This window comes from Schistocerca cancellata, chromosome 9 (genome assembly GCF_023864275.1).
Source record: "Schistocerca cancellata isolate TAMUIC-IGC-003103 chromosome 9, iqSchCanc2.1, whole genome shotgun sequence".
Lineage (NCBI taxonomy): Eukaryota > Metazoa > Arthropoda > Insecta > Orthoptera > Acrididae > Schistocerca > Schistocerca cancellata.
The window spans coordinates 210,370,983-210,443,071 of NC_064634.1; the positions used below are offsets into that span (position 1 = coordinate 210,370,983).

The 72,089-nt window shown below is 40.7% G+C and overlaps 1 protein-coding gene across 1 annotated transcript; it reads left to right on the forward strand.

The window, feature by feature from the left end:
* The first annotated feature begins 7,827 nt into the window (after positions 1 to 7,827).
* LOC126100580 (endocuticle structural glycoprotein SgAbd-9) lies at positions 7,828 to 23,829 on the forward strand. The gene is made up of 4 exons (XM_049911202.1): positions 7,828 to 7,913; positions 11,917 to 12,062; positions 18,577 to 18,703; positions 22,692 to 23,829. Exons 1-4 carry the CDS (start codon positions 7,905 to 7,907, stop codon positions 22,851 to 22,853), a joined length of 444 nt encoding a protein of 147 aa, XP_049767159.1. The 5' UTR covers positions 7,828 to 7,904; the 3' UTR covers positions 22,854 to 23,829.
* The last annotated feature ends 48,260 nt before the right edge of the window (positions 23,830 to 72,089 follow it).

Consider the following 72,089-nt stretch of genomic DNA (forward strand, 5'->3'; position numbering starts at 1 on the left):
TACAATTAATGCAACACATTTTGTTTCTCGGTCTAATTCTGTTGAAAAATTGCGGAATTTGCTGAGGGATATCGTGGAATATTACCGCTTCATGTCCTATAGTCATATAAAATTCCGACAGGCGGTGGCGCTATACAAAGCCTTCAAAATGACACCTGTAATGGAGGTCCATTCCATACAGGAGTTGTCACTGAATTTCCTTTGGCATAGAAACCCTTGCCGAATGTCTGCGGTGACCTGGCAGTGAACAAATGCACGGCGAGTCGTTGGGCGAGGCGTCTTTCATCATCGCGATGTCGCATTAACCTGTCTGATCTCCCACGTACCAGCTGGCCGCACACAGGTGTGACTCCTGCAACGTTGGAACGTGAGGACACTCTCATTCAATGTGCTCAACGGATCACAATCAAACACTCCCTCTGCTCAACTCGACGTCTCTTTTGGTAGTGCTGACACATCGCTCACCTGTTGGTTTACTCAAGGGAGTGTGCCAGCTGGGTTCTTTGCCGTCTAACGGAAGACCATAAAGAACAACAAAAGAATTGCTTGTGCGTTACGAGGCTGCTGATGACAATATTAGGTCGAGCGTCGTCACAGGTGATGAAACATGGGTTTATAACACGAACCGGCAACAAAACTGTAATCCTTGGAGTGACACCACACTACCGCTCTTTCGAAGAAAAAGTTCAAAGCCGCGTCCTCAGCAGGTAAAGTCACAGCGACGGTCTTCTTGGGCTTTGAAGGGTTATTCTGTTCGATGTCCTCTCTCACACCACAACGATCAACCCGGAAGTGTATGCTACACTCAGGAAACTGAACAAACTTGTTCAGAATGTTCGTCGACGCAAAAGTGCAAACGAAACTTCTGCTTCTCCTTGACAACTCAAGGCCCCACGTAAGTTTGAGTATCTAAAAGGCGCTCACAAATCATCATACGGCTTTTCTTTCTCATCACCATAGAGCCAGGGTCTCGCACCTTCCGACTGTTTGGCCCAATGGAGGATGCACTCCGCGTAAAACAGTACGAGGATGATATAGAGGTTATTAATGCAACTGGACGTCGACTCCCACGTCAACTGGTAGAGTTGTACCATGCGGGCATCCAGACCCTCCCGGTAATGTGGCGTAAGGACGTCGCACTAAACGGACGTTGTTTTGAAAACCAGAGTGGTGAAAACTTGGGTGTGTTGGAATTGTGAATAAAACCAACCTGCTTTTAGAAAAAAAAGACATATATTGCATTGCTTATTGAACGACCCACGTACAAAGCAGTGTCCTATTGTAATGTTTCTCACAAAAATTCAAATGCAAAGTAATAAATATTTTCATGTATTTCAGATTCTAAGTTTTAGTTTGTTTTCCTTAATTTACGACAGTGACTCAGCGGCCAACTACCAGGTTGCACTTCCACAGATTTTCCGTTCCATCACCGCTCGCCGGCCGAAGTGGGCGAGCAGTTCCAGGCGCTTCAGTTTGGAACCGCGCGACCGCTACGGTGGCAGGTTCGAATCCTGCTTCGGGCATGGATGTGTGTGATGCCCTTAGGTTAGGTAGGTTTAAGTAGTTCTAAGTTCTATGGGACTGATGACCTCAGAGGTTAAGTCCCATAGTGTTCAGAGCCATTTGAACCATTTGAACCATCATCGCTCAATCCCTGAATTTTATGTCACATACCATTCTTTTTATCTCTGCCAATGTTTCTTAATGTGGAAAACAGCGAGCTGCACCGTCGTTCGGATGCTATGGAAAACACGTAGGTCCGCCGATAACTAACTGTCGGAGGAGGGCAACGGCTTATCATTTCTAATAATCCCTTGCCTAATCAAGTAGTGTAAGTATTCAAACCAGCTTTCCTTTATATTTATCTTAAAGATATGTAGTGAAGGCATGTTATCTGATTTAAGACTTTTGAACTGAAAGAAAATTCTAAATACGGAAGAAACATCCAACATTTTTCTTTCGTTTCAGACGCAAATGTCAAAATTTTAATCTTTGTTGACGATGATAAGGATAGGTGGACAGAGGCTACTCTCAGAACAGCACAACTGAAAGGAAGTCAATGTGCGAAAACGAACAAATGTTTCTCTTCCCTGTGGAATTGCGGGGGAGATAACTTAAAAATAATTTCTAAAAAGTGGTATACCTTTGATTAGAGTTCTCATGACCAACTTGAAATCGTAGCAGAGTTGTGTAAATCACTTCCTTCCACCGTCTTCGTTCAAACATGGCTCCCATTTTTTAATGAACTAAGTAAAGAAAAGACGGTGAACAGTGATGTCTCTCCTCCTCTAACATTTCCTGTCGTAAGTTTGAGGTAGAATATCATCGTCTGCTGGACCGAGTAAAAATGAGCATGGATAACTTTTTATTGTGCAGTTACCAGTTTTCGAAACGTGTATAAAATATAGACTGCGAAACAAAAATGACTGGAATATCAGAAGTGTTCGATAGAGAGCTATCTGTCTCCCTAACTGCTGTGAAGGCCTACACCATAATAACGTACATTAGATTCCAGTTTTTTCGTGATATGTACTAAACGGCGAAACCAGTACGCCCATTTGATTAATGGGAACAAACTGCAGACCAAAAAGTAACACAGCTGTTGCTGATTAATCCACCGTTTCTCTGTTATTTCGTTCTAGAGGCTTAGACCGTGACTACGCTTAAAAGGTTTTGTTCTGATTTCGGTACTTTATCCCACAGGCGCAGAGTATGGTTGTCGTAGCGAGTGAAACACACTAGAAAAAAAAGTTTGTCGTTACTTTCTGTTTTCGAGACATAAAACCCCACTGTCCTCCATTACTTACGTCAGTTTCTAAGACAATTGCTTCTCTGGCTTTGTACTCAGTATCATACGTTGTCGTAGTGGACCAAAGCTATGACTGCACTTTACACAACTATATTCCTGCTGGCATTGTACATCAATGAGCTTTTAACTGTTAAAAAAGCATAACGAGTTACTGAAACTTACATTATTTTATTTCCAGGAATTGAACTCTCTCTCTCCAGGTGCCTAACTTTGAATTTATACCGTCAGTAGAACTCTGAGGGGCGAAACAGAGGTATAAGTTCCGTATTTTTCATAAAAAGAAGAAGAAAGAGAAGATTCTACGCCAGCATAATCAACAATTGTGTCTCTAACAGACGAATCACAATCTGGGACTGGACAGTAGTAGGATATGAAGCAAACAAGAAACAATTGTAGCTCTCACAGTGAGAAATTTAAGGAAACCATGAGAAATCTAACCTTTGATATGCGTAAGAGGTTTGAACACTGCTCCCGTCTAACGCCAACACAGTGTCGTGACCAGCGTGCCTCGTCGTAAATATTTCGTCATTTCGTCGCAGCTCAGAAGTGAGTTAACGGCATTAAGTTCCTAAAAACAAGGGTCACCGGGGGATGAAACTGGCCTCCAAAACGCGTCGTGACTGATAAATGTAAAATTTGGTGGCTAGTAGCAAAATGTTTTTGCTACCTGAAAAATACACAGCTACTACTAGAGAAATCTAATGATGTGTCAGCAGTTTAGTATACGTGGTATTAAATCAAATACATGATACACGACAAACACGACATGATAGCTAAGATAGAACAGATATGATTTGTAGAGAACCAAATAAATTGTTTGTACGTGGGCTCATAGGCATCATGCACGACATCCACCTTGACCGCATCGGTAACGTCGTGGAGAATGGTACCACCTCACTGCAACTGCACAGGACACAGAACCTTCTGATTCCCTCCTAGACTGGCGTGAGTCATTAAACTCGTAGCGGGACATACGATTTCCAGGCTGGCATTCTCTGCTCTCCCAACGCACTTGGTTGCCTATCGGCAGTACGAGAAAGGAGACAGAAGACCAGTTATTAATTTCTTTATAGTGCTAAGGGATATTCATCTCAGTAGGAGGTATGAGTAATGTGCATTAGTTGCGTTAAAACTGTATGTTAAAGGGAAGGGAACTGAATTACTTAGAGTTATGTTATGAGGGAGCTACAAGGAAAACTTTAATTTCGCAAAACCTATCTCAGGTGAGGCAGAGAAAGAAAGGGACCAAGACACAACCGAGCATGATGCCTGCTTCAGAGAGCTTTATCGGAGTAATAATTACGAAGCCTGAATCTTGAATCACTCTGTAAAGTGCTTTCGAGTAATTCTAGGGGCAATAAATGTTGGATTGGAGAAGAAAATGAATGAATGTACAGTTAACAATTGTTTACTCATTCTATAAAGAGTTTAATAAGAGCACACTCATACCAGACGGCGTTTGGTTTACTTATCTGCATTGTTGAGGCCCAGATAGAGTTGATGGAATTACTAACTGATGAAGCCCTTGACTCAAAGATTAATCTAATCTGTCTGATGTCTTATTAGCGATTCATCTCCCTTCACGCACCAAGAAGTTTAATAATTGTTACGGTTTGCACCATCATAGCATCATATAGATCAAAAAGTCTTTTTGATTTTTTTTATCAGCAGTATCTCTCAACCGATCCATCAGGCAGAGAATCGGATGCAAATCAAACGTGAGCTGTGAAAAATGTAGAAAATAAACTGACTGTGCCTGAAAGTTAAAAGTTCAAGCGAACACGAAGAGGAAGCAAGGAAACATTGTCAGAAGAAACGGGTTGTGATAGAACAGGTCAGGCAAATCTTGAGATAAAATCTAGGCATTCAATAATAGTAAATATGATGCTGAAATGAACATTTTATAGCGAAAAAATCTAAGAACAGACAAGCACTAAACTATGCAAATTGAGGTACGATGGATATTGGGTACAGTTTGCGTAGCTATAGAGATTATACAAGTAGAGAACTAAAATACACAATTTTGTGATAAGACAGATATATGACACAGTTGAAACTTACCGTTACGGGTGGTTAACCTGTATGTCGTAGAAACACCGAATTAAATGAAACGGAAATCATCAAGAGGAGCGCAATGGAACAAATACAATTGCTAAGATCCACAGGCGAGATAACCATTGCGACTGAAAGTGAGAAATACTTGTAATAGCCATAATTGATAGTCTACTCAGCCCTTATTATGGGCTAAGCATAAACACAGCTAAGGTAAAATGGGTGAATAGAAGTATAAACGAGAAATGTGACGTAGTAACCAGCTAGCTGAAGACGCCACAACAAGGAGATGAAAGGATTGTCCGCAGAGAGCTAGATTAGAGAAGACTGCTAAAACCAGAATACATTAGAAATGTTCACAGATTTATCCCTGTAAGTACCACAGCAGTACATAGTAGAAAATCCTTCTTCAAAAGACCATTGCGGTATACTGATTCATTTCTATTTACTCACACGAATGAACCAGTTCTGCATCCGGTACCACAAGCGTCTTTGCTAGTTTACCAATTGAAGGTGTAAAGTCTGTTAAGGAGTCTTGGAATCATATTGACAGTTTATTTATAAATGTCCGATTAGATCACATATGCTGTGCAGCTCACGAATACCGGCTTCGGCTTTCTGCCATGAACTTTGCTGAAGTGATGATGGCAGTACAAAGAAGGAATCTTTGTGAACTGTATAGCATATGTGATCTTGACGGAAATTTATATATAGTCTCTGCTAGAATGAATGTATGCATGTAAAATTCAGTCAAAATATGAAAAGAGAGTATGAACGGTAGTGAAATGTGGTAAGATAGGTGTGAAAACAGTCGACGTTTTAGTTTCCTTAGGTGATCATCTGTTGGCCAAGAAATACGAGCACCAGCACGCTCATGCAATATACGTGTTATGTCCCTGTGAACTAGGGGCATCTAGACCAACTGAGTTCCACAATACCGTTACAGCTCGAGTACTTCGAAGAATTAAACTATGATCACCTTTATCATATCAGAAAATATAAGAGCAGGTGGAAAACGAAAGTCATACACAAATGAAGAGTTTAGTTATCATATGTCGACTCCAGTTTGAGAAAGGCATGTGGAAGGAATGGTTGTATATGAATGTTAAACTTGAACCGTTGGGAAAACTGGAGATCAAGTAACATTAAGCATTCAGTCTGCAGAGCTGTAAAAGATAATTTGATATAAGTTGACAGATAACTTATGCAATGAGGTGGCACAGGATAAAATAAGCAGGGAAAGAAGTACAGCCAGTTTCCGAATACCCGAGTGCAGATTAGCCTATTTACGGCTTATCCGTAATTATCTCGGCGATTTCTGAAAAAAAAAGAGGAAACAAATTGGAGTGAATGTTTGTTTTTAGGGTGTGCTGTTATGCATTTTTATCATGTTTCATCACGCAAACCGAGGTAATGAAATACGTTGATTTTTTAGAGGAGTGTGCAGAAAAAGTTCCGTTTGACTATACGGGAAAAATGAGAACCATTCTAAGAACAAAAAGTGATGAAATACAGAAACAGAAGGAAATGGGTATTATTTCCCAGAAAGTGAAATGAGACCGAAAGATACGAGCTACAGTATATTTTTGGTGTAATTTTGTAGATAAGTTGTCCCTTTAGAAAGAGTGATGAATAAATACTTCGGTGCGCTTTTGAACGTAAATAAAGTTAATAGTAATGTTGGATAAGCAAAACATTTACTTTGAATTACAAGTGTTTTTAGGTTGTCTGTGCAGTCGTGGGTCCTCGTCAGCCCAGATAATCGGGAGTTTTCTCTATATCATGTAGATGTAGAAGTAGAGATAGATATAGATATAGATAAAAGGTTGCGGTCAGAGGAAGGGATAAGTAAGCGGAACGCCTGCTGCGGCATCGTGATAGGGTGCTATGGAAGAGTAAAATGCAACTTTCCAGCACTACAACGCTGTCATTAGACCAGAATGCCATTGGGCTTCAGGATACCTTTCGTAAAATACAGCTGAACAGTTAGATGCAATGGGAAATCTTCAGAACAAAATACGTAAACAGAAACTGTAAATTAAGAAGTAGTAAAGAAATTTGTGAGGGAATAGAACGAATATCAGATACGATGAAGATGAGAAGGGCTGTATCCTTTGCAGACACAGAAAGAGTTTTAAATTTTGTTGACAGAAATACGAAAAAATCAATGACGTGGATCAAATAAAGTTAAAGCAGACTGGAAGAAAATTTAAATAATGGAGGAAGAACTGGAAACAAGAGGTAAGTTCAGAAAAAAGTAAAAAGTTTCGAGGACTTTCAGGGACAAGTAAAGAGAAAGACAGGTGCAGTATGGATAGAGGAAAGAGGTAACCAACATTGGTAAAGAATGAAAAATTTCTGGACAGAAAGAAAGAAAAGAGAGAAGAAAGGAGACTTAAATTAATTCATGTGGGCCTCAACGATGAAGCCAATGAAAGAAAAAGTAGAGGACGGGATCACTCCAGTGGAATAATTTACAATTTCAAAAACCACGGAGCTTTCAATGAATTCCAACAGACGATTAAGCGCCTAGCTTTGTATCAGGCGCAGCAGGGCACGGCTCGGCTACTACGCCTGCCCATCAAAGGCGCACGCTCGCAGTTGTGCCTGCAGGAGTTGAAGACATCCGGAAAGTGGCGACCAGCCTCCAGCAAGGTCGCAGCCGCGTCCGCCGCCCGCGACTAATCCCGATCGTCCACCTGGCGCGCCCTTGCAGGCCCCAGATTTGAGTCCATAATTCACGTCTTGCTGGGGGACGGAGCCTCCGGTTCGCATCTTCGTCCCCCCCCCCCCCCCCCCGTCCTCCTAACCCAGGTGTGTGCCTCGGCCGAGCCGGCACTGTCTGCGACCGCGGCGCGCTCCGTTGGCGGGGTGGTGGGGGCGAGATCGGGGTGAGGGCCACGCCTCGGCTCCTCGCGCCGCCCTGCCGCAGGAGCTCGGCCAGCTATATATACCGCCGTCCGACACCGGGCAGGCACAGTCGCTAGCCACAGCATCCTCTGCAGTCTCAGGCAGGACACCGCCAACTCTCACAACCAACACCATGAAGCTGGTGAGTATGCCGAGCTCTACGGTCACTCTCGGTTTGCCTTCTTTCCGCATCTCCGTCAAACTTCTTTCAAGTTTAAACTCCCCGGTAGATTCATACTGTATGCAGGAACGGGATTCGAACCGGGAACCCTTGCTTTTCCAGTTGATGAGTAACACTGTGAGCATGAGTCTAAACCTTTCTCCTGGCGAACGGGACTCGATTTGTGCCTCTGATGGTACCAATCATACGATACAATCAACATCATCAGCTCGGATGAGCAATGAAGAATCATACCAAGATCTATGTTCGAGGTAGCACCTTCACAATGGATGTGACTCTGTAGATTCAGAAACAAAAGAAGACAGTGGAAATTGTGGAGTCCTGTGGTGGTTCATTTCTCTGGACTCCGCTCTTTGTCCAGTGCATTTTCAACTTGTCACGTGTAACTATCAACAGTGCGATTCATTTGCACCGATACTGATACTGGAATAACTGTACGATAGTAACAACGCCACGATCTCTGTAGCATGAGATACGTCGATCCCCACTACAATTTGGATTGGCCAATTAAGAAAGCTACTCATTTTCCTTGATGTCGAACCGTTTTATTATTTCGAAATTTTGAGTTAAAAGGAGTCATTGACAAGTGGGGCCCTTGAGCCGTACAGTTCCAAACTGAGATAATGGTCCTGTTTACAGACTTCAACTTATCTGCTTATGATGGACCACATAATCGACTTTTTCAGTATTTTAGAACTTAACGAGGTGGAAAAGACAGTTCTATACTCCACCTGCCGGCCAGAGCGGCCGAACGATTCTAGGCGCTACAGTCTGGAACCACACGACCACTATGGTCGCAGGTTCGAATCCTGCCTCGGGCATGGACGTGTGTGATGTCCTTAGGTTAGTTAGGTTTAAGTAGTTCTAAGTTATAGGGGACTGATGACCTCAGAAATTAAGTCCCGTAGTGCTCAGAGCCATTTCAATCTGCACAAGGAAGTAGGGAATACCTTCTGTCTGAAGACAGTAATAGAAAAAAAATGGTTGAAATGGCTCTGAGCACTATGGGACTCAACTGCTGTGGTCATAAGTCCCCTAGAACTTAGAACTACTTAAACCTAACTAACCTAAGGACATCACACACATCCATGCCCGAGGCAGGATTCGAACAGTAATAGAAGTTTCGAACTATCAGTGTAGTACCATGGAATACTACAGTTTGCTATTACTCTACGCAAATAGTTAAATATTGATAAAAAAATAACAAGAGTTTTTAGTCATTGTGGTGTGCCTGTTGCGGTGAATTCTGGATTAAAAATAGATTGAAAGAAGCAATTTTCATGGAGAATTATAGATTTCTTGCTTTGGAGAAAACTATATTTGTTATTTTCTGCAAGGACGAAACGCTGCCTTAGCGTTCCCAGGCGGTTCCTCAGCCTTTGCGTGATGACCCTCCCGCTATTCAGGCCTGACCTCCGCGGGACCTATTACGCTGTCTGATAGACTGTTTGGAGGATCTTAGTTCATCCTGTGTCCGTATTACGTTCCAACGGCCTCTCTTTACAAATTACCCGCAAAGACTAGGCATTAATTGCGACCTGCACAATAACCGGAGAATTACTGTTCATTTTTTTCCCTTCCGCTGACCTTTACTCTCTAGTTGGTAGCCGCTGCCTGAACGTTGACTGCGGCCTGCTCTCTCTGTCAACAATAGAAACAAGAGCTTTTCTTCCCTGCGGCTATTCGATGTACGGAACAAAAGCACAGTTGGACTGAGTGGAGTATTCATTGTTGAGTCACGTTTCAGTCCTACGAAACAGGTTACAGTCTTTATTTCAGTAACCTGAACGTTTCTTGTGAAATTACACAAAAGATTTCAGTAGAAACGTGATTTTGGTTGTGAACGCCACCGACGAGTCTGGTAGCACGGAAAGCGAGAACATAGAAAATGAGCAGGAAAGTAGAAGACCTGCTCTGTGATCACTGAAAAGAAACACTGAATTTTTGCCACCATCAGCCAATTTTGCGACAAATCAGTGACAGATTCAGCCTGTAATAATATCGGAACGCTGTCATATATGCTACATTATTAAAAATTGCTTGTACTGTAGCCTGTTGAATTTTATGAAAGGGAATAGGCGATAATTCAGTTTTATCACTGTGAAATTTGCATGTCAAACCGCAAACCACTACTTCTATTATGTGGGAGTTATAGGTTCGTATCATTCATAAACATCGGATAACAACTGCTGGATGTAACTTGAAACATCGGTGGCTCAGAAAGTCTTTTTCGTCCCAATACATCTTGTGATGGCAATATTAAAACAAAAATATCGAAAAAGGTCCGTAAATGACTAACTTTATAGCTCTATTTCAGCAAGAGCCCTGTGCAAACATCGATTCAACCACCGAAGTCAAAATTTTCAATGATTTCTGAGGTGGTTGCTTCGCTAAACTCATCATTGTCGAAACAATCCAATTCTGATTTCAACACCGGGATGTCGCGACATCGTCATGAGGAAAAATGTGAACGTATTTCCTTCAACGCCTTCCTTTGTATATGGACTTGAATGATAACACTTTCTTATATTGGGTAGTTAGGATTTAGCTTGATGCCTCATTATCTCAACTACGTGCGTATTCTTCGAGTAAGTTTTAGTGGAATTATTCCAACAATTTACCACAATTGAACCTCTTTTTCTTTTACTTATTATTTTTTCGCTTCATAATAACTGTCGCACTGCACCAGATCTTAATTTACTTTTTCTGAAGATTTTCGCCATCATTACGTGTGTAGATATAGATACCTTTTGGGAAGCTTAAGTAGACATTCACTGTCTCAGAAATTTAAATTTTCCTGTAGACCAGAAAATGCTATCTCATTTTCTTCTTTTTATAATTCCATCGCTAATTTTGCAATTCCTCCTATATATCTTCTTGTGCACCGTGCTATTTTTCTCATGAACTTCGCTACTACCGTTCGTAACGTTGTTTCTTTCTTTCCCTTTCTTTAGAAACCGCATGTCGCTTCCTCATAAAAAGATAGAAGCAGCCACGAGTTGCTATTTATCACCATATTTCAGCTTTATTTAACATCCTTAGACGAACATCTATTGTATGGTCCATGCACCTGGCACATGAAATCCATTCCATAACGTCATTCGAACTACTGTTGCCGGCCGCTGTGACCGAGCGGTTCTAGGCGCTTCAGTCCGGAACCGCGCAGCTGCTACGGCCCCGGGTTCGAATCCTGCCTCGGGCATGGATGTGTGTGACGTCCTTAGATTAGTTAGGTTTAAATAGTTCTAAGTTCCAGGGGACTGATGACCTCAGCTGTTAAGTCCCACAGTGCTCAGAGCTATTTGAACCATTTGATAGAAAGACTACTCATGAATATCACTAGTCCGTGCTTAAAAACAGCGAGCGAGCTAGTTTCACAACAAAATATGGTACCTTTTGAAAACTGTTCAGATTCATAGACACGATCTTTAATAATTATCTGCGTTTACTTAGTTCGTGGTATTCCTGTCAGTACGACTAGACACTTGGAAAAAAACTCATCGGCTCCTTACGAAACTTATAGTCATACAAAAACACCAGACAAATAGTCCACTCAGTATGTCTCACGCTGACGAAACTGCAGACTTACAGTAGTTGAGCCATCGTTTGCAGGAATAGCAGGAGGTATGGATCCGTTGTCACCGAAGTCTTGAGGTTATAATTAATTCTGGAACCAATGTTGTGGTGCCAGAACATCAGTCGACCAATTTTTTCTACTTTACGTTGTACTCATTTACTGACTGGAAGGCCACTGTTGCAACTCATGACGTTTTCTTTGAGCTCATTGACGCCACAGTTGAATGTGAAATTGCATTCTCAGGCCATAAAATTCGCCTGAGGATGACTGGTTGGTTGTCTGGTGAAATGCTGTTTCTAAAGTTGAGGTAAAGGTGGTGTAGCGCCTCGTGTTAGGAGGAGTGGTGTTCGACCCCCGGTGAGGACGGTGCGCCCTGTGTTGTTGCAGATCCTGGCAGTGCTGTCCCTGGCCGTGGTGTGCCGTGCCGCCCCCCAGCTGCCCTTCGTGCCACGACCCGTGGTCCCCGGTGCCTTCGTACCCATCGTCAGCCAGAACTTCGACCTCAACGGAGTCGACGGCTCCTACACCTTCAGGTGAGTACTTATCTGCCCGAGTGCCAATCCCGCGAAAAAGGCGCACGACAAAAGACACATTCGCGGACGTTAACAACTTGGAAATGTATAACCAAACGGAAGTTCAACAGGAGAAATTGCTCCATTCTTTGCTCCCTTCATACTGTGCTTTCCGGGCACACACTATGACACCTCATGGGGTTATTTCCAATAGGAGACAGTCGACTGGTTCTCTCAAACCGAAGGTCGTGCTCGGCTCTCGACTTCTCAATTCGCAATTCTACACCTTAATACTAAAACAGTGACGATATTATTTCAGAATTCGAGTCTCTCAAATCTATGATTCTGTATTGTAATGTCACCACACTGGTGATTGTCACTGTGATGACAAGCAGTACAAAGAATAACCGCATTAATTTACTGGAGCCTAAAGCTTTACCAGTCTTACATCAATGCTATAAGGAGGAAATTGAGCCGCGCGGAGTGGCCGCGTGGTTTGAAGCGCCATGTTGCGGATTGCTCGGCCACTCGCGCCAGAGGTTCGAGACCTCCCTCTGGCATGGGTGTGTGTGTGTTGTCCTTAGCACAATTTAGTTTAAGTAGTGTATAAGTCTAGGGAACGATGGCCTCAGCAGTTTGGTCCCTTAGAAATTGCCGGCCAGGGTAGCCGAGCGGTTCTAGGCGCTACAGTCTGGAACCGCGCGACCGCTACGGTCGCAGGTTCGAATCCTGCCTCGGACATGGATGTGTGTGATGTCCTTAGGTTAGTTAGGTTTCAGTATTTCTAAGTTCTAGGGGACTGATGACCTCAGAAGTTAAGTCCCATAGTGCTCAGAGCCATTTGAACTATTTGAACCTCAGAAATTCACACTCATTTGAACATTCGAGGAAACTGACGCACAGCTCTGATTGAGAGTTCCCCTGTAACAGAACTACGGATGTACTTTCTTTACGAAATACCGAACTCATTGTTTCTTGTACCTTCTGGAAATTTATAAGCTAACCTTGTAGGTGAGCCATGATACGCACAATTTCAGTCCATGAAAGAAATGAAAAAAAAAGTCTTCATCTCAAGATTGCTCTTTAAAATAGAAATTTTATGTATCCATGACAGGCACAGCTACCAAGCCAGTACAGAGTAGTTCATTTAGCTGAAGTGAAATGATTCTGTGCCATCGACGGCCGGCAGTCCCCACCTGGGGAAGCTTTGCTGCCGAGTTGCAAATCTTTCCAGTTGACAGCACAATAGGACACTTGCGTGGTGACGAGGTTGAAATGATGATGAGGACAACACAACACGCATATCCCGAGCGAGGAAAATCTCCGATCCGGCCGGAAGTCGAACCCTGGCCCGCTACATGGCACTCAGTCGCGCTGAGCACTCAGCTAAGTGAGCGGACATCATTCAGCTTTTTTCCTGTTCTCCTACATAAACTCTCTAGAAGATGATAAAACATCAGCAAGCTTTACCAATTCCAAAAGACGCATGATTCACGTAGGCCTACTGTGGTGTTACCGGCCTTTAAATCGGCCGCGGTCCGTTAGTATACGTCGGACCCGCGTGTCGCCACTATCAGTAATTGCAGACCGAGCGCCGCCACACGGTAGGTCTAGTCTAGAGAGACTCCCTAGCACTCGCCCCAGTTGGACAGCCGACTTTGGTAGCGATGGTTCACTGTCTACTTATGCTCTCATTTGCAGAGACGACAGTTTAGCATAGCCTTCAGCTACGCCATTTGCTACGAGCTAGCAAGGCGCCATATTCAGTTACTATAAGTAATATTCAGTTACTTTAAGTAATATCTTCAAGAATGTATTCTGAACAGATAATATTGTGAATCATGTACCGTCAAGAGCGACGTTCATCATTAATGGATTAAAGTTAAGTATCAAACTAATTACGTCCGCTTTCTGAACTCTCATTTCTTGTCATGTTCCAGACCTCACGTCAGTATAGTTCTTCCCTCCTCACGTTAGCCTGCGTGAGCTAAGACGCGTGCATTTCGGCCTCCATTCGTAACACGGTGTTGGCTCTTCTGCTAACACAAAACCTACTCTAACACATAAGGAAATGGAGGAGCATGAATTTAAAAATATGAGGTTGTACTGGTACTATACGGCACGCGTACTAAGTTACGTACTGCCGTTATACCTCCATAAAACTAGCATTACATACGGATTGTTGAGTCAGATTAGGAGCTGCTGAAGAACTACCGAATGCCGTAATTCGGAACAATGATGCATACGAACGACTTAAGCATTGCAAATATTCAAGTTATAATCCAACGATAACCAAGCTAACCGAATTCTGCAGCTCGAAAGTTATTATCCAGGTAGAGAAGGTGGAACAGATCAAAGTTGCGTATAAGTAGATACGTTTTTACTAGTACTGTATTCGAGAATAGAGGTATGCTGCACCATTATTTGGGATTTAAGGAAGGAAGGAGCGGTGCTAAAACTACCACATATATTTCTGGTCGTGTACGATGGCGCTCACAGCATTGGAAAGAAAATCGCTACGCTCTTCTTATAATAAGCTGTTCAATAAATGTTAAGGCAAGTGTTTCGTAGCAGGCAGTTGTTGTACTGTCTTTACCGTCTAGTTCTTCTTGGTATCATAAGGACAAGATAGTGGGGCCAGGACGTCTACGGACTCAGCCATACATCTTCCCTCGGTTCGTACGCGGATAGTAAAGGTAGCCAGTAATAACAGATAAACTCCAGTGGAAGACTCTGCAGGAGAGACGCTCAGTAGCTCGGTACGGGCTTTTGTCAAAGTTTCGAGAACATACCTTCACCGAAGAGTCAAGCAGTATATTGCTCCCTCCTACGTATATCTCGCGAAGAGACCATGAGGATAAAATCAGAGAGATTAGAGCCCACACAGAGGCATACCGACAATCCTTCTTTCCACGAACAATACGAGACTGGAATAGAAGGGAGAACCGATAGAGGTACTCAAGGTACCCTCCGCCACACACCGTCAGGTGGCTTGCGGAGTATGGATGTAGATGTAGATGAACAGCACGAAGCACTCTCTGGGATGCGCTGTAAAGTGGCTTGCACGATATTTACGCAGATGACGCAAGCTATGCGGATGTGGCTCGACTCGAACCTACGCTACTCCGACATCCAGTCGACACACCTCGACTGCTTTCGCTAGCGGTTGAGCCCTTACGAATGCACGCCGCGAAAGGGCGTGTGGCGGCCCGCCTGCTCGCTGTATGAGGTGCCGGCAGCAGGTCCCTGACGCCCACGGCATCGCCGCTGCTGCGAGTCAAGGTTTCTCCGCGGCAGATGGTCGATGTGCGGTCTGACCCAGCCCCGAGTCGCCCAGTGGCGGGTTACGCAAAACCGCGTCTACCAGGAAAGCGTGAGCTCCCGTCCGCAGTATTCTTCTAATGTCGGAGGCACTGTCATGACCTACTGGCCAACTCAACGTCCGGGAGCTCTACAAAGCATTTGATTCAGTTAAACAAAACCACATGTTAATGAAAATACGTTTATTCAGGATACTGTAAGACATCTGTGACTGCATTGAGAATTTATTGGTGGTGAGGACACAGAAAACTATCTCAGATGGAGGTTAACCGAGAGAGATATAATTAACATCAGACGTGCGACTAAGAAGGGTACCTTTTTGTTGATGTTACGTATTAGTGACCTGGCAGACAATATTAATACTCACCAACTTTGATTCCATACGGAATCGTTGTGCACGGCGACTGTATGAGACTACAGAAATCAGTCGGAATTCCATTGCTTTTTTTTTAAATTTCTGCTAATCTAGATTTCAGCTACTAATAATTTCAGCTACTAAAACCCATCTTCAGAGCATTTGCAACTTTTTTCAATAAACTCACTGCAATACATGTCATCATATGACTTTACTGGTCCACAGGCAGAAGACAACTCAAGAATAATTTAAAAAACCAATAAGTTTGCGACTGACTGCTGTATTGATATTCTTCCTCATAATGTTAATAGTAGCCTTCGACTTTCAGTGGACGGTGTAGTTATATGTAATAAGCAGTGTCTGAAAAATAGCTGCACAAACATTCAGTAAGATCACGAATAGGTTTCAAAGTGGTGCAAATGTTGGAAACGTGCTTTAAATGTTCCCTAAATGTAAAATTGTGTGCTTAAGAAATCGAAACACACGTACTGTCCTATGACTATAACATCAGTGAGACAACTCGTACAAATACCTCGACGTAACAATTCTTAGGGAAGCATTACCATGAAATTTAATGCTGGAACAATAAGTCCCTATCAAAAACTAGTAAGAAGCCTAGAGTATGTCTAGCCGGCAGTTGTGGCCAAGCGGTTCTGTATTTAAAATAAATAAATAAATAAGTAAAAACGGAATACAGCTGAGATTACATGCAGGCTCGAAAGTTCTACCACAAAATCTGCACAAGAGCCGGCCGGTGTGGTCGAGCGGTTCTACGCACTTCAGTCCGGAACCGCGTGACCGCTACGGTCGCAGGTTCGAATCCTCCCTCGGCATGGATGTGTGTGATGTACTTAGGTTAGTTAGGTTTAAGTTCTAGGGGAGTGATGATCTGGGATGTTAAGTCCTATAGTGCTCAGAGCCATTTGAACGTAGAGATGTGTATTTCCTAAGTGTATATACAGAAAACTCGTCGTATGCAGTATTCTTGGATTGGTTGTGGGGTAAGAAGAGTCCCATTTAGGAAAAAAGTGCGAGGGGATTCCCAGTTCTGGCATTCGTCTGATAGCCATGGGGGTCCTCCCAAAAACTTTGGTCAGGTCTAGGGGATTGGAAATACAAGGTATTTTCAGAAGATAAATGTATTAGGTTTTTATATTTTATTTAGGAAACGTGTATTTGAAAAAAGAAGAATACACTTGTTGACTATTTTTCCACATAATCATCCCGTCAATGAATGTGGTATGTGGTACGCCATGGCACAAGCTCCTTTATACTGTGCTCTAAGGACTTGTCCGCCAGATTCTTCACCCACTTCAGAACCTCTTTCTGCTCATGTTCGTTCTCTGAAAATTTAATTCAACACGTTTTCCCCTTCAGGGAAGTGAAAAGATGATACTCTGAAGGCACCATGTCAGGGAAACACCCAAATGAATCAAAGAGCATCTTGATGGCGCCAAGGCTGTCAAAAAGTATACTCATCTTGTCAGAATTCTCCTCCTTCTGTTTTACGTGCTACTTTTGAGGTTTCTAGGGTCTCACAAATTTCGTTGTAGATTGCACTGTCTTTTTGTCTTAGGCGTATAATGAGGCACCCGTGTTTCACTTCCAGACGCATTAGAGCTCAGAAAATCCTCAACTTCAAACTCACGTCTCTCAAGAAACTCATAAGCGCTACTGACCCGATTTTCCTTCTGCTCCTCTGTTTTGGGAAACATCTTGTACATATTTACCGATATCTCAACGTTTCAGTGAGTGTATCGTGTAAGAGAGTTGTGGAGAGTTGTATAAACATAGCAAAAATTTCATCTACTGTAAAACGGCGGTCTTCACGAACACATTACTCGATGTTTTACACAAAATTGTCCTTCAAAATGGGAAATCATCCGCTCCTTTGATCGTCATGAACATTAGTTCTCCCTCCAAAATATTCCCGACATCACTTAAACACTCTCGTTTTATTCATAACACTTTCACTATAGCGCCGGCCGGAGTGGCCGAGCGGTTCTAGGCGCTACAGTTTGGAACCGCGCGATCGCTACGGTCGCAGGATCGAATCCTGCCTCGGGTATGGATGTGCGTGATGTCCTTAGGTTAGTTAGGTTTAAGTAGTTCTAAGTTCTAGGGGACTGATGACCTAAGAAGTTAAGTCCCATAGTGCTCAGAGCCACTTTCACCATAAATCTCTTTGATTCGCGAAAGAATTTCGGTCGGTGGCGGCAGGAAGCGGATCATAACACGTGGGTCACGTTTGGCTGAATTTTTTACTGACATCTTTCTCGCAACTGGTTACTACAAGGTGAGCTTACGTAACACCACGTTCCTGCGCTACCCGCTCTGGTCAGGGGATTCCCCATGTACCACTCAGTATTGCCAACCCTCAAAGCATTAAGAAAGCCTCAGCCAATTATGATCACAGTGAACTTATTTTCTAAACATGCTCTGTCCTTCATTTTATTTCTCGAACAATACAGTCCATTGTCGCAGCCAAAGATTAACATTGTGTGTTTGTGCGCGCGCAATATTTTGCATATTCATTATTTCCTATACATGGGAGCTGGGCAGGATGTTGTAGAACAACCCCATGTTATATTCAGCGAAATATCCCATTTAGATAAGAGTGGGGTAGGAGGGGTTTCAATTGGGAAAACTTGGAAGGTTAGTTCCATTTCCAACACTGGCCTGATGGTCAAAGGAAACCTCACGAAAACCTTTGAACTAGTGGACTGGAACTCAAGTAAGCGATGTTGACGATTGTCCTAAAGCATAATCAGAAATTTTTGTGTGTGTGTGTTTGTGTGTGCGTGTGCGTGACGACCGTGTGGCGTCAGAGGTGTGATGGAGCCACTGTGCCTGTTTCAGCTACGAGAGCGCTGACGGCAGCGCGCGGCAGGAGAGTGGAGTGGTCAACGCTCCTGGAACTCCCCTGGAAGCTCAGGCCGTCCAGGGTTCCTACACCTACGTTGGCACCGATGGCGTCCCCGTGCAGGTAAGGCTCACAGCTGGTCGCCGCTGCTTCTTTGCGATGCAGTGCCACCGGACAACTTTCCATAACCAACGCTGGAATTCTTCTAAGCCGTTTATGGCGACAAACACGTCAAGGAAACGAATCGTCATAGACGAGAGAAGCTCCAAGCCGGTCGGAGATGCGAGGCTTAGTTCGGAGCGCAGACGCCGCTAAAGGCACATACGGGTCACAGTCGGGCATACAAACGCATACTTTGAAAATATTCACTTTCGCTCTTACCAGTCTGTCGTCTTCCATTCGTTCAACGTTACTCTTATCTCTTCACCCCAGCATGACTGCTGTATTCACAATCACTGATAAATTTACGTAATCCTACAGATTTTCCTCTCTACTTATTCTTCCAGGGCGCATTTAGTCTTTTTCTTCGGGTGCCTTATTACAAAACTGTACTGCTCTTTCTCTCCCTCAACAGACACATTTCCTCACCTCCCCTTGAGTTCGTACTTTACGTAGGTACGAACCATACTTCTACAGCTAAAATTATACAGATGGGGAAAAATCGTGTACAGTACTTTGCGAACACGTGGCCCATAAATGAATGTTTACAGTATAGATTTAAGCGTCAGGAAGTCATTTCTGAAAGTATTTGTATGGAGTGTAGGCATGTATGGAAGTGAAACATGGACGGTAAATAGTTTGGACAAGAAGAGAATAGAAGCTTTTGAAATGTGGTGCTACAGAAGAATGCTGAAGATTAGATGGGTAGATCACATAACTAATGAGGAAGTATTGAATAGGATTGGGGAGAAGAGAAGTTTGTGGCACAACTTGACCAGAAGAAGGGATCGGTTGGTAGGACATGTTCTGAGGCATCAAGGGATCACCAATTTAGTATTGGAAGGCAGCGTGGAGGGTAAAAATCGTAGGGGGAGACCAAGAGATGAATACACTAAGCAGATTCAGAAGGAGGTAGGTTGTAGTAGGTACTGGGAGATGAAGAAGCTTGCACAGGATAGAGTAGCATGGAGAGCTGCATCAAACCAGTCTCAGGACTGAAGACAACAACAACAACAACAACAACAACTTAATTACTGACATAAACTACACCTTACAGCATGAAAGTAGGTTTATAGCAGCTGTACAAAGTGACGACTACTAGTGTCAATGTATGCGTAACAACATGGCATTAAACTTTGACGTAGCTCTCGGATATACCAACTACCAACCACATAAAGTTTAATTTTCTACTAGTACTTCCAAAATCAAAGAATTCATGTAACCCTATAACGAAAACCTCTTCCGTGGACAAGACACTGACGATTCTGAATCATTTTCAAGAAATATTGAACTTACTGATACCACCCTTCTACTTTCACTCGTGATCTCATCAGAACAACAAGAATATATTTATTCTTTTGAAATCACAGTCACTGGCTACGCTAACGCTCAAGAAACCTGTACTCAGTTTACGCAGCAGAGCGGATGTCATCTAATGTATATATTTTTTTCAGTTCTGTCTGTTCTGTCGGAATGTCTCATTGAGATTTGTTTAAGTGTGGATGCACTAATATCGTCCGAATTCCTACTGGAATCAATAATTTGCGAGTACGGGGCAATTGGAGAAGGACACATTGCAGCCTGCGATAAGTTGGAAATCTGAGTCGGTCGGTCAAGGCAACCGCTCATGAGAAGTGGCAAATACGGATTCGAGTACCGATCCAGCACTAATTTTCAACTTTCGCCATTGCATTACCACCTTGCCCCGTGGGGCTGAAAGTCACGAATTCACACCCGGCCCTTCCTTTTCGTTCCCGATTCTGTGTTTCAAATAAATGGTGTGACTTTAACTACGATTCTCTGTTTAATGTCTTTGATTTTGCCAAGTTACAATCAAACTGTGCGCTTCAAGTATAATACAGATATCAGGACGCGCTACAAATCAGACTGTCCGAAAATTACAACAAAGGAAAGTAAATACTGTCAGCGATATGCTCTCTGTTTGCGCAGATATGACGTCACAGAAATAACATCACTACGTTACTGGTAAAATACGACGTTCTGGTGTCAACAAATTTCGACCGACCTATTTCTGACGGTAGCTCGAGATTGTAGAGTTTGTTGGCTTATTTATTTTGAAACATATTCAGTTCAGGGACAAATACCTCACGTTAGTCAGTTTCTGAAATATTACCTACTATTGGTACATTATTGTAAAAGACTCAGTTTGGACACAACTGTCGATAGCACCCGTCTAATCATAATTGCAAAACAGTCAGTGATCTCCAAAATGTGTAAAACAAGAACCATAAAGGAAATTGTGGTTATTCTCATATCATCACATTCATCGGCTTCGGCAACACACAACCTAACGTAATCTATCCATGAGTATAATTTTGCGCAGATGTTTTGGTAGATCCTGATCCACCAGATTTTCAGTGCCCTTGGAATTTAATTTTATATCATTCCCTCGATTATTTGCTTTCCTTGAGCCCCTCGCAGTGCTGTATTTTGGCTACACAGCCTCGTGAGTTGCTGTGCTCATAAGTCCGAAGACTGGCTGGATGCAGCTTTCCACACTGTTCTATCCTCTCCAATCCTTCTTATCTCTGCACAACACTCCAGAGAAATACCTGGAGTAGGTATGAGCCTTCAGCTGAAGACGTTGTCCCTACTACATAGCCGGTCAGGGTGGCCGAGCGGTTCTAGGCGCTACAGTCTGGAACCGCGCGACCGCTACGGTTGCAGGATCGAATCCTGCATCGGGCATGGATGTGTGTGATGTCCTTAGGTTAGTTAGTAGTTCTACGTTCTAGGGGACTGATGACCTCAGAAGTTAAGTCCCATAGTGCTCAGAGCCATTTTAAACCTACTACAAAAAAAAAAGTGACAGCCGTCGTCCCATGGTCCATCGGGAGAGGCGTATACGGGGACTAGAGAAACACCTTCAGGAAAGACGTTGTTGCTATTGCCTGTATGAATTTTTGTATTCCACATAGTTCATCCATAGCCATTTATTTTGCTCCCATCATCGGAAAAAACCTCTACTACTGGATCATTTCCTAATATAGCTCCCTCAGCACTGTCTGATTTCATTCGACTGCTTCCTATTGGCATTGTTTTACTTTTGTTGATTACCTGGTACACTTATGCTTATCTGTCCGCCTTTCTATATCTACATCTACATCGACATCCATACTCCGCAAGCCACCTGACGGTGTGTGGCAAAGGGTACCTTGAGTACCTCTATCGGTTCTCCCTTGTATTCCAGTCTCGTATTGTTCGTGGAAAGAAGGATTGTCGGTATGCCTCTGTGTGGGCTCTAATCTCTCTGATTTTATCCTCACGGTCTCTTCGCGAGATATACATAGGAGGGAGCAATATACTGCTTGACTCCTCGGAGAAGGTATGTTCTAGAAACTTCAACAAAAGCCCGTACTGAGCTACTGAGCGTCTCTCCTGCAGAGTCTTCCACTGGAGTTTATCTGTCATCTCCGTAACGCTTTCGCGATTACTAAATGATCCTGTAACGAAGCGCGCTGCTCTCCGTTGGATCTTCTCTATCTCTTCTATCAACCCTATCTGGTACGGATCCCACACTGCTGAGCAGTATTCAAGCAGTGGGCGAACAAGCGTACTGTAACCTGCTTCCTTCGTTTTCGGATTGCATTTCCTTAGGATTCTTCCAATGAATCTCAGTCTGGCATCTGCTTTACCAACGATCAACTTTGCATGATCATTCCATTTTAAATCACTCCTAATGCGTACTCCCAGATAATTTATGGAATTAACTGCTTCCAGTTGCTGACCTGCTATTTTGTAGCTAAATGATAAGGGATCTTTCTTTCTATGTATTCGCAGCACATTACACTTGTCTACATTGAGATTCAATTGCCATTCCCTGCACCATGCGTCAATTCGCTGCAGATCCTCTTGCATTTCAGTACAATTTTCAGTTGTTACAACCTCTCGATATACCACAGCATCATCTGACTGCCGTTTCGTGTTGCAGGTGAACTACGTGGCTGACGAGAACGGCTTCCAGCCGGTGGGCAACGTGGTCGCTCCGGCCATCAGCCGGGCGGTGGCCGCGCAGGTGGCGCAGGCGCGCGCCGAGGGCCCCATCCTGCCTGGAGTGCCCACGCCCATCCCCTTCCGCGGAAGGCCCTTCTGAGGACCTACGCCCTTCGCCAAACTGCACAGGACTCGCCCGCCGTGGCGCCCGGGAACCGAGGGACCTTCGCCCAGGAGCGGTCTGCATCCTGACAAGTACCTCAACCACACCAGCCCTCGCTGTTGCGCCCATCTCAGACTCTCCGATTAACACTGGAGGCGATCCAAGAAGTGCTCAACAGAGGTCTGGTTGCCTCTCACCCATACTTGCCCCTTCCGTCCAATTTATCTCGCACTGCTAGCAAGACACCTTGCAGCGTTTGTGTTTCACCATTCATATCTCTGACCAGTTTTTCGTACTGGTCACCCATTTACCTCCCGTCTCCTCCTCATTACGAGCTTCCTTCGTAAACGAGCCCGAAGTCGCACCTCCTTGGCGTGGGGAATTACAGATGCGAGTATAGTGATTTCACCAGTCCGAGTCCCGCGGCGTGAAGCAACATCTGCACAATTACAAATCGCGGATCGTTCGGAATGACAGGCTATCGCGCTTCTTCCGCTGCGTGGTATGTATAACTTAATGCGAATGACGCAAGACCGAAGGCATCTCTGGCATATTTCATCCCGGATGTTCTCTGCAAGTGTCGACAGTCACGCAATCTCATTGCTGAACAGTTTCTGTCAAACTAACGAAAAGAACTTGCATTCGCCGCGTTGCAGCGCACCATCATCCTCCTCATAATACTGCTCTATTTTTACACATTAGTCGCATCTGTAACTCTGTAGAACTACTCGTCTTCGTTCCTAGAAGCGCTGGAGGTGCGGACTTGTGGCGACGAGGTATGCGGACCGAATCTTGGTGACAACTCAACCCTCTCGGTTCCCTACGCGACTTTGCTCCACCGTACAACTGACATGGCTTTGATTTGGAAATGACTCGACGGTCACTGTGACGATTTTGTAATTTAATGTATTTAAATATAGTTTGTGTATTAATTGTAGAGCAATAAAACTCCACAGTTATTCATAAAAAAACATTGTGTTAGTCTTTTTCTACAACCATCCCATCATATTTCCTTCCTTTGTTGCAACCACCTAATTTGGGCTTTCCTAAATTGTTTCTGTGATACGGATTCTGCAACATAGACGCAACACTTTTCAGAAATCTGGTAACCGATTCACTTCGTGGAGATTTTCTACGAGTGGTAGCTGCCGAGCTGTCGGCTGAAAGAAGAAAGTAAGATTGTAATTTATCACCTGTCAACATCGACCTATCAACATCGAGGTTGTTAATAGGGCTGTGTTTGAACACGATTCGTAATGCATACTGCACAGTCGCAGTTCGGGAAATCACAGGATCTGTTCGATCTTTTGATCTGGTGACTTTAGCTGGTACTATCATAACGACCTGTCTCAGCGTTTTTAGTGCACTAAGGATATTAATAAAAAAATAACTGTAAAACACGGATTGAAATATCATATAGGTTGCAGGTAGTGTGTAACAAAGGCAACTAATAAATAAATGAAAGATTGCAATCAAGGTTCTGTGAAATTCTAGAGTTTTCGCTCGTACTGCGGTGTAGCGAATGATATTATCTCCATGATAGGTGTTGCCACTCTAGTTCGTTCTCGCGATAAAAATTACAGTCACTTTATTACGATACAGTCCGCTTGTTCGGAATTTAATTGTTGGTTAATTGTCTTCATTATTTCATCAGATTGCTGGCATCTTGTTTTCAAACTAATTGAAAATCTGGCAAAGTTTTTATCTGTTATTCTAATACGCGAATAGGAATGAATAGCTCATTTGTAACCTACTATATGAAATAAGCTACTCTATGAAGCATTACCATCGCTCATAAGAAAATAAAGTATTATATTGGGTTCATTCAAGTAATATCTTTTGGAGGGCAACATTTTCGTCGTTGTCTGTTACCTTTAGTTAAAAATCAGCATGAATGTTTACCCATCCACACAAACCGGTGCTGTATGAGAAATCGTATTGTAAATTTCTTCAAACACAATAGAAGTTTGTGCATTGTTAGGATTTAATGCCACTTCTACCATTGTTTCAAGAAATTGTCATATTTTTAGTAGAGCCATAGCTTTCTGTTGTGGATAGTTCGTAGCTTAACGCGTATCCCTTGCATTCGCGCCGTGCGAATCAAGTGTCACATCATTATTCGAACAAGCTCGATACTGCAACGAACCATGCAGCCTATGTGGAATTTTCGAACCCTTTCGAACGCAAGTATAGTTTGCCCAGCGCTAGCTGTTAGATGACTGGAACTCAAGGAGAACGATAAGACGTGCAATGGGCAGTATTCAGCCTACAGAAACAACGTCAGTATTAAAGTCATATAGTGCTAAAATTAAAAAAAAAGTTTAGCCATGCAGTGTTCGACTCAGATGTTTCTCAGTTAATCGTGATCAAACGTTTTAATTCTGTTGCTCTTATCTAAGCAATACCGTCGCACACCGTATGTGCAAGTATCAGACTGAACCAACGTTAATTGAAAGATAGAGCCCTCGGAATTTGATAATAATAACATTAAGTCACAATCGGATGAAACGCTTGCGATTCTGTAGGACCCTACATCACCAACCGTTTCACTATGGAATCATGTCTCGCACGAAGACGCAATATATTACTCAGATACATATACCATCCGAAAGAACTCCTGGGGAACGAAACATCGTAATCATTTTACTCATATGGCAAATTAATAAGAGCGGGGAACGTGAAAAAAGTGAATCAACCAGGAATCAGTTCCAACAATTCAACATTTATTATTCAGAATTCCCTCTCCACACCGAAAAGATTCGTTGCATCTTATACAATCAAAACTTTATTAAGATCTCTTTAGCGTTTTCTTTTGCATAATCCCCCTTACGATGAACAAGAACTTAAATTAAGATCGAATATCATACGTAACTTGCTAATTATGTATTTTATAGTACCTTTCTATTAACGTGAAACAAGTGGAACAACGACACAACATAAACCAGCTTCTGTGTGAACTGCATCTGTAGCCATCACCGACACCCTGAGATAACTTAGCAATTGTCCTCCATCTCCTTCTGGATGCTGAACAGAACAAACGTAAGCGTTATGCAGTCTGTCGTTATCTGAAATAATAGTCACTCGGTAACAAACTCATTTCAGCCTTTTTCATTCCAGCATTCGTTTCCTGAGTAATGGAGTGTGGGATCATAATATTTGGCCGTTCAGATTGAGTTAGAGATAGCACGTTTGATGACGTAACTATCAGGTGCCTTCTACTCCTTATCTTTAAGTATTATTTAGTTTTTAAACAGAACATCGGTTTCCTAACGAAGTCCGATAATTTTGTTTTTACTTTATTTCTACACGTGTGTGATACTATTAGTTAACCTACGCGTCACCCGTCGCCGAGAATGTTGCACGGTGTAACGCCTCTAAATGGACTTCGGAATTTCTCTATAAAATAGTGGTTTATGAATACCGCATTTGACACTGATAATTGTTAGTTTTATCATTTTTCTCCAACATGAATTATAATTCTGTGAAAATCAAAGGAAGTGTGTGATTGATCTAGTATCCGTGAATGTATAATGTATCTGATGGACGATAAAAAGCTACTTCTCTTCGGTATCTTGAGCCAAACATGTAAGCATAATCTGTAATTCACTAGTGTAATTTCATTACTTGAATAATAATTAATACAGATAATAGCTTGTTTCATTTCAAGGACTTTGATACTGTATCCTATTTATAAATAGCATTACGGTGACTAGAATATTCGAACAGACGCTAACAGCCACATATCGCAGCTTCTTAACGTATAAAACTTGTTCTAAAATTAAATTAACTTTTTATGAAGCAGATAACAATCAGATCTTTTATAAGGCAATGTTCATCCAGCGCGATAGATTAAAGTTCCCGCGCGTAGTCAGTTATTGACGTACTCCTATCGATGTATTTCACGCCCGTGCAGGAATATTTCGATAGCAATTGTACAGAGTTTTCATTCAAGCTTTCAATGAAAATAATCAGTTAAGGAGTCATTTTAAATACTTAGGAGTTCTGTGTCTGAATGAAACCAAATTAGGTACTTCGAACTTAATTAACAAGGCTGATAACTGTCACATTCCCGGTCTCCCATATCTTAAATACAAATTCAAACTTCAATCAAACAAAGTGTTTTTCCTCGTTTTTCTGTTTACGGAAACGATTTAACAGTTTGTACTAAATATGGAACATTAGCTAAGGAGAATAATTTTACAGGAAACATCAAAAGTGAAATCTCATATTTAAATGTTTTCATCATCCTGTTAGACGAAGGCAGTTCCACACAATTCTTGGAGTGCTTCCCCTCGATAATGGTAACCACCTGACATTGTCAACAAGAGAGCGATCTCTAAATTTGAATAATGTATTCCTCTTAGTAGAGAAGTTTATTTGGCCAGCTTGCAATAATTATTCGATAATTGTATTAAATTGCATAAATATATTAAAATATAATTTTATAATGAGCTAAACGTCAAATGCTGACCTCAGTTCCAGGACCAGTTAAGATTACTGTTCATATATATGTATGTAAAAGAATTTTTGTATTACGTGAAATTAAGTTGTACTTTCTTTTTCATATTCTATGGCCATAGACTGAGACAAGCTGTGTGGGAACAGTGGAAAGCAAATAAAAACAGAGCAGTAAAATTCCAAGGAAGGAAAGAATAAAGCAAAATCCTAATAAAATTATTTTTCAAGGAATTATAAATGAAACTTCATTACAATGTCGAAGGTAAGGTAATCACTGTTTATGTTTATCTTCGCTTGTTGTAATTTCATGTCAGCATAGTAAATGATTCATCGCCCACATTAAGTGTACAAATATTTTTAAGTGGAAATTATGATCAGTAATTATGTTAGACATCGATCTGCTAACTAGAACATGGCTGGTTTCGAACATTTCATGAACGACATGGATCCACATTGTTAGTTTGTTTTTTCAGAATCAGCATCTTCATTACCATTTCTGACAAAGAGATAATAATGTTTACTAACTGTTGCACTAAGCCACCTTAGTGGAAACTAATGTATTAATATCACTCAACTGGATTATGGTGAAAATAGGAAAAATAGCAACTGTAAAACCAATGGAACATAGTGATCACGTTTCACTAGTCGATGACAGTGAATTTACTGATCCGGTGGTCGTTAGTCTGGAGCCTTCATTTTATGAAATGAAACCAGAAGTGGAAGGTACCGGAATAATTCTGCGATCAGGCAGCAATGTGAATTCGTTTGAGGAATTATACCAACACTTAGAAATAGTGGTGAAATAAAATTTTGAGCCACAGTTAACGCCACATCTACAAAACAAGATTTCAGTCTGCTCTAGACTCATTTAAGTCAAACCAGACGAATTTAAGTGCAAGATGGACATGTCAGAATCTAAATTGAATTCCACTCCAGATGTAACTAAAAATTTAAGTGATGACATGGTTTCGATGCGATGAGAACTGACTGATTTGTCACTGTACTCGAGCTATCAAATCAGGTGAACAATTCGGCTGCTGAACATACAAAGAAATTAAAAGAATCTTACGAAAATCAGAGCCAGCAATCTGCAGATGGTTTTTGGAAGTGGATTGGTCAAAAGGATAAGCAAATCAATGAAATGATGGACTCTATATTGAAGGTAGTGGTACAGCATGTAGTGAAGCTTTATCTGAGGGAGAAGCTTCAGGACAAGACATTAAAAGGGAATTAAATCAGACAAAAGAACAACTAGTAAGGAGATCTACAAATTACATGATAACGTAAGTACACAGATTAACGAAGTGAGAAAAGAATTGTCTATTGTACAAGAGATAGTTTGTGAAACACTACCCCTTAGTGTTAGGACAGGTGACACACAATGTGTTAACGAATAAAGAAAGACGGAATGGACTGCAGCAGCTGATCACCTAATTATGTAACATATGAGAGTGTGATTGCTCTGTCCTTATCATCAATCATCTCAGATGGAAGTTTGCTCAAACACAGGCAGTTACAGATTTTTTTGCCTGATGAACAGTGTGCTTACCCCGTAGTCTCCATAAAATAACTTAAAGGAGAATCACCCAAAATGTCGATTGACAAAAAGAAAATACTTGTAAAACTCACAACAGCTTACAATAAGGCAGACACAGCGCTGCAGGTGACGGAAACTGCTGCATATTGCCAAATGTGCGAGCAGTCTGAGAGTATTTTCTTGACAAAATACAAGTCAACATCTTTGAATGAGAGATTGAAGAAATAAGTATTTAACCCTGCGCCATATAAAAGGAAGAGGGTACTTGGAGGAAGTATTTTGAGCCTTAATTGAACAAAACTCGACACTGTAATGAGCCAGTTTCATACTGTGATATACTGAGATTTCTAAAAGCTAGAATACCATTTGATATCAGAGAGAAGCTCGTACATTTTCCAGTACATATAATGCCAAGACTAGATTTGATTGATCCATTATGTACGACTCGAAGGTGGGTGTAGAAATGCCAACTGCCAGCCTAATCAATCAGGCAACCATTAAAATGTGAGTAATGTAATCAATGATCAACGTATTAATTTTGAGCCACAGCCAGTAAAAAATATGACAAATAACCATACAAAAGATAGCCACAGTTCTCCACACTTTGGAAATAGAAGATATCAGGCTAATAGGCACTATCCTGGGTATCAACCAAACAATATACAGAATCATATGAACATATGGGACGACAATCAGTACAATAGATGGAATCCAAATTCAGTTCAAACCCCACCATGTAATATGAAATTGGGCAATTAAAGCAAATACGAGATGAAATGTGATATGACTGAGTCACACTGGCATAATCAGAATCAACCAATAAATGTAACTGAAGTAGAGGATAGACGCTCGACAGTGTCGGGTATGTGAAATAAATAGTGAATCCATTTCGCCATCAAAAGTCAGTTATGGGACAGGGAGAGGGCCACAGAAAAGAAACGATTCATCTGTTGCAATACAAGAAGTTTTAAACCATAGAGAGGAGTTACGTACTAGTCCTGCGACATGTGAGGAACTATATGAAGAGTTAGCACAAGCTGGAATCAAAGCAATGATCGGAAATATGCAAACTACTGATAGTGTAGACAATGGAGCTTCAGTTAATGTAATGTTCAATAGTTTATGCACAAGAGTTAATAAGCTGTCTGAGGTACTGACTTTACCTATACAGAATTGTATGATTGTGGGTGCCACTGGTACTAAGTCGCAAGGCATAAATATAAGTATATGAAGTGGAGCCATGAGTTGCACGTTCCAGTAATAAAAAATGTAAGTGGTGTTTACATGCTAGGGGTTGAGTTTTGCTAGGGAGGAATTAAAAATAAATATGCAAAATGTAAATATGAGAAATGGGGCCATGAGTTGCACATTCCTAGTCGTAAAAAAATTAAATGTGGATTACATTCTAGGGACTGGGTTTCTGCAAGAGATAAATGTAAAAAAAATCTTGTGTACCAAAGGAACGAAAATGTAATGGGCTTAATAAGAACAAAACTCACACATGACAAGTTATGTCAGAAAGTCAAGGTCAAAGTTATTGGAAACAAAATACTGCAAATTAGCAGCCATTTGTCTCATAGCACAGAAGCAAATCAACAACATCAGTATAATGAAAAGCAGTCAAACGAAGGTCAGATGAAAGAAAAGGCTTCTGAATCACAGTGTCTAAATTTGTCACAGCAGGCACAACAAGCTTATTTAATAAACAGTTGTATAAATGTATTTGCTGAACAATCTGGAATTATTAAAGTTTATAAATATCACATTGAAGTAATACCTCGTGACACATATTGTCACACAACATAGCTAAAAGGGGAAGCAGTCAAGAAACTTATCCATAAGATGTTACAGGGAGACATATAGACCATAATTTTCACCATACAGCAGCTCACTACTGGCAGTAGCATAGACAGATGATAATTTTCACCTAGTTCTTGATGGCCGGGCAATAAATCTAATCATAGTCCCAGTGTGCATGAGTCCAGAAAATGTGGATGAGCAAATCGAAAAATTCTATGGTGTGAAATTTTTAACTAGCATATAGTTGCATGCTTCTTCTCAGTACTGGTCACTAAAACATACTACATTTCTATTTCCAGAAGGAGTTATCAATTCTGAGTATTACTTTTCAGATTAAATGTCAGTACAGGCTTTTCTATTACAGCTCTTGATACAGTTTTAGGAGCTGAACTTCTGGACCATGTATATCTACATATGGAAGATATGCTGACATCAATGTCCACATAGGAGGAACATCTTAGTCTTAGAGAGAGATAACTGAAAACATTTCTGGAGGCAGGAGTAATAGCCAATGTCCAGAAGTCCAAGTTCGGCACAGACCACTCAGATTTCTAGGCCACATAATGTCACCCAAGAGTATGCAACCTGACTGGGGGGAAAGCCAGTGCTATCAACAAATTTCCTACACTACACACAAAAAATAAGCTGAAAATGTATCTGAGACTGGTATAATTTTTCAGGCATTTTGTGAAAGCTTGGTTGATAAACTGTGAATTAATGTTAAAATTATTAAAAAAAGAAAACACCTAGGTGTTCATCTGAGTGTGTCAAGTAGACATTGGAACCACTAAGCACACATTTGTCAACACAAAAGTTCTTTATCATCTCTTTATGACAAGGGACTTCTGAATAGCTATTGATGCATTATGCTCAGGCCTAGGATCTTATCTATTTCAGACTAATGAATCAGATGGTAAATCCAGTATTCATGTAATAGGATTTTCTACCCCAATCTTATTTGAATATGAGAGGATGCACTCTGCTACTGAATTAAATGCGTTAGCAGTAGTATGGGATTTTAAAAAGTTTCACTATTATGTATATGCAAATATTGTTAAAGTGTATTAAGCTATCTCCGCAGCTGTGAGCTACTGTATGTACAACGTGCCCAGTGGTTTTTGTCACTGCAGGAGTATAACTTCAAAGTAATTATTGTTAACAGGAAAACCACATTGTGGGAGATGCATTAATGAGACTTCCTCAAGGGTTCCCAAAAGTTTCAGTGCTGGCAGAATAGAAATCAAGCTTTAAAATTTTATTCATAAAGGATTCCACTCATAGACTGTGCAAGAATATAGAAAATTTACAGGATGTCAATTAGATGTGGCATAAGCTTAAACATTTATTGCCACAAAACTGCACTGATGAGCTATTATTAATTCTGTTATGTTATAGGTATATATATATATATATATATATATATATATCTGTATATTCTTGTATACCTTTTCTTGGTTTAGAAAATTTAATGTGGTACATGCACAAGTTGTGGGTGAACTTAGATGTCACAAAATGTGTACAGAAGATTGAACTATATTGCTACTTCCCAAGGATTTGTCGACAGGTACATCAGCTTCGCCCCACGGAGTGGCCCTGCGGTTTGAAGCTCCATGTCATGAATTGTGGGGCCCTCCTGCTGGAGATTCGAGTCCTCCCTCCAGCATGTGTATGTTGTACTTTGCATAACTTAGTTTAAGTAGTGTGTAAGTCTAGGGACCGATGACCTCAGCAGTTTGGTCCCTTAGGAATTCACACACATTTGAACATCAGCTTCTGAGGGCTTGTATAAGAAGTGAGAAAGCCAAACCTAGAAATAAGAGCTGCAATACTGAATTAAACTCCAAACTACACACAAAACTCTTCCAAATCATCTCCATTGATGTCGCAGACTTTTTATATCAAGCCTGATGTGGACTGAGGTGTTTTGTTGCAGTACTTGACATCTTCTTAATATACATCTGGCTCTGTGCAAGCAAAACAGTTAAAGATTCCCCCCCTCCCCCTATCATAGAAAAAATAGCTAGTGATTATATACCTCAAATTGGGAAACCTAATGTTATCACCTGAGATAGTGCTCTCAACTCTACCAGCAATAAGTGAAACTCATTCGTTGAAGAACAGCAGATAAGCAAATTTTAATATCACGTATCCACCCAGAACCGAGCATAGTTTAAAGATATTCAGAGAATATTTGTACATATACTGCAAGTCAACAAAATGGATGAATTATGTTGGACTATTAGAGCCAACAGTAAATAGCATTCCGTACACTTCTATCTGCTGAACTTCTGCTCAAAGATAAAGAATCTAATAAATGGATAAACCCACATCCTGCTATTTTGACAAACAGGAATATTCAGAAGAAGTAGTAAGTTAAACGATAATATAACTAACAGAAAGTGCATATTTTTGGAAAATCAGTTATGATAAACAGCTATCAAATCGTCAACAATTAATGGGAGGGAAAAGATACTGATAAGGACACACCCAGAACCATCTCTGTTGAAAAGAAAAAATCTTAAGTGGCAATAGCTGTATTCTGGTCACTCTAAGATAGTTAAGATACTGCATCCGGGAAGTTTCCAATTGGCTCATATCTAATAACGTCAAAGAACTACATTCTAAGGTAAAAAACAGTGTATCACGGAAGAATTATCCGAATGGGACGGAAATCTGTAGATGTGATGTACAAGCACAGACAGACGACTGATTACAATTTCAGAAAAAATGGAATGATCTATCCGAGAGAAAGAGCTTCATAAACAGAGCAATTCAATAACGCGTTGGTCCACTTCTGGCAATTATTCAAGCAGTTATTCTCTTGTCATTGATTGATAGAGTAATTGGATGTCCGCCTGAAGGGTATGGTGCCTCATTCTGTCCATTTGGTGCATTAGATAGTCAACATCTCTACTTGGTTGGAGGGTCCTGCCCATAATTCTCGAAACGTTCTGAATCGGGGAGAGGTCCGGCGACCTTGCTGACCTAGGTAGGGTTTCACGAGCACGAAGACAAACAACAGAAACTCTCACCGTGTGTTGCCGTGTATTATCTTGCTTAAACGTAAGCTGACGATGGCTTGCCATGATGAGCAACAAAACGGGGAGTAGAATATCGGACACGGCGAGAGTCTCTGCTGGTCATCGTGCTTGCCAAATCCTACGCTCGTCAGAAAAATTGCCATATCTCTCCCCAATTAAACCGTCTGGAGCATTATGGCCATAATCTTCTAACCAGAGCGGATTTTGACGATCAATCTCGCCATTTACAGCGAATGTGATTCTGTATCCCTCAAGAGAACATCCGACAATTCTATCAACCGATGACAAGCTTTCATAAGGAACGGAGGCGGACCAAAGCGTTATTGAACTGCTTCGTTTGTAAAGCTTTTTTTCTCGGATAAATCGTCTGATATTTCTGAAATCACTTGTTTATATGTACATGTACACCACATCCTCCGATTTTCGTCCCATTTGGATAATTCCTTCATGGTGCGACATTTTTTTGTCTTGTAGTGTATGTGTACACTAGGATTTGAAGACGTATATACTCGTATATTGAGAATGGTTAACACATGTTGTACAATTATCGCTCGAATATACAAGTTTTTTTTTACCTTGTACGACATTTATGTATTTTTTAAATACTGAGACAAAACTTCTACAACACAAGTTCAAGAAACGAATGTCAGTATGTGAACAATATAAAGTAATATGTTTATGTTAGTATAAGTTATGTAAGTCGTCATTTGTGTCGTAACTGAGAATCAACCATAATGAGAAACACAAGCCATACGTGTCTCTTACCAATCAACCGACTGTAATTGGAAGTAGTAATAAGAGTAAAGACAAGTAAACAAGAAGAAGAAAATCATGGACCCAACGAAGACGTAATAGTACTTCAGGAAGTTCAACGTTCAGAACACTACAGCAAGCGATAAACTAAACCAATACCGTCGGCAAAGCTAGTATTCATGCACTGAGCTTTAATTTTCTGCTTACCTTATCCGAACTAGTGTGCGATGTATCTGTGTAAAGGCTCCAGTGAAGGACTTGAGGTTACGGTCAAGAACTGCTAACACAAATATGTCCATGCGAGTTTCCTGCGAAGTGCAGGGACGACTCCAGTCTCCGTGATTCACGCATGCGACAATGCTGTCGTTACTCCGCCTGATTGTCGAGACGGGTCCGTAACGCAGTGCGTGTAATGTGAAATGGAAACAAGCCGATACTCATCTGTAGTGCAATGTTACCGGTTACAAACAGTGCAGTTAGTGCAGATCGATAAGCAAAGTAAATGTAATAGAACCTCGCTTAACGAGCACCTCCCATAACACGTAATTCGCGAAACGACCAAAATCGATTGTAAAAAAATGACTCACTTAACGAGCAATGCTTCGCATAACGGCTGACGACGATTTAGTGTGACGTCACCAGCCTTACGCGCGTGGTGGGGTAAGCGTTCAACAATATGAACGTCGGCAGCGGCTTATGAACAATGCCTGCAGTCTAGGTTTAGCGCTCTTTCTGCTAACATCTTAGTGCAACTTGTGTTCACGCATATTTCTATACTTGAGTTCACATAGCAGAAATGTCCTCGGAGATGGAGTCGTAAGACGACGAGCATAAGAGAAAGAAAATCATCTTAGAAGTGAAACGTAAAATCGCTGAAAAATGCGAACGTAGTGTGAGAGCACGCATCGACTATTTGAACTTTCCTCAAGAACAAGGACAAGATTAAGGAGATAGATGCTTCAAAGGGAGTCATAAGAGTATCTAAACAATGGTTTCGTATTCTGAACGATGGCGTAAGGTTGCTACTTATGTGGATAAATGAAAAGCAATAGCAAGGTAGTACTGTTAACGAGAACATCACTTGTGAGAAGGCGAGACGGATTTTCGCCGAACTCATTAAGATGACGGCAGCATTATAAGCGGACGAAGAAGTCTTCAAGGGAAGCCGTGGGTGGTTCAAGATAAGAGAAGAACCGACATGCACAGAGTTGTGAGGCATGTCGGAGCAGCCAGCTCCGACACAAAGGCAGCAGAGAACTTCATCAGTACCTTCAAGATGCTCGTAGATTCTGAGGGTTATCTGTCGCAACAGGTTTTGTCACGCGACGGGTCTGTTCTGGAAAAAGATGCCGAGGTTTACCTTTATAACAGCAGAGGAGAATGTGTTGCCCGGTCACAAGCCAATGAAAGACCATCTCACACTGCTATACTGTGCCAGTGCAAAGGCCGATTTAAAAATTAAAGCGCTGCTTGTTCATCATTCAGGAACGCGCCGAGTCTTCAAGATGTGTAAGTCCAGAAGAGATGGTTAAAAGTGATGTGCATGTCCAACAACAAGACTTGAGTGACACGTGAACTTCCCTGTGATTTGCTTAATGAAGTGTTTGGTCCTTCAGTGAAAAAATATTTGCTTGAGATGAATCTGCCACTCCGTGCCTCGCTTTTTATGGACAGCCTTCTTGCCCATTCTCCAGGCCTGCAAGACCATCTATCTGAAGAATTTTAGTTCACCAAGATCCTATCTCTGCTTCCCAACGCCACTCCAGTACTCCAGCTTATGGACCAGCAGATTATTTCTAACTTTGAAGAGCTCTACACTAAAGCATTCTCTGAGCATTGCTTTGAGTTGTCTGACGCTACCAATCTCAGTCTCAGAGAGTTTTGAAAATATCACTTCAATGTTGTTGCCTGCGTCAAGATGATAGAAAAGGCGTGGGAAGGGGTTACCAAGAGAACTCTCACTTCAGCATGGAAGAAGCTTTGGCTTGGGGCATTGTCGAATGTGACTCTGAAGCATTTGGATCAGTACCTGTCGAGCCTATAGTCAACTAGATTGTGTCTTTGGCCAAGAGATTGGGACAAGAAGTGTATAACAATGATACCGATGAGCCAACCAATGAACACTGAAGAGCTTATGGAGTCGCAGTGTGTTTCACAGCAAGAAGTTGTGGAGAGGATTTCTTCTTCAGAGGAGGAGGAGACGGTAATAACAAAGCTGAAATCTTCTGGGGCAATAAGAGAAACGCTTAAATCATGGGAATTGATTGCATCGTACACTGAAAATCAACACCCCAATAAAACAGTGGCTAGGCATACTACAAATTTATTTGACGATAATGCTATGTCGTATTTTCGCGAAGTGTTGAATGACTTTAGATAGCTTCCTAGTAAAAAGAATTTTTTATTTATTGTGAATAATAAAGTACTTAATAGTGTAAGCATAATTTTCTTTGAACAAATGGCATGAGTAAAATTAAAATTTTAGTACTTTTTCTGCAATGGAACGCATTATCGTATTTTACATAAATTTATATGAGATAAATTGTTTCGCTTAACGAGTGCTTCGCACTACGACTAAGATTCTGGAAGGAATTATGCTCGCAATCCTAGGTTACAATGTATGTCAACGAACTGTAAACAGGCATACCAAACAACAAAATTAAGACTAACCTCACGACGAACAGAAATCTACATATTTAAATAAAACTGATATATAATTAATGAATTTATTGTAATGCATATTATAAATTTATGTACGTTCTAGCAGATTTCTATTCCTGGAAGAAGCAGAGTAAATTTTGTGCAATTCATCACTAATACGATATACAACAGTTTCACGTAGTCCTGTTTGATGAGCTGCACAATATATCCTTGCAACACAACCATCCTCCCCTGATACTTAGAACCGTCTACTAAACCACCTGTCTACTCATCTGAATTCGTTCCTAGCTTCCAAGGAGCCAGGCATCCATAAACGATACAGTCTCCCTGACGGGTTCCAGTTCACTTCGCTGTGGCACCAAAACAATGTCTACAACCATCAAACAGCATTTCCTGATAATTCATCTCATCTGTGGTCACTAGATAAACAACAAAACTCGTATTTTACCACAAATATAAACAACATTTAAAACAATTGTAACAGGCGAGCTATTCACGATGCATGTGTGTAAACGACAATAGAACCGCAGACAAACTGCTATATTTCTGTGTGTACTGTATTCACAACTATAACAGTTCTTGTGCCAACGTATTTAAATTTGTTAAATGTATAATCATGAAAGGCTTTATGAAACAATAATCATAAGATGCTACCAAAGAACGTATGCAGTATCAAAGACAGTCTGTAATCACAAAAAATTTTGTGCCTTGGTTATTAACTACAAGTTATGAACAATGTAATCTACTGATGAAACTATACCATAATTATAATTAAATAACTGTCATATCTAAAAGACTTAGAAATATCACATGAACTATATTTATGGTACGATATTATATAAACTGTATATCAAAGTAACAGTCCACGAATAACAGTAATGCATTTAAATTTTTATAGCATTAATGACAGGCAAAATATTTACGATATGCTGCTCATTTTAAAACTGTTGACAACAATCTAAATTATATATGACAGTAAGACGACAGTTGTAAGTAAAATAACAAAATGTATATTACTCTCATCATTCAGAGGGATAATATAACGTTATTTTATGTGTAACCCCCTCGTGACAGACAAGAATTTAAATTCATATCGGCTTCCATATATAACATACTAATTACGAACTACTCTGTATTCATTACTAAATAAATATATGTGTTTTGTGATGTATTACTAGTGGAAACTAGTTAAACAAGTGGAAGAACTATACAATAGAAAGCAGCTTTCATGTAAATTGTATCTGCCAGAATCATCGATACGCTGAGATAGTTTTGCAGCTGTCTTTCTGTATGGATGCTAAATAGAATAGACATAAGTGTTATGTAGTCTGCCGTTATATGAAATAATAATCATTGTGTAACTTAAACTCTTTTATTTCAGTCTTGATCATTCCAACATTCCTTTCATGATAAATAGAATATGAAATCATAACATTTGGTCGTTGAAAGTGCGTTAAAGGCGGCATATTTGATAACAAAATGATCAGGTGCCTTCAGACTTTGTTGTTAAATATTATATTGTTTAAACTGAAGCTGCATTTTCTAATGAAGTCCGATAGTTTTCTTTTTAAAGAATTTTTTACATGTATGTGATAATATTAGTTGACTTACGCAATCAAGCATCGTCAAGAATATTGCCGACCAGTATTGCACTTTGGTCTGTACTAAATATGGAACTTCTAAAGTGAGAATAATGTAACAGAAAACATCAAAGTGAAATCCGAAATTTGAACGATTTCATCATCCTGTTAGGCAAAGAAAGTGGTTCGATATAATTGTTGGAGTGTTCCCTTTCGACAAATATTTCCATTTACTTAAATATATTAAAAAGGTAACCATACCGTGAAGGGAACGCATCATCTCATTTACAAGGTAGTATTTCCCTAATTAATCTTATGATCAGCAATAACTGTGGGATGTGATGCTCTGCAAGTTAACAAAATGAATAGGGTCGGTATATCCCGAATAATCAATGACAGAACGGGGGGGGGAGGGAAATACGAAGTTCTTCATAGTTACCAAAACCCGATTATGTTAATAAAATGTTAAGTGGAGAACGGTTATCATGAACGTACTGAATTGTTATACTCAATGTAACTAATACTGTGCAGTTGAAGAGGGACCTAAGGATTGAAAAGGGATGGATTAAGACACCCTGTGAAGTAAAGCACATATATCCAATGAAATCAATTTTCTGAGAATCGTCAGCTTTGATATAGGGTTTCGTTACACTCTGTGAACTGTGTGCTCTGTAAAGGAAAGGAGTTTCAACTGGAAAATCCAGAGTCAAAACACGAGCTAGATAGTGTTACACATAGAGTGTGTTCAAACTATCGGATGCATAATGTATAAAAAAGGAAACAGAGGAGCACGGTTGATTATAACAAGATAAGATCGTTAAATGCAGTTCGGTGCGAAAATGATATTGGGACATTAGGACTACAACGGGATTGTACAGTAAACCATTACTCATGATGCTCAAAAAATACCGCTACATCGGAATAAATTTATGGACTGCACACTACGATAAACTAACAATCCATGAAAACACTGTCACCGAACAATCATATCTAAACATAAAACTGTGAACATAGCAAGAACTAACATACTAAGCCCGGGTGGCTGCTAGCGCCTACAGACAAAGCATATTTGCGAGGTCGCACGCAATAGATGAATTTAGACTTAAAGTGCTAACATTAGTATAATCATTAACAATGATATCAACTGCATTAATTAATGTAAACTATAATAAACAAATAAGTTGTGGAAAACTGAACTAATTAAAATGACACAGAATTATTTAGTAACAATTCATTTTTGCAGATTCTTCAGTCTCATAAACACTTAAAACTTTGCCCTAGAGATAATCAGAAAACTATTAACAATTATATTCCTTACTTGTAAAACAGGCTTCAGAAATAACCACTAAATGAAGCCAAATATTTTACGAAAATCTTAAGATTCCGATAAAGCTTGTCTCAGACAACCGTTCAAATTCAGTAAGAAACTGAATGTTAGCAAAGTTCACAAGTTTTATAAAATTTAACTATAAAATGGTGAAAAAGAAATGCATTTGACTCACAGATTCGAAACAGAACCAAAGGAACTGAAACTGCATGCATTAGGTCACGCCATTCATCACACAGGTGCTAGATTATGAAACACAACAGAACAGACATTAAAATCGTAAAACAGACGAGTGTTTGACCTTGGCACAGAAAACTTAAACAAAGACACTGTACACATTTAGCCCTCCAATACATTAAAATTAGCAGACAATTAGAGACATATATTTTTCATTCAGTATGGAACACAGAAAATTTTAAAGAATCAATATTTACGCTTAATCAGTTAACAATGGAACTAGGGGCATAATATAAGCCCTTTCACAGTTCACTTAAGGATAACTAGGTCATGTCCCAGTCACCATGGAAGCTGATCCATATTAAGAACAGAGGCCAAATTATGGCCTTTATCGAAAGCCACTCAAAGCTACAGGCGAGAATCCAAAAACAAATTTCTGTAAGATGGGTTCAGTAAAAGAAATGGAGTTTTGCATATCACATCCAACATTTAATCACAAGCTAAACAAGGTGCTCACCATCTATTATTGTGCCGGACTTTGGTCCAATAAGGAATGCTGGCGGGACCCCCACATCCACAAACTGAAGCAGCAGGAACGTAACTGTGCCGACATAAAAGGCGGGACCCACGAATACGAAGGCAGAGGGAAATAGTAGTGGTCCTAGGCGAGCAGCACCTGTTAACAGCCGACGTAGGCAGTAACACAAGAGTATAGGTTGACGGCAGAATTACACCACTTCCGTTTATGGCCAGTGACTTTTACACCGTACTGGTACTATCTTTGACTCGATGCGGCCGACGTCGAATTCATTTTGGCGTATTTACATATTCAGTATTACGAACAGCGGTATGCTATTTCAAGGCGACAGCGCACTGAAGGTTTATTACAAACAGACAGCCTTATCCCTAACTGTCAGTTAATGATGCGTCGAAGAAATAAGCCTTCAAGAGATACGGTGATAACCGAGACAACTAAATGGTAGATACACTGCTTCGTTATAGCATAATGGACAGTGGATTAGACTGTCTAAGGAAGGAGATTCGCATTCTGTTATATGCTAATTCTTTTATTTCGTATTTTTCTCATCTTGGCGTTGTTAACACATTCTGGGACTTTCTTATGAATATAATAAAAGAAAGTTCTGCTGTATTCGATGTTGTTTATATTTCCGTCTTACTAGAATGATGAAATAAATATTCCTATATTTCCAAATATGAGGCGATTTCCAAATGATTCGATGGGTAGTAACCTGAGAGCTTAAACTGCTTCGGGAGAAATATTTGGCCTTATATTTCCTCGCATAGGCAAAGATCATGAAGACACAGATACCTCACATGTTGCAAATAAGGGAACACCAAGTTGATATATTTCCTCCACTACCGACATGTCAAGACAAGACCTCGCTGAGAACCGTGCGCGCGGTTTAGTCTTTTCAAGAGGCATAAGGCTGCTCTCTCGCGTGGCACCTGAGAAGCTGTTGCTAAGGAACAAGTAGCAGAGAAGTTAAAAGAGTGGCCAGTATCGATATAAGCGCTCGCTATGAGTGCAGGCACCTCTATGGATCGAAAATATTTAGGTTTTTATTGGTATGCTCCGAACAAGGAAAACCTCTCTGATTCCCCCGCTACATTTTAAAAACGCTCACCCATGCATGTATATTGTACAGACGGGTATTCATAGTACAGTTTGTTGACGAAATGGGTGAGTTCAAAGTGACTAGAATTTTCATATAATTTATTATTTTTACAATATTGTACTTCTAAACTAGTAGATACCATCTTTTCGTGTTCATTGAAGCGGCTGACAGTGTTGATGTGGCCTGGTCGTGAATGTCCAGTTAAGAACTCTTAGAAATGCATCATCCCAACTTTTTTATATCGTTAAAAAGTTGCTATATTTAAGGGAAGAGCGCACTGACAGTAGGTAGGAAATCCACTTCAGAATTTTCGAGAAGAGTGTAAAATTTACTTTAGGCATGCTTTTTATGCCGTCATGAATGCTAGACAATAAAAGAATCGCCGCTGAGAAGACTTGTATCTGGAAGACATAAAATAACCTTTACTTCTTACAGTAGAATCATGCCACCCAAATAAACAAAAAACTGGTTCTTATGATGTGTTATATGAAGGGTTTATGCAATCGTATTTCGTGTATCATGTGAATAGCCTAAAATTAAGAAGGTTTTACAAGGGAAATGGAAGACAGGTATTTTCAATAGTCTAATGATTAGAAAAATCATAAAGAATCAATATATCGTATGAAACGTGTAGATACAGTGAAAATTACGGTGTGTTTAAAATATTTGTCTCTATGAGCGTGTTTGGATGCCTGAAAACATGGGTGATACATATTCTTTTGCTACCAGAAGTTGTACCACTAACAGACCATGAACGAGTTTGAGTTGCTCCTTGGTGTGACTGAATACTCTGGGTGGATTCTACAGTTGATTTTATAGACGACACTTCTGGAAAAAGGTAATATGCATTGAGTTTTTACTTGCTGCAAGCGCTAGCTGAGTGATTATGCTAAAGATTACGCTTTGTTCAACATTATCTACATTTTGGTATCCAGGGCCAATTATGTTGTAAGGGGTCAGGCAAATCCAACACCTTCCATGAAAACCCTGACATGATAAGCAAATAAAGTAGTATGTCACATAGCTCCGAATAATTCGTGACATTAAATTAACCAAAGTAATACGAGTAACGAGTGAGCAAATGGAATACCACAGACTAACACAAGAATGCTTAAATGCATGTCATACCTTCCCACTGTGAGACAGACGCAGTTCCGAGGGGAGAAACGAGAAGCCGAGAGCAGAACCGTGTTAAGCTGGAAGGCCCTATGATAAGGGACCGACGGACACCCACGTCGCCAGCTAACCACCAGGACCGCACCACCCGCAAGTTTCAGTGTAAGGCTTTTTCGCGTCTCTGTTACGTCAAGACCACCACCCAGCCAATGTTAAAAGCTAGAGCCCTCCAGAAAAACAGTATAGATCTTACGATAACACAAAAAGGGCTACACCACCCGCAAGTTTTAGTGTGAGACTTTTTTGTGTCTCTGTTAAGTTAGGACCACCCCCCAGCCCATGTTAAAAGATAGAGCCATCCAGAAGAACAGTATAGATTTTACAATAACGCTAAAAGGACCACACCATCTGCAAGTTTTAGCGTGAGACTTTTTCGCGTCTCTTTTACGTTGCAAACTTTAAAAACATTGCCCCACCACGAAAAGTATAACGTTTCTCATTGGATACACAGAATTTTTGTAGGTGGAGCTTAAGGTTAACATTGAGACCCTGATTGGTCAGATGAAAACACAGCCAGATAGTTTTTTTTTTAAACCAACTTCGGTAAATTGTAGTAAGGAGAAGTGAAGAGCGAGTTGCTTCCGAGAGGGCGAGCTGGACGGAGCTGCGCTGGCCGCCGCCCCCTGATGAACACTGACAAGGTAATGAACGCACGCGATGCCGCATTTTTGAGTGCATAAGGTTTCATTCAGAACTGCAGAAGTCTCATGTGTTACATCCCCTTTACGTAATACTAGTGTCGATCGTCAATTAAAGCTCATGGTGTTCACATTTGCCACTTGAAATAAAATTCTGAAACGCGATGATTTTTCTGTTATATAGTTATTGAGAAGCCACATCGGCCACTGTAATTTACGACAAGTTAGATAAGTAATTAAAGATAATTGAGGGTCACTGTAGACCATTTTGATAGTTTTCCCTTTTGTTAAACTTAATTTAAACCTAGATTATGGATGTGATATGGCATAGGTCATCCTTCGGTCCATTGTAGAACTTGGAAACCCATTCAGGGAATATTCGTTCACATTTTTGTTGAACGCAGTTGGTTTTCACCATCCTGTATTAAAACGTTTCCTTTTATCAATAGTGCAATTTATAAACGATGTTTTGTGAGTAGAATAAAATTTCCAATGGTAAACTTAACTGCTTTTTCGACGTTATTTTACCAGCTAACTAAAAATAGGAAAGCCTTGAACCCCTTCCACTAAATTTAGTTAGTATTAAGATTCTTTTACAGGGAGGGCAGTGGATCTGACGCTGAAATCATTAAGTATTTGGTTATATCATCGCTAGTCTCACTGAACTCTTCTGAATTCTACATGTCATGTGTGGTCTGACATCTCCTTATCAGCATTAGGTCCCAGGTTCAAACTAGTCAATTCCCAAAAAAACACGCTCAGAGCGTCATTGCGCTAAAGTGGTAGGGAGACACGATATAGAAGAAACAGACACCATGCAGAATGTTTAGAAAATGGCGACCCTGCCAGGATGGTAAAATACAATGATTGAAGGTCGACCACGTGCCTAACTAGGTCAGAAAATTATCCTGTCGAAAAATTTTCGTAGTAAAAAAAAATTTTTTTCCTTAAAGTTTTAAACACTCGAAAACAGTAGCTGCAGCGATAGATAGTAATAAAGTATTCAATAGATAGACATTCTAGCAGAGACAACAGCATAATTAAGTTATGAATTTTAAATATCGTTAGAATTTAGTTTTCTCTCCAATGCAAGCGCACAGGTGGCGGATACATCGTTGACAAGTCGGTTCTGACCCAGCAAGTAAGTGAATGGATTGTCAGTCTTGGTAGTGTCAAGTCGTGTGTGTACAAAGTTTATGAAACGCATGAGATCGTATGAGCGCATGCTGACTCGAAGTAGGGCGCGTGAATTGCTTTTAAAACAGAAAATAAGGGATTCGGAAAGATTAGCAATGACAGATCGAGACCTTGACCGAATTGAGGTAGAGACCCAGCATGAAAATGGACAGAGAACAGAGGACATTACAACAGACGATGCAGTATCGCGAGAAATAGGACATTTAACGCAGCATAACGAGGATAATGTACGCCAAGGCATAGAAAACGTAAGTCAGCATATGACAGAGGAGCAGGAAAGTAGAGAGACAGTCGATGAGGATTCTAACTTGCGTCTTGAATACGTAGAATCCATAGTACAAGTAATCAGAGCTCCCTCACCACAGAGTACAAGGAATGCGAGCAGAAACGTGTCACAGCACAGTTCAATGCAGTCGGCTGCGAACCAACACTTGGGCGAAAACACAGAGCGTAGGACGTCGGGAAAAAGCGCAATAAGACCCACCAATCTGGCAGAACTACTACAAGAAATTACGGAAACCATGACAAGGCAAAATAAAGACATAGCGAACCAAATTCAAATTCAGAATGCAGAAACCACGAGACAAATGCGTGAGATTAAAGAACAAAACAAAAAAAAATCAGTTACACCTAAGTCATATTGAAGACGAGGCAAAAGAATCTCGAGAAGTGATAGGAAACTTAATAACAGGTCACAATCAATTGAGAACAGACATTGACAAGAACAAGTGGACGTACAAACATTGCGTAATGACACTCAGGACGAGATCAAAGCATTACGTAACAACACCCAGGGAGAAGACAAGAAACTAGAGAAACGGAAAAACGTAATTACTAGACAAGCAGCCGGTACAGCGCGTAAAGTTGTTGAAAACAGTGTGTTACACAAACGTATCACAAAAGCAGCGCTGACAAGATATGATAACCGCATAGTCAAAATAGAAGCGCAAAAGAAGCGACAATTTCAGAAATTGTGAACAGAGTTGTTGCAAACCATTGAAGAGCGTAGTGAACAGGATCGAACAAGCATAGAGTCTGCAACCACATCCGTATCTGTAACAGCACCGGAGAAACAAGCAATTAATGACGATATTACGCATTTGCGATTCCAATCATAGGCGGAAAGTAACATACGTGACAATGGAAAGCCAGGTCGCGAAGAGTACAGTGCAATGCATTCAGCTACACGTTCACAACCGATGGGAGAAAATTATTGCGTACCACTCCAACGATACTACGCAAGGTTCAGTTACAGTGGACAATATCCAATGGATCTACCACAACCGGAAAGAAGGACGGGATAAATGATCAGAAAAAAAAGTGGTGAAGAATCGCGAATTTCATATGGAACTATGACGAAGTACGACAACGATCATTTCCTCACAGTCAGAAAACTTTAACATTCTCGAGAAGGAAACTCATTACATCCACGAACTTTTATTGATCAATTCCGAGTAGGATTACCAGAACACTGGACGCTAGCACACAAATTAGACTTTATATGTGCACACATGTCAGGAACAGTCGCAGAAACCATGCAGAATGTTGCAGCGACATGCCGATCGTACGAAAATTTCAGAGAGAAGTTTCTTTAACGATATTGGTCCAGCGAAGCACAGAACAGAGTGAAATACGAATTATTACACAACCCATATTTTGAAAATTCAGGAGAGAAGAGTCCCGTGAAATTTTTCGAATTAATGGCAAAGAAAAATCAATGCTTAGATGTACCATACAGTGACGGAGAGTTGATTAAATTATGCGCGATGAAGCTACCGTTGAAATACCAGCAATCATTAGTAGGTCGCGGAGGCAATGACGTCGAAGCATTTAAAGGTATTCTAAGGGAACTAGAGTTCATATTTTCGGAAGATAACGCAAGAAAAAGACGAAGCGCACGTGAAAACGAAAGCAAAAAGCAGTGGAATCCACAAGACACAGTACGAAGAAACAATATTTACGAACCATGTGATAACTTCGCACCAAGAAACGACAATAGATTTCCACAAAGACCCGGTTATGGATTTAGAAGAGAATATGGCAATAACTATAATTCACCCAGGAACGGCAACAACTATTACAGAGGGAATAACGACAACCGGAACGGGTACTGGAGAACCAATAGACCGACAAATTATCAACAAAGAAACCACTATCAACAAGCTGAACAAGAAAAGAGGATACAGATAGAAGAGATGGAGGTAAGACCACCAAACCCCGATAAACGTTCGAATTGACAACTAAGCGCCCATGCCAAAGAGAATGACGCACCGACCCAGGACAATTGCAGCACCTTGAACAGAGAAGTAAAAATCTTATCACGAGAAGAGAAGAAGGAAGAAACAAATCCGCAGGGACCAGATGAAAACGAAGACAAGAAAATAGCAATATCGTGTTGGGACGAAATTAATTGGGAGAATACTGACGAGGAAGATGAATTACCAGAGGCATGCACAACGAATGTAGGAGGAAAGGACGAAGTAATGAGTATTGCAGAGCTATTTGAGATGGAAACCAGGGAAAGCGAATTCAATGAGGATAATGTGCAGTCGACAGAAGTTGAAAATAAGTTACGAGTGGGCACACAACCCAATGTATATAATGAAGGAAGTTATGAAGCGATAATTAGAGCATTTAGATGTGATTATGTGGAAGTAGCGACGAAGAAGGAGAAGGTAGAGGAGGATGAGGAAAAAGTAAGAATGCTGAAGAAAGCATAAATGAAAGAAGAAATAGAGAGGAGGAAATAAAAGAGAGAGAAGTAGCAGTCGAAGCTTATCCTACAGAAAGTTCGAATTCACAAGATGATTCAGTGGAGGATTCGTTGATGCAAGAAGAAGAAGAACAGGAAGAACCCTTTCAAATTCAACCAATTGTGAAGGCCATGGTAAAGCATATCCCAGTCAATATTGTAATTGATAGTGGAAGTGAACTGACTGCGATCTCAGAAAATTTATTTATGCAGTGTTATGCCAATGAGGAATTGCCAGTTCTGAAAACACGTAAGATTAAAGTAAGAGGTCCTATTAGAAACAATGCTGCGGAAGTTACGAGACAAACAAGGTTAACTCTTTCATGCCAAGGTCAAAAGATCGAAGCCAACTTCGTGATTATACCTAAACTAACTGTAGATTTGATTATAGGTGCAGATTTTTTAAATGAGAGGCGAGCGATAATAGATATGGGGAAAGGTAGCATAACATTCAGGAATGTCACACATCTCTTCGAGCAAAAGCTAAAATTAGAAGAAATACCGGTTATAAACATACAATTAAGAATGACGTGAGATAAAGAGGATGAAGAATTAGAATGGTATGCACAAAACGGGGAATCGCCTCAACTCATGTTAGAAGTCCATAAAGAAATCGACGAAAAATTGCAAGAAGTTCAAGGTATTTTGGAACACAGTAAAAGAGAATTAGAGGGTATTTTACGAGATAAAGCAGAGGTATTTTTACCTAAGACTGGCAGTATTAAACACTTTCAGTAGAAGTTTGAAGATTAATTTTATTACTGGCAAATAATCAGCACAATATCTCAAGATTATGTTGCAGATAAGATCGTCAGGAGAAAGAAGAATGAAGAGAGAGGAAGGTTGGAAAAAGAAAGTAGTTTCAATAAAAACAAAAACAATAATAACACAAATAGTACCATAGATTAAGGTGAAGGGATAAAACGTAGATAGTCTAACAGCATGAAATACTAAAATGCTATACACCACGACACTACACAAAAATAAAAAACGAATTTGAGGTTTCTTGTATAAGTTAATACTCAAAATATCTTAGAATTGTAACATGGAAAGGGTGTCGAAATTTGTAAAGCTTTTTAAAAAGGTGTCAAACAATGTAGGTATTAGACATATGTTAGATGATTATAAGTAAAACTTTTTGTAAGAACCATTGTAAAAACTCCAGCAAAGACCAGATGCAACGACCCACAAGCTGCAACGCGAGAAGTATCAAGAAAGAAAAGGACGTAATTAGCAAGACATGATTCCTACAAGGCAGAAGCGTCGAGAGAAGGGAAAGGACAGCGAGACCAACAGAGGGCCCTCGTAGAGTGGGAATAAATTTGCCCGCTAGGCGGAACCCTGCTGGGATGGAACGCCCTGCAGTGACGCGACGGACCGCCGAACACCGGGTTTCCGAGCACCCCGAATGAATGGAGCGAGCAAAAAATTGCCCGACGAAAAGACCGCTTGGGCAAGCCACCACTCGCAAAAAATATATGTAAACGTCACACTTCTGCCATTAACCAGCACACTGATGCACTAAACTGAAGAAAACGTCCACAAAGTAAAAATGACATGCCCAAACAATTTATCAAACTGTTACTAAGAGGAGAACTTCAAAGCGACTAGTTATCAATAAATATTTCCATATCCTGCCCAGAGAAGAACCAAGAGTCAAGTAAGAAGCAGAGAAAAAGCAGGAAGAACAGAAGTTGAAGATTCACAAGATTGAGACCAAGAAAGAAGATGGGTGAAGACTAGACGACATACCTTCCCAAATCCCTATCCTATTGTAAACTAGTCGTCTGCGAAGTATTACAACGAAAAACGACCGCTTTCAGTGACACATACCGATGACTTTTATGCATACAAAGCCAGTAAACCATGAGATTCTGCACTCACAGCTCCATTCCATTATGGGACCTCCACAACAGAAACACACACTTGCAAAGCCAACAAGGAATGACGAACGAAGCTGTACATCAAAATACTTGCCCACATCCATCTTGCTGAAGTCCATCACCTTCGTGCAAAAACATTCGCCAACATCATGCTTAAACATTCATAGGATTGTGTGAATGTGTGAAATCAAATTATGTGATGTAGGAATTGTGTTAAAGATACGTGTGAAAAACTAAATAAGTTAAGCACACCAGATAGCTAATAAACTACAAAATAACAGTAATTGACTATGGACTTAAATAAAAAATAGGCTATCGATAAAAATAAGTCATTAGTTCTGAAATGTACAGTATATAAAGAACAAAAGTAAGGCATAATAAACACTAAAACTATATGCCACTAATTTTCTTCTCATAAAAATAAGAGAATAACTACATTTTACTTATTTTCTCCTTATAAAAACAAAGAATCAAAATTATCTTGTAGGGTGTTTTCCCTTTTTTTAACATTTGTATTATTTGTTAGGATAATATCTGAATACTTGTGTATGTATATTTCTTTGTCAAAGCAAATCTTGGAAATCATTCTTATTTGTTAGTGTAACAATGTTGAAATGAGTGTCTAGAAACAAAAACATTTTACTTGAACATGATATTTAGAAAATGTGTTTGGAATAGATTTTACTTAATTACTACATTTATAAAAACAACACTTCCAAGAAAATCGATGTGAAAGACTCCTCACTTTCGATAACAAACTTCTTAAAAAACAAACTTCACACTTAAATGAACAAAGAAAATAATTAAAAATTAATAATAGCATAAAAATATTATTCTCCGGCCATTTTTAAGGATAATGTGGAAGAATATGAAAATATAAATTAGTAATACAAACTAGCATAGAACCAGAATAACGTGTCTGAACAGTAGGCAACAAAATTTAGATAAAGCAATAATTTTTGACTGAACTTAGACAACGATCCAATCATTGCCTAACTTCAGTGCAAAAATTAAGTTCGAAGGGTGGTGATATGTAAGGTATCAGGCAAATCCAACACCTCCCATGAAAACCCTGGCATGATAAGCAAATCCAGTAGTATGTCACATAGCTCCGAATAAATCGTGACATTAAATTAACCAAAGTAATACGAGTAACGAGTGAGCAAATGGAATACCACAGACTAACACAAGAATGCCTAAATGCATGTCATACCTTCCCACCATGAGACAGACGCAGTTCCGAGGGGAGAAACGAGAAGCCGAGAGCAGAACCGTGTTAAGCTGGAAGGCCCTACGATAAGGGACTGACGGACACCCACGTCGCCAGCTAACCGCTAGGATCGCAACACCCGCAAGTTTCAGCGTGAGACTTTTTCGCGTCTCTGTTACGTCAAGACCAACCAATGTTAAAAGCTAGAGCCCTTCAGAAGAACAGTATAGATCTTACGATAACACAAAAAGGGCTACACCACCCACAAGTTTTAGCGTGAGACTTATTTGCGTCTCTATTATGTTAGGACCACCCCCCAGCCCATGTTAAAAGATAGAGCCCTCCATAAGAACAGTATAGATTTTACGATAACGCTAAAAGGACCACACCATCTGCAAGTTATAATGTGAGACTTTTTCGCGTCTCTGTTACGTTGCAAACTTTAAAAACATTGCCCCACCACGAAAAGTATAACGTTTCTCATTGGATACACTGAATTTTTGTAGGCGGAGCTTAAGGTTAACATTGAGACCCTGATTGGTCAGATGAAAACACAACCAGATAGTTTTTTTTTAAACCAACTTCGGTAAATTGTAGTAAGGAGAAGTGAAGAGCGAGTTGCTTCCGAGAGGGCGAGCTGGACGGAGCTGCGCCGGCCGGCGCCCCCTGACGAACACCGACAAGGTAATGAACGCACGCGATGCCGCATTTTTGAGTGCATAAGGCTTCATTCAGAACTGCAGAAGTCTCATGTGTTACATCCCCTTTACGTAATACTAGTGTCGATCGTCAATTAAAGCTCATGGTGTTCACATTTGCCACTTGAAGTAAAAATCTGAAACGCGATGATTTTTCTGTTATATAGTTATTGAGAAGCCACATCGGCCACTGTAATTTACGACAAGTTAGATAAGTAATTAAAGATAATTGAGGGTCACTGTAGACCATTTTGATAGTTTTCTCTTTTGTTAAACTTAATTTAAACCTAGATTATAGATGAGATATGGCATAGGTCATCCTTCGATCCATTGTAGAACTTGGAAACCCATTCAGGGAATATTCGTTCACATTTTTGTTGAACGCAGTTGGTTTTTACCATCCTGTATTAAAACATTTCCTTTAATCAATAGTGCAACCTGTAAACGATGTTTTGTGAGTAGAATAAAATTTCCAATGGTAAACTTAACTGCTTTTTCGACGTTATTTTACCAGCTAACTAAAAATAGGTAAGCCTTGAACCCCTTCCACTAAATTTAGTTAATATTAAGATTCTTTTACAGGGAGTGCAGTGGATCTGACACTGAAATCATTAAGTATTTGGTTATATCATCGCTAGTGTCACTGAACTCTTCTGAATTCTACATGTCATGTGTGGTCTGACGTCTCCTTAGCAGCAACAGGTCCCAGTTTCAAACTAGTCAATTCCCAAAAAAACACGCTCAGAGCATCGTTGCGCTAAAGTGGTAGGGAGACACGATATAGAACAAACACCTCGCAGAATGTTTAGAATGTGACACCTGTTCAGGATATTAATTATTATTCTTCATCCTCCACCTTCAGTGGAAAGCATTTCATTAGAAAAGCAAAGAGAAAATTTTTACCTAATTTCAATATTCTTTGTATAGTTTAACTTTTATGGCGTGTGACAATGCCAGGAAAAAATCTTAGTTCATATTAGTACGATCCACTTCTGTGTTATTTAAGGGACTTTGATATAATTTCGAAGTACTGTTCTACTCATTTGACTAAAGCTTATTCTTACTGTTTCAATGAAAAGTATAATATTACTGTATTGCCACGCCTTGCGCTAATGTGAGGACAACCAACTCCATTTGGGAAACGTAACAAAATTTCCGTTCGGCAAAGCATCCTAAAGCAAAAGCCAAGCCAAATAGCGATTTAGTGCTTTATTTTAGGGTCGTACAGTTCAATACTTCATATTCCTGCACTACACACACAGAGCGGGTCAGGGACATCCGCTGCAAGGTAATAAAAAATTATAGGGCCTAAGAGGACGTTTTGAAATTAGGAACTACTTCCATTTCCAAAAGTTTTATATAAATTCAGTACATGAGTTTTTCTAACAAGGCACAATTTCAATTCGCAACGGTTAGCCTTTTGGTTATGACTATTTCATGAGGAAGCCACTTAACCATTCCTTGTATTTAATTTTCAGATAGGCAGGTTTAGTTCAGATTAATTGATATCACATACATAATACGTAATTTACACACGTAATATTCGTAGTCAAAAATAGGTTAGCTAAGGATATTGTAGATCGGAGATTATGGGCGACACTGCAAGAGGAATTTAAAAGTAATTGCTTTCACATTACGACCGAGAGGTTTTGGTACACCAAGTTTCCAATTACCAAGTTTATGTGTAAAAGTTTTAATATAATTAATCAACAAAATTTAATCATATGTCTGGTGTTTACTTGTTCTTATTTTGAATAAATACATTAGTAAAATAGAAGTTAGACCAGTACATCCAATTAAGAATACTTATCTCATTTCAGCGGACTAGGCTCTAGCATGAGTTTAACGTGGTATTATCAGCACATAACAGCTAACCATAGTCACTTATAGAAAGAGTATGATGAGAGACTTCACCAAATTATTCAAAGAACTTAAGCCAGAAATCAAATGAGGAACGATGGTACTACGGCTGCGCACTGTCTTCTGCATTAAACTACCTTATTGGTATATCCTTAAGAGCTCGAAAACTAGCTTTGTGCGTTTCGAACGTGTGCTTCCTGTTAAATTAGCATTTGGGATATTTATTTAAATATTATCAGTTATTAAGATAATCGGATCTATTTTAGAAAAGGTACAGTGTATGAAGTGTATGTGTTTATAAACATAAAGCATTTCGTATTCGAAAGTAGCTTAGCTAAGGCTTTTGTAGATTGGAGATCTTGGGCAACACTGTAAGAGGAATTTAAAAGTAGTTGCTTTCACATTGCGACCAAGAGGTTTTGGCACACGTGCGCAGGACAGTGAAACGTATGAAACGAACAAATCTAACATTTCTGTAAACTATGTTTAACAATAAGTTCTTACAAGTTTCAAATGACGAGCTGTAAGAAGCTGTCAAATATTTTTATCACAAAGCATCTGCAGCTGTTGAAAGGCATGCTGTAGAGAACTTGGATAACAACTTGTTAAATTCTTATTTTACTGATACACAACCGGTTTCGCAGCCTAAAGCCGCATCGTCAGGTGCAACATTGTTAAGAAGGTCACAGGCGTACCCGTCGCTCCTAGTCGAGATATATTATTCAGTGAATATTGTCTACTTTTTTTACAGGTCACATGTTCGTCGTCCCTCGTTTGCCAATATAAAGTAGACAGTATTCACTGAATATTATATCTTGAATGCACCTCATGGCTACACCTATGACTTTTAAACATTGTTGCATCTGTTGGTGCGGTTTTAGGCCACGAAACCGTTTGTGTATCAAGAAAAAAAGAATTTTACCAGTTGTCAGTGGAGTTCTTCGTAACATTAAACTATTTTGGTTACATTTTCTTTACAACAGCCGTTGCTCCAAAACGACTACAACCCATCTTGCACCAAAAATTAAATGGTGAAACCCTTTTACATTTATGATTTTGTTCATAGGTGTGAATCAGCAGCTGCAGAATATTTCAAAAACGATAAGAAGTCAGTCTTCATCAGCACAACATTTCATAAGATTTTCAAGTAACATAACATTGAAGAGTCATCTAGCGTCAAGTTTTTGAGGACTGTATGCATTCGTCAGCTATTGTTTTCCTCTTTTAGCAATAACGGTAGCAGTTTCTGATTTCTTCAAGGACGATTATTACAATAATGATCTAGCTTGATAAGGATCAACTTTCTTTACCTCTAAAATCTCTCTCTCTCTCTCTCTCTCTCTCTCTCACACACATACCCACACACACACACACACACATACACACACATAAACACACGGGTTTCAACTGACCCAAAGGCCACGACGGTATTGCTGGAGTTATGTAGCATCCTTCTCCAATTGTCTGGAAAACGGATCAGCAACTCAACAATGCAAAATGATAGCTTAATTTTTTAAATCTTCATAAGTATAGAGCGTAAGATTTTCTAGTCAGATGTGAGTGAGAAGGTATATTATATTGGGTTCGTGAAAAAGTTCGTAGCGTTTTTCCGTAAACGCAACAGATAGACATGACAGAGACTTTAATCATTAATGGTATATTATCCCTCACTGTTTCCAACGCCTGCATAACTTTCCCATTCCGCTATTGTAGAAAAAATGTGATTTAGAGGCGAAGAACTCGTCGATGGCATTTTCATCCAGAAAGGAAGTTCCTTAAACCCTGTTCGATAGAGAGCAGAGAAGGTGAATATCTACGGCGCAAGATCAGGTGAATAAGGTAGATGCGGAATGACTTTCCAAGCTGTTATACAGTGTTTTTTTCTTTTTTTTCAGCCTAGCAAAATGCAAGCCGGTGCTGCTGTGGATTATCATCACTTCACGAATTCTTCTTGGTCGTTATAATTGGATTGCGTCGGCAAGACGTCTCAGGGAAACAATTCGTAGCAGACCTCACCGTCGCTGTTCCACGAGATGAATAACATTGTCTTTTGTGGATGCCCGCAGGTCTTTGTATAGAGAGTTACTGTTTAATTTGAACTGAACCATTCCTTTCTTTTCCTTATGTTAGCATAGAGGCACCATTTCTCGTCGCCAGTAACTACACAGGATAACAATGGTCTGGGTTGTTCATCAGCCAATTTATGACATAGAAGCAGAGACGCACAAACGTGATTTTGGCTTAGAAATGCGGTACCCATACACCCGAATTTTGAACCTTAGTCGTTGCTCGTAAACGTTGCATGATGGTGGGATGATCACAGTTCATCACATCTGCCACTTCTCGAGTACAATGGCGTGGATCATTGTGGATTGATGGGTTTAAACGACCTTCATCAGACCCGGAAGGTTTCCGTCACCGTGGAGAGTCACTAATGCTAAAACGATTCTCCTTAGAAACGAGAAAACCGTTTTCTTGGGATTCCCTGTCCAATGGCATTAGCCCCATACACGGCGCAAATGTTTCTGATTGCTTCCGCTGCTGTCCATCCTCTATTGACCTGAAACAGAAGAATATGTCGGAAATGTTCCGATTTCGCCTATTGACATCCGTTTTCTAGTGTCTACAACTCCATTAAGTATCTCCAAGTGACAAAACGTGAACTCAAATAGCAAAAGTGAACTACAGATAAAAAATGACATTTGATAAATAACACCGTACCTAGCGGAATACCAACACGCGAGAAAAAAACGCTACGAACTTATGCACCAACCTAGTACAATGATACACATTGCTTTTTCATCTTTTTAAAGGGGTAACACTCCTCAAGCGTATGAAAAATATGCGACTTTCGTGGTTTTTCATTAAAAATAATCGAAAATCTGGTTATATAGTCTTACTCCTTACGCTTTTGCCTTTAAGAAATCATTTTCATGTTCACATTTTCACTATCCAAAAGACGATACAGTAAGGGCAACCACAGCTGCGAATATGCATCTTGGAAATTAGAACACCCAAATTTAGCTGTATTAAAATCCTTTTTATTGGATTCACGAGTAGTTTTCGTGCCATTACAGTCCCATCTTTAGATGAACATCTGTTTCAGGTCATAAGATGAGCAAATCTGGGGTATACGGAAGGCTCAACATTCGTCGTCGATTTAGAATGAAAACGGTAAGAAGTTGGAATCTCTATAGTATAAATGCTGGAACGTAACAGTCCTATGCCCAATGAATTGCAAAGACCGAAAATTATAACGTGATGGTGTAACTCTCAACTAGTTCGAAGGTAGATAATGGAAACCAGTGGGAGGTCAGCTGCTGTGTTCGACTGCAGCATAACCGGAACCATTATTTTGGAACTAGATCTCACGTGGCCCACAGTTCCTGAATAATGGCGTAAAAGTTTATACCAAGAAATCTTTTCTGAAAGCATTTGCCTGGAGTGTAGTTCAGTATGGAAGTAGAAAGTAGAGTACAGACAAACAGAAAATAGCAACTTTTAAAATGAGGCGCAACGACAAGAATGCTGGATATTAGGTGCGTAAAGAAAAGTTATTGAGTCGAACTGCGAATGAAAGTGCGTGATACCAGAAGTTGACTAAAGAAAGACACAGATGGATAGTACATGTCAGTAATCATTAACTAATAGTTAATTTGGTAGTTGAGGGAAATTTGTTAACTGAGGGAAATTTGGCAATTAAAAATCGTAGAGAGTGACCAAACTTGACTCAGTAAACAGGTACCAAACAATGTAGCTTGCTGTACTTACACGGATAGGAAAAGATACAAGACAGACTATTTTGGAGAGATGCATCAAACCAGTTCTTGAAATGATGGCTGCAGTGGCAACAGAAATGATGATAATAATCTAGTGGTATATTTCGAGATAAATAAGGTACGAAATTGAGATACTGAGCAATCTTTCTCTCCTATGTGTCACATGACTGTCGGCTGTGACATTTGCCTGGGTCTAAAGTAAGTGAAAAGAGTTTTCCAATGTTTTTTATTTATTCTAATACCAGTTATGCCCTTCGAATGTGATTTTAAAATTTAAACTTTTTTATTCATATGTGCCTATGTAACACTTGATTTGATGTAGGACAGTGGGGCGTAAAATATAATACCCAGTTAAGATTTGCGAAATGAAACAACATCATTCGACAATATTCACTTTCATTCGTCAATGTCACTTTACCCGAACCGAAACATCGCTTCGTCCGAAGCTGATAGCTAAGAAACAATCTGACTTATGTTCCGCTATTGCCAACATATTTCTCACGAGAGGTTCAGCAACTGTTTTGATGTTAATATGTTTCGTTTACCTTGAGTTTCAGATGCACATTTTTAGTTAGTTTCGGTCAAAGTTGATTATCTTCAGAGCTGTGTAGTTGTGGAGGTAACCCGTCGTGTCTATTTGGAACCACACCCAAGTCCATCGTCTTCAGATCTGTGCAGCTGCGTAAGCAACCTGTCGTGCACATGGGGATCTACATTTAAGTTTTCTTAAGTGTAACTCCATATGGAAGCGATGGGTTGGTTACACAATTACACACTTCTGACGATATTGAAGTGTTTGCATTATTCTGAATTACGACGCAAAGTTCCTTTGGTCATGTATTTCAAAATGACCAACTTTGATCGAAACTAATCACACGAAAAGGAAAGTGCCACTTATGCGGTAAAATAAAGTATAAAAAATTTAAATGACTCACTTTTTCTTCTTTTGCGACTATGTGTCGTTACACAAGTGACACTGCTATCTTGTGTTCTGTTATTGGTTTAATAGTATGGCGACTTATCTACGTAGGCGTCGTTCCGACTGGACATTTCTTGTATGGTTGTACCAACTTTCCAATACTCTCGTCATAGAAGGCAGCTGCCAGTGCTTTCCACTAATTCTCTACGCTGATCTATAGCTCGTTGTCTGTGCCAAAATGTTGTCTTCATAACCAGCGGTTTATGTGAACAGAAATGAAACTCAGAGGGTGCCAATTACGGCCTGCATTATGGGTGATCAAACACTTCGAGAACGCAGCAGGAGCATCTTCATTGCCCCTGCAGAATGTGACTGAGAATGCTCTTCAATGAGGAAACGCTAGACAGTTATGTTATTTGGGCTGAATAGCTTCAGGCGAAACTTCTCACCAGGCACTCGCACTTGGCAAAACACATTATTTTCTAGGCGTACTTAGGCGCACACCGTGCGCTCAGTACTGAAAAGAGCGACAGGAACATCCTCCAGGCTGTGGCTAAGCCAGGTCGCAATATCCTTCTTTCAGGAGTGCTAGTTCTGTAAGTTTCGCAGGAGAGCTTCTGTAAAGTTTGGATGGTAGGAGACGAGGTACTGGCAGAAGTAAAGCTGTGAGGACGGGGCGTGAGTCGTGCTTGGGTAGCTCAGATGGAGCCGGCACGGTATCTCAGCGTTTTCGGTCAGAGTCCGTTGGCCTCTGTAATAAAAAAATGAGTGCGAATTTGAAGGGATGTCATGTGACGTCCGCAACGACCAAACACAGCAATAAAAAAAAAGTGGTAGAGCACTTGCCTGCGAAAGGCAAAGGTCCCGAGTTCGAGTCTCGGTCCGACACACAGTTTTAATCTGCTAGGTTGTTTCATCCCTCATATATGTTTACATATTTACAAGAGCTTGCTGGAAAAGCAGCTTTAAACAGCTTACAACCAAATCTCATGTTTGGTGAGTAGTTTGTTTTATAAAATGACATTTAGCTCTCAAATTTGGGTATTTATTTGGTTTGGCGTGATAATATAACCACGAGCTGCAATATTAGCTCATACGCATGAAGTTAGTTACTTCTAGAGGACAGAAATAACGATATTCCATAAAACGTACAGGCAACAACTTAAACTACAAAATGGTTTCAAACCATTTTTTATTTACTAGAAGTAGCGGACTAAAGAAAAGCATTTCGCGCAACGCAGACTTTACGAATTTGCGTGCCGCAAAACGAATTCTAAGAATTGCCTATTCTATGCTCTGACCGCTGTAGTTCAGCAAAAGCGCAGTTATATGCCTGTATCAGAACAAGTATCGAAAAGAAAAGGAATAGTGTGTGCAATCAGTGCAATTATCATTTACAGTAGATCTTAAAAATGTAACAAATAGCTAAAAGCCAGAATAGGTTAACGAAACTTCTAGGAAGCACTGCGGAACTATCACTCCGTCAGCACCTTTTAGGAGCACAGATTTCCGAAGTGGAATTGTGTGAATCATTCTTAGAGGTTACTGCGTACGAATTTTTTCGAAGCAGAAGATTTTGAGTGGCTTCCCAAATTTGTGATTGAACGAATTGGATGCGGGAGGGTAATTGTATGCTTTTATGACACGGAGAAGAAAATAACCTATGGGAACAGGTTATGACACGCGCACCATTCAGTTCTTGTTCCCGTTTTACTTTCTCATATATACAATCCTCCGTTTGTTGATTTTGCGATGAGTTGAAAATTTTCAATACGCCTGCTACAGATGTAGGAAGAGACGTTACAGGCGGTCGTGGATTCTGAGCAGACACCGTTTCCCAGAAAAGTGAAAATCGCACTGAATTTTCGATACTGTCGCCACAGGTGGGCGACAAAATTTAATTATTGCATAAAGATAGCTGCTCCTACGCTGCATCCAGAACAGGCAAGCACCAAGCAGTTCCGCAGGGTCTCGGTAGATGGCGGCAAGCTATCGTTCGCACTCTGTTGCAGGTCGGGATTAAGAATTGAACGTTACCTGCTTCCGCAGATGAACTGAAATAGGTTTTTAAATATATACTTCAATTTGACAATATATCTGTAGGAAACTATTCTTAAGTACACTTCTAGTGCAATAATTTTAGTGTCCATCTAAATCAAAATTACACTTTTTTCCGCATAAGATTGTGAACTATATTCAGATCCATACTTCCTTAATTTCGCGTGTTCTACGTCATTGTCGATACTTTCTTATTATTTTACTGACACATGCTTTGATTATTCTTGTTACACTATTGCCATTTAAATGCAAGTTAATGTTTTCATGCAATTTTGAACGTAACAGGACTGCACAGTCGTATTTGAACAGAGTGTTCAGTGTCGTTAAAAAAAAAAAATCTAATTCACGCAGGATGAAACATAGGTTCCAGTCCATATAATACAGCTATATCAATTGCTTAATAGTACCTTTACCAACAAGAGATCATTTTTGTATGACTGGATGATTCCATCTCTTATCTGGCTTAGGACCTAACTGACGAAACATAGATACCATCCTTAGTGACCTTTGTGCATTTTAGCACACTCATTTCAAATGATAACAGCTCAAGATTTCGCTAGAAAAAACCTATTCCCTCTTCAGAAGTATAATTATCGTCACGAATAATTATTTCAATTAAAATACCTGCCGATATAAAATACACGAGAGCGTGTCCTTGACTGATCATTCAGACATGAAACAAAATGTCAGTTGAATTCATCCCAAATTAATTTTATTTCCCTTCCTACCCGTCCGCCATAGGGTAGAAAGAAAGCGCGTATGGTAGAGGCTAAAGATGTGTGCTTGAATAAAACTGGATCTTTGCAGGTACGTCATTTCTCTCGGAAAATTCTCAATTAAACTTTCATGATTTCAGTCATGGATGATACAGTTACAGGCTGTCCAGAAACATCGATTATGATTAATAAAACTAAGTTAAAAAGTTTTATATACATCCTCAAAAAATTGTTACTGATGCCCAGTTAATGTAACGTCTTATATTCACGAAACGTGACGCATTACATCAGATATATTAAAATCGAAGGAAATACAGATATTAACAGGTATAGGAATTATAAGACAGTTAGTCGAATGCGTAAAGTTTTTAAATCATTAACGTGGATAATATATCGATAAAAAATAACTGTCCACATATGCTGATATATCCAGGAAAGGTAAAGCTAAATATTTCAGATCTACAATTTATAGTGGTAAGAATGATAGTAAAAAGTAACCAGGTGAGAGGGTGCAGTGTTTGAAACACTGGACTGTCATTTTAGAGGAGCATCATTCAAATTTCAGTGAGATCATTCAGATTTGAGTTCTTCTGAAACGATAAGAATGGCGGGATGATCTTCAAGTATGTGAATTTGCTTTAAGCAATAACAGAAAAACAAGGAAGATAATGAGTATGCTATTAAAACACCAAAGTGGGGGACAGAAGATGAAGATGTTAGACTCGTTAGCTTTATGCGTAAGTGCCCCACAAAATGGTCAAAGCGAAGACGCCATAAAGAATGAGACATACGGGCAAAAGTGATATGTTCAACAAAAGAAATGTGGTGATTTCTAAAGAAATCTGCTGATTTGCAAATTTTTTTGGAGTCATGAAACTAAGCTTTCGTTAAAGAATTTTTTGGAAGTTCCCTTTTTTTCCATGCTGCCACGTTTGTTGGTATCAAATATTGCTCCGTGTAAAACGAAAAAGGATAAAAGAGAAACTAAAAATGTTCGATTTCCTTTCATGGATTCCCTGTTTACTAATGTTCCCGTTGTCTTCCGCTGCTATGACAGTTGAAATGAATTGTAATTAAAGGTAAGTGAAACATCGACAGTGAGAAGTTTTAAAAAACAGCGTCTCGACGTCTAAGAAATATACCAGAGATAAAGGACAGCTAACCAGTTGTAAAAAGTGGTGGTTTTCAAATAACATTAACCACTGTTTCGACGGATCTAAACTCGTATTCTTCAGAAGGACAGACAACTTCACAACAGCAATCACTCAATAAAAGCTGCCTCCGCATGGCATTTATCGGCAACGATCTTTATGTCCATATGTAATAATAAACACCCCTAGAATCAAGGGCTTGTCCCATGAATAAAATCAGTCACTTAGAATGACCAAAAAATGGTTCAAATGGCTATAAGCACAATGGGACTTAATATCTCAGATCATCAAAAATGGTTCAAATGGCTCTCAGCACTATGGGACTTAACTGCTGAGGTCATCAGTCCTCTAGAACTTAGTACTACTTAAACCTAACTAACTTAAGGACATCACACACATCCATGCCCGAGGCAGGATTCGAACCTACGACCGTAGCGGTCGCGCGGTTCCAGACTGTAGCGTCCAGAACCGCTCGGCCACCCCAGCCGGCTGAGATCATCAGTCCGCTAGACTTAGAACTACTTAAATCTAACTAACCTAAGGACATCACATACATCAATGCCCGAGGCAGGATTCGAACCTGCGACCGCAGCAGCAGAGCGGTTCCGGACTGAAGAGCCTAGATAGAATAACAGACCATGTTAGCTGCAACATGCCGACTGAGGGAGATTGGAGAGCGTGGATACCGGGGAAACAACTGCTGAGGCGCATGCGCCGGTAAACGTTTATGCTTGCCGGTCTGAACAGCCAACTGTTGAGACCACCAAGCGTACATGCGCATCAGGAGTTGTTTTCCTGGTATCCACGCTCTCCAGTCGCCATCAGTCTGCATGTAGCTACTAAGTGATTGCTTTTACTGATGTGACGAGCCCTTGATTGTAGGAGCCTTAATTGTTACATATTGATGTACAGACCGTTGCCGGTAAATGTCACATGGGGACAGCTTGTTGTCTAACACGAAGAGCAAGTTGGTTTGCAGTAGCTGTTTGTGAACGTGCGTTGTCCTACTTACTTTCCTGTGAAATGTAACGGACATTGTTTACTTTGACCTGCAGAAACACCAAATGGGACTGTGAGTGGTAACTGGAGGCCCCCACACATCATGAAAGCTGGGGCGACACAGGTGTCGTTGGCGAATACGCTTCGGAATAGGCCGCTCATAGGAGTACGCCGTACACGTGTACGTCCATCACTCACGTACAGAGGGAACATACTCCATTTACTCTCGATCGTCTCTATCACGACACCAGAATGTCCGTGCTAGGTAGTGTCATTGCATCAATTGTAGCCTGGCCAGGGGCACACTCCTGTAAGCCGACACTTCCCAATCGTCGTTGGTGACACAGAAGGTCCGTCATGTACCCGCATTTGTGCCCTGCATGATGCTGGCACGATACGTCGATCTTGACGTTAGTCTGTATTACGCTGGCGTCCAGAACCTAGTACAAAGACGTGGGAAGGTTTCACATACCACCGAAAGCATTGGCATACCATCGATGCATTGTGCACATGAGCAGCGTCGGTAAGTCCATCCAACGTCCAACAGACCCACAGTGCGACGCCTGTCAAGTGCCTGAAGTTGTTTGCCGGCCAGAGTGGCCGAGCGGTTCTAGGCCCTACAGTCTGGAACGGCGCGACGGCTACGGTCGCAGGCTCGAATCCTGCCTCGGGCACGGATGTGTGTGATGTCCTTAAGTTAGTTAGGTTTAAGTAGTTCTAAGATCCAGCGGACTGATGACCTCAGACGTTAAGTCCGATAGTGCTCAGAGCCATTATTTTAAATTTGTTTAAACAGAACACGTACTCGTCGGTGGGGCATGGGTGCTCCCTAGAATAAATGTTCACCTCTAAGCTCAGCACTGTCACCGCCTGGAAAGTTGGACCAGAAGGCGAATAGACAGGCCTCACGAACGCCATCTGCTGGCCGATGACCGTGACAATTGAGTCCATAGCCCTACAACTTCTCAGCATGCACCCTCAGGCCACTGGACAAGTCCCTGAGTGCGTTGCATATTTTCCAGCAGTGTACATGAATAAGTACAGGTATCGGAGAACAAACGTTTTACACTACTGGCCATTAAAATTGCTACACCTAGAAGAAAAGCAGATGAAAAGCGGGTATTCATTGGACAAATATATTATACTAGAACTGACATATGATTAGATTTTCACGCAATGTGGGTGCATAGATCCTGAGAAATCAGTACCAAGAACAACCACCTCTGGCCGTAATAACGGCCTTGATACGCCTGTGCTTTGAGTCAAACAGAGCTTGGATGGCGTGTACAGGTACAGCTGCCCATGCAGCTTCACCACGATACCACAATTCATCAAGAGTAGTGACTGGCGTATTGTGACGAGCCAGCTGCTCGGCCACCATTGACCAGACGTTTTCAATTGGTGAGAGATCTGGAGAAAGTGCTGGCCAGGGCAGCAGTCGAACATTTTCTGTACCCAGAAAGGCCCGTACAGGACCTGCAACGGAACGTCCACTGTTCAAAGTGCCGTCAATGCGACAAGAGGTGACAGAGACGTGTAACCAATGGCACCCCATACCATCACGCCGGGTGATGAATACACACGTCCAATGTGCGTTCACCGTGATGTTGCCAAACACGGATGCGACCATCATGATGCTGTAAACAGAACCTGGATTCACCCCAAAAAATGACGTTTTGCCATTCGTACACCCAGGTTCGTGCACGCTCCTGTCTGTGATGCAGCGTCAAGGGTTACCACAGTCATGGTCTCCGAGCTGATAGTCCATGCTGCTGCAAACGTCGTCGAACTGTTCGTGCAGATGGTTGTTGTCTTGCAAACGTCCCCATCTGTCGACTCGGGGATCGAGACGTGGCTACACGATCCGTTACAGCCATGCGGATAAGATGCCTGTCATCTCGACTGCTAGTGATACGAGGCCGTTGGGATCCAGCACGGCGTTCCGTATTACCCTCCTGAATCCACCGGTTCCATATTCTGCTAACAGTCAATGGATCTTGACCAACACGAACAGCAGTGTCGCGATACGTCCGCCGCTCGTGGTCTCGCGGTATCGTTCTCGCTTCCCGAGCACGGGGTCCCGGGTTCGATTCCCGGCGGGGTCAGGGATTTTCACCTGCCTCGAGATGACTGGGTGTTTGTGTTGTCCTCATCATTTCATCATCATCCAGGAAAGTGGCGAAATTGGACTGAGCAAAGATTGGGTAATTGTACGGGCGCTGATAACCACGCAGTTGAGCGCCCCACAAACCAAACATCATCATCATCATCAGTGTCGCGATACGATAAACCGCAATCGCGGTAGGCTACAATCCGATCTTTATCGAAGTCGGAAACGTGATGGTAAGAATTTCTCCTCGTTACATGAGGCATCACAACACCGTTTCACCAGGCAACGCCGGTCAACTGCTGTTTGTGTATGAGAAATCAGTTGGAAACTTTCGTCATGTCAGCACGTTGTAGGTTTTGTGTGAATGCTCTGAAAAGCTAATCATTTGCATATCACAGCATCTTCTTCCTGTCGGTTAAATTTCGCGTCTGTAGCACGTCATCTTCGTGGTGTGGCAATTTTAATGGCCAGTAGTGTATTTAAAACGAGATATAAAATGAACATCTATGATCTAGTCTATAACTTCTTCTTACTGCCGAAAGTGTTGTTAGACTTTGCTACAGGTTCATGCACCGTTTTAGTGCACCATGAACAACATCATTCTTCAAAAAGGTTATCGAAAGTAATAAATAGTATTCTTGTGATAGCAGTATTTCATGAGATTTCCAGCTGTGCAAAAGACGCATTTGGTTGTTCAGCTAATGAAGAAACAAATTAACTGTGAGAGTTACTTTACAGGTGCGAGGCAATAATTTAAGGAGCCGAAAGTAATTTACGTACTCTTTAAAGAGTGGAGGCGACGCCTTTAGGAGATAATGAGGGGATATTTCAGCAGGACGTCGTGTTCCCACGCAGAGGCGTGCCGTGCCGGGCAGATGGGCAACTTTCTCGCTGCCAGCGCCGGGTCTGGAGCTCCGGACAGAGCGCCACAGCCGGCCTGACATTTGCAGAGCCGCCCGCCGAAGTGGACACTGCGACCGCCGCGGAGAAATCGGGTCGTGTGTCTCCCGGGAGCCGTCTTCCAGGAGCTCGTGGCGCAAACGAGGTTCACTGCAGTACTGAGATTTGGTAGTGCGAAACTAACATTATGTTACAGTTGCCTTAATTGCATTGAAGTGAATGGCGGTAATGGGGATGGAATCGGTGAAAATACGACGCTGTAGAGTAATACCAGTGAATTAACACTCAGAAATGCTTAAATCCAATGCAATGAACGTGTAGTGACTAATGGAAATTTGTGGCAGACCTGGACTCGAACTCGGACATTCTGCTTTCTTGAGAACAGTCGCAACTAGCTCAACGGGACTCCAGACACACTCTTCCATTGTCACTAACGGTTCTACCTGTTTCCGACACTACTAAAAAAATTCTTTCGTTAGGTAATCTGGAATGGCACTGTGGAGGTTCAAATGGCTCTGGGCACTATGGGACTTAACATCTGAGGTCATCAGTCCCCTAGAACTTAGAACTACTTACACCTAACCAAACTAAGGACGTCACACACATCCATGCCCGAGGCAGGATTCTAACCTGCGACCGTAGCGGTAGCGCTGTTCCAGACAGTAGCGCCTAGAACCGCTCGGTCACAGCGGAGGGCCCACTGTGGAGGAACGGATCTGGTTTTATAAACTCTTTCCCTGATAATGTCGCTGCATACGCACTCATCATTTAGTTATCTGCCTTGCGGCAGATTTAGACTTTATAGCCGACCATGTTCCTCAGTCTTCCGTTTCACTCTTTATTCTTTGGTACCCTCCTTGTGGTCTACTGACGTTATTCAGTATCTGTTATCTTTTTCTGCCCTTCCCTCTCTTTCCCAGAGTAAAATCTTCAATTACCGTTTATCGTATGCAGTACAGCTTCCGTCTATCAACTGTCAACATCCTACGATCTTTTCCACCCCTTCACAGTGGCTCTTCATTATTGAGTTTATCAATCCAGACGATCTACTCCAATCTGCGCCATATCGACAAAATGGCTCTGAGCACTATGCGACTTAACTTCTGAGGTCATCAGTCGCCTAGAACTTATAACTAATTAAAGCTAACTAACCTAAGGACATCACACACATCCATGCCCGAGGCAGGATTCGAACCTGCGGCCGTAGCGGTCGCTCGGTTCCAGACTGTAGCGCCTAGAACCGCACGGCCACTCCAGCCGGCGCCATATCCACGTTTCACTAGTTTCAATCCTCCTCTCGTCCTGCCATCACAATATCCACGTTTATATTCCAAATAGGTCCACGCTGGATACCAGGCATTTCACTAGTTGCTTCCTTAATTCTGCGATCAAGCCACTAGCTAAGAGTCTTTTCTGCTTTTGAAATGCTTCTTTCGTTAAAGCCATTCTGACTTTGATATTCTGTTCACAATGCATATCTTTCCTAACCCAACTTCTCAAATAGGTAAGTTCTCTCACCCCGTCTACGGTTTTGAAGCCCTTTCTTGTACTTCGCTCTTTACTTTAATCCTATAGCCTTTCGTTGTCCCCTTATTTATTTTCACACCGTATGATAGACAATGTTCATTCAGGCCATTTAGCCTTTGATCAGTGGCTCTTCATTTTCTGCATGACACACTATGTCATATGCGAATCTTGCGCATTCTAGTTTTCGTCTACGTATCGCGAATACTCTTTTTGCATCAAAACAACTTTTCAGTATTTCCTCCAAATGTATTTTAAATAAGATCGGCGAGAGAGAGCAGTCAAGTATGACCCCCCCTTCCGATCTCGCTTTCTTCCGAGGTCTCATTTCTTATTAGTAGCCTTGCCTTCTGATTCATTTGGTTTCTTTTTCTAACCAAATATCCATCAGTTTGTCCTACTGCATATTCACTGATTTCATCTGAATTATCTATATACAGGCCAGTGAAATTAATGCAACAGAAAGTAAATATACATTGAGTCTAAACATCAGTCCTACATCAAGTTTGAGCCTCTGTTACATTCGATCCTTTGTTGGGTGACTCTTTTCCGCAGTGCAGAACGATGAAAATTAATATTACGACGATGTCAAACCTTATTTTCATGATTTATAGAAGTATTCATCATATTAAAAATGTAATTATAATTTTATTATTTTCATTTTTGTGCTCAGTGTATCAAAGACTTTCTAGTGCACGGAACAAACTAGCATTGTTTGTACTACGAAACTATATATGATTGTTAAGGGTTAAGCATGTAATAATCCGATGTAAGACATTTTGTTGAGTCTGAATTTTGTTCTCGTACTGGTCGGTAGAGAAGGAAAAGTTCCTTAATCGATGTGAAGGTATAAAGGCTGTAAAAAGGAGAGAGAGAGAGAAGGTAAATACAAGTTATTCAAAACAAATATCTGCTAAGTGTGACGTCTTGTCATTTCCTATAACTAAAAATTGCAAGGTCTATTCTGAGCCTGTCCTGAATAACAGCGAAGAACATTTATGTTATCATATTATTTTCTTCGTTTGACCACGGTTGTGATTCGCATGTTTCTTTTTGTTACGCGACGTGTTATGAATATTTTCATTATACGCGCAAAAGTGCACACAGTTTTAATCGAACCGGCGTTTTTCGGAAACGATAACTTTTAATCAGTACAATTACGTGAATACAGTCTAAATCGCAAAAGTGTTTTCTGGACCAAATAATTCTTATAAAATGTGTATTTTCCAAAGCGAGCAGCATTGCACTATCGCTGACTCGCAACAAACGAAAGAGTAAAATCAATGCTTAAATAAAATTGCCATCTTTTAATAATTATTATTATCCCAATAAACAAATAAGTTTTCTCTGCCTCGTGATGACTGGGTGTTGTGTGATGTCCTTAGGTTAGTTAGGTTTAAGTAGTACTAAGTTTTAGGGGACTGATGTCCATAGATGTTGAGTCCCATAGTGCTCGGAGCCATTTGAAATAAATAGGTAGCAATGCAGTGGCTATCAAATCAATAAACAGAGGGGGCAATTCAGTGGCAGGCTATTGACAGGACTAGCTTATATGTATGTAATTTTACTATTTGTTTCTTTCATGCTGTAATGGAGCGGAAATCTACGACGACCCTAGGCACGATAGTTTTGTAATGGAGCGGATATCGACGACGACCCTAAGCACGATAGTTTTGCTGCACCATTCCGTCACAGCAGCAATTTTTTTTAAAAAATGGACTTGTAGTCCGGGGTGATTTTTTTTAAAAAATGGACTTGTAGTCCGGGGTATTCACTTTGAAGGTGTGGCGGTAGTCCCGTGCCACCCTCTGACGGTGATAGTACTGCATGAGTCGGGCAGCGGGGTGATTATTTTTAAAAAATGGACTTATAGTCCGGGGTGATATGTTACAATACAGCATCACCGGTCTATTGCGGTCTAGCTGTGTTGGTGAGCCAGTACATTTCCACAGGGCAGTGACTGCGTCACTGCAGGGTGACTGCGTCACTGCAATTCACTTTGGGGGTGTGGCGGTAGTCCCGTACCACCCTCTGACGGTGATAGTGCTACATGAGTCGGGCAGAAGGTTTTGTCTACCTTGGGCAGGTGAGAGTGACAGCAGCAATAAAATCTTAGGAAGCTATAACAGTCAATTATATTTAAACAACTGCGAGAAGGATCAGTAAAATACAGCATCAAGTGTTTTCAGTAGAGGTTAACTGAACGAGATTGGAACTGAATTTTAATCAAACAAAAGTGAACATTTATAGCACTGATTCCAATCTGGTGCAGTGTAGTAATTATTTTTATGTTTTGTGTGACGGAATAATTGAAGTGTTGCGTGTGACGTTTTCCCGACTAGACTTGCACCCAAACATTTGCAAACATGGTGAAAACAGTGCGACGTGTAAGAAAAGCTACACAGCAGGAAGTAACTGTAGAACATTCAGAGGAAAAAGGAATAACTAGTGATGTAGAAATTGATAATATTTTTTTCAGATCAGACAGAGGATGTAGAACAGGACACTAATATTAAAGTCAGTGATCCATCCGCTGTAGAACACTCAGGCGGAATACAGACGGTAGTTCAAGTGCATACTGAAGTAGAACCACTCGAAACACCAGTTAACAGTCGATTTACCACCCGTAGAGCCAACACAAACAGTAATGGACCCATTTTCTCTCTTAATGATGAAAATGGAACAAATGTTTAAAATACAGGAACAATCACAGATACAGCGTGAACAAGAAACTGCTAAACAGCTTGCAACTGAGATTAATAATAATTTAGATAAACGTATTAGCAGAGTAGATGAACGGGTTAGGACCTTGGATGAACGCATCAGTCAATTAGACGAGCGTAGGCAGTTAAGCTTTTCACAGTTCTCAAAAGAGATAGATCAAAAGCTTGAAAACCGATTAAAAGAACACGATCGCCAGCTGCTACAGCAAATAGATGCCCAGTTGTCTGCTATACAGAACAACATTTCATGTATGAAACAAACATACCATGACTTACCATAGAATGTAAAGCAAGTAACCCAGGATGTGGACAAATTACAACAAACACACACTTCTTTGGAAGCAGAAATACGCAACGTAAGTACACGTATAGAAAACCTTACGGTTGATAATCAAAACGCAATAGAACAAAAATGCAAAGAACAAGAAGACCGCGTTGTGACCACATTCAACACATGGCTAAATGACAAAGAGAAACAAATTAGTACTGTTATACAGAAAGAACTACCTGAGATGTTCCAACGAGCAGGAACACAACTGGTACATGAAAACAACACAAAGATTCATGAACTCCAGACTGAATTACAAACGTGCAGAAAATGCTTAGTGAAACACGTATGCAAACATCTCATAACAGTTCACCGGAGTGTGTTAGTATCACAGAAACACACCCTGATCATTATGAAACGCCTTTAACTGAAAGTAGGGGGCAGACGGGCAATAATTTCAATCCAACACGTGGAGTAACATCCGTTTATCAAGACCATACACAATCATTGGTGACTCAGTATGCTTTGGCGAAGAATTCACAGTTTCAGAAGTTTACCAATGATAAGAACGGACCCCATCCAATTGTGTTTATCAAAGGGATCCGCGGAATAATGCTAAAAAGTTGGAACGAAAGGGAGAAAATTGTCTTTACCATTACCCATATTCAAGGTGAGCCAGCGTTGTTCGCGGCACAGAAAGCTGAACAATGCAGCTCCTTCGATGAATTTGAACAAGCTTTTCTAAACAAGTATTGGTCGCGTGGGGTACAAGAACGCTTAAGAAAAGAAGTTTATAGTCCTGAGCCATTTAATAGAAAAGGCGGTACTTTGCGGAAATATTTCGAAAAGTATCTGGACAAAGTGAAATATTTATCCACACCAATTCCTGAGTGTGATGTTTTAAAGATATTAAAGGAGAAGTTATCGCGTGATCTAAAGGAGAAATTGTTTCACATTCCTGAAGACAACGTGGAACATTTTCTATCTGTACTGGACTCTTTAGATTTGGTTATCGAAGAGGACAGACACCATTTTGGGAATAATTTGTCGAATAATGGTAATGATAATGGCAATGGGCGAAACCACAAGAACAATAGTAATTGAAACACCTACTATGGGAATCAAAATCATTGGAATAGTCCGAATTATTCAGGATGGCAGAACCACAATATGAACACAAATGGACAGTACGGTAATGCACCGAATCACAATTATCATCCACAGAACAATAGTGGACAAAACAATAACGGAAACTTTTCTAAGAAACGGAAACGAGATTTTAGGGCTAACGCCAATTACAATAACGGTAATTTTTCAAATAATCAGCAAAACATGCAACCACCACATAACTGGTCAACACAGAATTATGCACAACAGCAATGGCAGCAGCCTAGGCCACCGCAATATCACAACAACAATCATGTACAACCCCCGTACAATACAAATATGTCAAATAACATGCAGCAGCATATGAATGCGCAGCCATGGCAACAACCGAATCAAAATATCAAGATCATTGGGGTAAGTGAAACGCAACCACCAACCAGTACCAGTCGGTCAAACTAGATGCGACGACATTCTGCTCCCGTGTGTCAATCGCTGGGTGTCTAGGGGGCACTTGCATGAATGATGTTAGTAATAACGAGCAACCAAACGTGCAGACAACCAGCTGTAGTAACAATGAGAATGTGTGTCGCATAG

What these genes read in the sequence shown, in the direction of transcription:
- LOC126100580 (XM_049911202.1), top strand. An exon ending in GACGGCTCCTACACCTTCAG is followed by an intron (nt 12,063 to 18,576) that starts GTGAGTACTTAT and finishes TGCCTGTTTCAG; the next exon opens with CTACGAGAGCGCTGACGGCA. An exon ending in CCGATGGCGTCCCCGTGCAG is followed by an intron (nt 18,704 to 22,691) that starts GTAAGGCTCACA and finishes TTCGTGTTGCAG; the next exon opens with GTGAACTACGTGGCTGACGA.